Raw genomic sequence first — 68,241 nt, 5'->3', positions numbered from 1 at the left:
AAAAAAAAGATGGAAAAGCAGATGTGGCAGGAGCCAGCCCAGCTCTGACACCGAGCGAGGTATAGCATTGCTTATGAGAAGTGCAGTAGTGTAGTTCCTATAATTCCAATGATCTAACACAAGGGGAGTGAGTGAGTGAATGCACCAAGGGCATGAATTGCATTGCATGTTCTGTATGTTGGGATGGCTTTGATTCTTGGTTACAAATAACCTGACGTGAGGCTGCGTTACTGAGCCCCACCCTTCCACCAACTATCTACTGCCGTGTTCATAGCCAACGACGGCAAGTCTCATCACAATCCCTGCAATGGGGGATTTTGTTTATCGGATAATTGTTGATTGCCCGGAGTCTGTGGCATGTTCCGGGCAACATCCCCCTCCCTTCCTCCTCCTCCCCACTCATGTCCTGATATTAATCTGCCATCTGTGTAATTCTCTGTCACTGTCCGCCATTGAATCTGTGAATCATTTCCAAAGGAGATGCTAACTCCATACCAACCTGCCCACTACCTCCGCTCAATGGGCTCCGGCCTGCTCCATGTCCCGCCTGTCCTGCCCCACCATCGGCGGTCAGGCCTTCAGCCCCTCTGCTCCCACCCTTTGGAATTCCATCCCAGAGCCCCTTCGCCTTGCCCCCTCCTTTCCCTCCTTCAAGGTCCATGTCAAGACCATCCTCTTCGAGCATTGCAAAGATGTTCCTCCTAAACTCCCTTTCAAAGAGCTGTATTAAACATTAATTAAAATATTAAGAGGAATATTTGTCCTTGTTCAAAATGTACCTTTTTTGACAACGCTTTCGGTCGTCTTTAACTTCCCCTTCCCATCTGACCCGAACCCTCTCATTTCCCACCCCCAGCTCGGATGCCCAGCCAGCAGTGTTAAACACGTTGAGAAATGTAATTTCTATTGTATTGTATTCTGTTGTGTTGTGGAGTCCTGTAGCTCAGTGGTTAGAGCACTCGCACAAGAGGACCTGGGTTCGATTCCTGGCGAAACCTTGGGCAAGTTTCCTTACTCCACACGCCTTGATAATACCTCAAGATAAAAAAACAATAATAAATTGGTCACTTCAATCCATGACTGTTTGTGGGACACGACTGTGTGCAATTGGCTGATGCATTTTGCCCACAAATATACAGTCAACTCACTTTACAGTATATTCTGTGAAGCACTTTGAGACGTTAGAAAATGTGAAAAGTGCTACATCAAATGCAAGAAGGGATTATTATTATTATTATTTATTCAAAGGGGGCGCAAGTATGCGAGTGAATGGGAGAGTGATGTTAGACTGGGTACCTCATTGAAAAAGTAACTGAGAACAATACTTAGGAGACAGCAGAACAAGAGACCACGGGTTTTAGAGTTGCAAAGGGGCAATTTCAGGACAGACACCAGGAAGTGTTTTCTTTACCCAGGGCGTAATTAACGAGTGGTACAGGGGTGGCAGAAGGGGGGTTGAGACCAGGACACTGAGACAATGCTGCCATTGGCGATGGTTGGGTGTTGTGGAGGTGGTGAGATCAGATGGGCCAAAGGGTCTTCTTCATCCGAACCCATCTTGTGATCTATAGGGTTAACTCCATATGCATTATTCTCTGTCTCTCTTTCTCTCTCTGGAAATGAGATAAGCATTAAATCTTTTGGTGAATTAAAAAGAGAATGGGAGGGGTGCGGGAGAGGGGAATAGGAGGGAATGGGTAGCGTAGAATACAAACATGGGCGTGGACTCGTTGGGCTGAATGGCCTATTCCCATCGATATAGAGAGAATTGAGGGGAGACCTGATCAAGGTTTTTAAACTAACTCAATAGCGAGTAATTATTTCCACTGAGTCAGTAACTGGAGGGCATCTACTTACTAGATAACTAGCTACTGGATAGTTACTGGAAAGCTAGTTAGTAAAATGAGCAAATGGGGAGGTTAAGGGAGATAGTCTCACACATAGAGTGGATAGGGTATGGAGCGCCTTGCTGGGAGCCAGGCACAATCCATATTGGTTTTCAACAGGGTTTAAAATGAAACAACCACAGGAGTGTACAATACAACAGATACTTATATAGCGCCGTTTCACGTCGGGAGGATGTTTCAAAGCGCTCAGGCAGGTAAATGGGATGGAAAGGAATGCTCTGAAATGCTACCCTGCGTGGAGGGAGCTATATAAGCTTTTGTTGTTGCTGTGGAAAGGATTTCTCTTTAAAAAGAGCTGGCACAGACACAGTGAGCTGAATAGCCTTCTTCTGTGCTGTAAATTGCCGTGTTACTCTATAATTTTCGTTTCGCCCACAAAATACACAGTCAATGCGCTTTATGGTATATTCGTGAAGCGCTTTGAGACATCCTGTCGACGCGATGAGGTGCTATATCTATCAAAGGCAAGGATTATTATTATGTTACTCTATGTACTTCAATGCCTCAACACCAACACAATACAAACTTACATGTGCACGATCCTTTCATGCCGGGAGGACGTCCCAAGGCACTTAACCGTCCGAGCTTGGCACCCGAGCTGGGAGTCAGCAACACAATGGCATTTCGGTGGCTGATAGGGGCCTTTTTTCATATTTATTGCAGAACTTAATGAATGTGTTGAAGTTCCAAACATCTGTGGGGCCAACGCCTTGTGTCATAATACACTTGGGAGCTTCTCCTGTCAGTGCAGACAAGGATTCTTTTACATTTCAGATGCATTTTCAGGGTGTGTAGGTAAGAGTGCTACTGAGTGGGCAGTCACCCCTTTACGAGTCGCTGTAAGCTCGGATATTTGCGTTTGATGTGATTTTTTATTCCCTTCGGTGGGACGTTTCATAGTGGTTCACACAAAGGGCTGACTGTTCTGTATTGGGGTGTGTGGGGGGGGGGTTGGGTTCTGAATTGAGCCAGCGCTGAAATGTACGATCACATGTTTTTTTGGGGAGTGGGGGAGAGGGAAGAATGTTGATGTTGAGAGAGCAGGAAAATTCCATCCTCTGCCTAAGGTGACATGGAACCTTTTGATACTAAGCTCCCCTCGCTCATCAAACAGCCGGCCTCACATCCCCCACCACAGCTCAGCCATTGTGCCCTGGGCTCTCTGGAACTCCATCCAGAATCCCTCTGTCTCACTCCCGACCCCCACCCACACCCTCTCTCCTTACCTCAACCCCACCCACACCCTCCTCCTACCTCAACCCCACCACACCTTCTCTCCTTACCTCAACCCCACCCACATCCTCTCTCATTACCTCAACCCCACCCCACACCCCTCTCCTTACCTCAACCCCACCCACACCCTCTCTCCTTACCTCAACCCCACCCACATCCTCTCTCATTACCTCAACCCCACCCCACACCCTCTCTCCTTACCTCAACCCCACCCAACTCCCTGTTCTCCTTACCTCAACCCCACCCACTCCCTGTCTCCTTACCTCAACCCCACCCACTCCCTCTCTCCTTACCTCAACCCCACCCACCACCCTCTCTGCCTTATCTCAACCCCACCCGCACCCTCTCTGCCTTATTCTCAACCCACCCACACCCTCTCTTGCCTTATCTGAACCCCACCCACACCCTCGCTGCCTTATCTCTTCAACCAAATCTCGGTTCATCGAACTTTGATAGCTTCTCCCCGGCTCGAGCTCGCAGTCAGTTGTGTGAAGCACTTGGAGACGTTTTCCCAATAGGGAAGGCATGCCAGTCATTGTTCGCCGTTGATTCATTTGTGTGGCCTGTAGATTGAGAAGACCCGGGTTCGATAATAATCGCTGTGTGCAATTGGCTGCTGCATTTCACCCAAAGAATACAAAGTCCATTCACTGGACAGTATATACTGTGAAGCGATTTGAGACGTCTCGAAGATGTGATAAGGCGCTATATCAAATGCAGGGATTATTATCAGTAGAAGTAGTATTGTTACCCTGAAGCACCGGGAGCGGGGGGGGGGGGGGGGCTGTGGAATGACTTGGGCCAATAGAAAAGTGTGGAAATATTTGCCAAAAATTGTGGAGCTTTCGCCCGCTCCTGCGGGAAAAGTACAGATGAGTTTGATCGATTTTCCGGGAAAATTGTAGGGTTAATTGGTGCTATTTGGAGGCGCATTTTGTGAAACAATTTGGATGAAATCTATCGGCATATATTTCCTGAACATATAGTCATGTTTAAAATACTAAAAATGTTAAGTTGAATAGTAAAGCACTTACCAATATTCACCGAGGCCGGGCGCCGAGCTTCGCCGATTTTCTGCTCGCGCTGCTTCCGTGATCCCAACACTCCCTGGCCTCTGGCCTCTGTGTCAGAAGGTTGGGACTTGGAATGCTCCAATGCAGTGATGGTGAGTGTGAGTGAAGGTGGGGGGTAACTGATAACTGGAATAGGGTGGCCAGGAAGGGGTGGTTGAGGCCAGGACACTGGGACTCGTTCAAAAAGCAGCTCGATACTGTGATGGGAGACAGTCGGGCGGGTGTTGTGGAGGTGATGAGATCAGTTGGGGTGAAGGGACTTCTTCATCCAAACCCATCTTGGGATCTTATGAAGGCTGAAGTGGACCTCTTCATTGCTCGCCTTTTGTGTTCATTTACTGCCCTCTGGAGGAAAGAAAGCGTTGGTGCAACGTGAAAGACTGGGTCCATGCCATCTGTGCAGTCTATGAGCTATTCAATAGTAAAGAGCCGTGTTCAGGTGGACATTCATGATTCCTGTGGCACTGTTTGAAAAGAGAAGGAAGTTTTCTCTCTCTCCCGGTGTACTGGCCAACAGTCCAGTTGAAATCAGTCGTTCACTTGTGGGAAGTCGCTGTGTATAAAGTGACTGGAGTTCCCCCCACACAAACATACAGTCACTCCACTTTGCAGTGTGTCCTGTGAAGCACGTTGCGCCTGTCCTCCCAATTTGAAATGTTCTGTAAGGATTATTATAAGTATTATTTATTAATCATCTCCCCCAACGTTGTCCTGGCTGTGATCGGCCAACTCAGAGTTGCTATGAGTGTCACCTGGACGTGGGTCAGTTACCAGCTGGAGCCTCCACACCTGTAACTTGGATTCCTTCTTATTCACTTATATTATACACAGTCACTACGCTACACAATACATCTTCAGAAGCGATCCGAGACGTTTTAACGACGGCAGATAGGGTGAAATTCATGTTTCCTATTCCTGTTGGATCACCGTGACTATTAATGTTAACCCCAAGGTGACAATTCTCTTGTCCCAGATGTATGAATGCATCAGCCCATTGTTGCCTTCAAACTGTGGAACCCGAGAGACATCTCAGCCTGGCTCAGTTGGTAGTGCTGTCGCCTCGGAGTCAGAAAGTTGTGGGCTCGAGCCCCCCATGTCAGGCTTTGCAGCCTATAGAGACTAAGCTGATGCTCCAGTGCAGTGCTGGGTGGGGGGGAAACGCTGCATTGTCAGAGGTGCCGTCCTTCAGGTGAGACGTTAAACCGAGCTCCTGTCTGTGCCCTGGTCAGGTGGATGTTAAAGATCTCACAGCGCTGTTGGAAAAGAGAAGGGAGTTTCTCTGTCACTCACGGTGACCTGGCCGACAATCCCCTAAATGCAACTGGTCTCTCGCTCCATGGCTTTTTGTGGAAATTTGTTCTGTGCAAAATTGGTTGCCATGTTTCGCCCACAAAACACATGGTCACTTTACACCAAATCCTGTGAAACGTTTTAAGACGTCTCAATGATATGATGACATGAGTGACCCCGACACATGCCTGGCCTTCCCTCAGTGCTGTCTCATATCCAGAGTAGAATGAGGCTGCTTTGAAAGCTGGAAAGTAAGAAAGGGAGAGGAAGAGAAAAAGAGAGAAAGAAAAATAGAGGAAGAAGGAAAGAGAGAGAGAGCAAAAAAGGAGAAAAAACAAACAAACTTGTATATTGATCAGTCCCCTTTCTTGAGCTGATTTTGGAGCTGTGAACCTTTATCATCAGATGTTTTTATTACAGATATCAATGAGTGTCAGTCCAGCCCGTGTGGCTCCAACGCAACTTGTCACAACACAAACGGAGGTTTCCGGTGTGCGTGTGACCGAGGATTTGTCTCCGGAACAGCTTCTTTCAACACCACAATGACTTATTGTAAAGGTGAAGACTTGACTGTCCCTCTCAGACAATCCCACAGCGATGGCACTGCACTTCTGTTTGGCTTTGTGCTTCCTTGACATCTGCTGTCGTTGCTCCATATCTGTCCCGTCCATGGAAATGGGCAACACAGTTGGAGGCCTTTTGGCCGATTGTTTGTGCCAGTGTTTGCTCCTCCAACAAACCATCCCCCCATATCCCCATTCCCTGCTCCTTTCCCATTCCTGCAGTAGCCTTCCTCTGCTATGTGCAAATTGGCTTCTGCCTTCGCCTGCAAGTGCACAGTCACTACACTTTACTGTGAATCAGGTGGAATGCTTTGTGACATCCTTGCTATGTGGAACGTGTGATATCAAATACAAAAATTATTGTTAAATCTCTAAAGTTCTGGATAACCATGTATTCGGGATCAAGGTTGTAGGACAAACCGCTTTGGGAATGCAACCTCTGGCTTATTTTCTGGGTGAACTACATGAGAGAGACAGTAAATCAAGCTCCCCATCCGTGCCCTGTTCAGGTGCCTGGTAATGATCCCTGTGGCACTGTTCGAAAAGAGAAGGAAGTTTTTCCCTCTCTTCTGTCTCTCCCTCTCTCTGTCTCTCCCCCTCTCTCTCTCTCTCCCTGGCAATCCCCCAGATCAAATCGATCGTTCACTTCATGGCTGTTTGTGGGATGTCGCTGCGTACAAAGCTGCTGTAGTGTTCACCCACACAAACACACAGTCACTGCACTTTGCAGCATGTCTTGTGAAGTGCTTTGGGGTGTGCTGCTAATGTGAAACATGCTGTACCAATGTAAGGATTATTATTAGTATTATTTATTAATCATCTCCCCCAACGTTGTCTTGGCTGGGATCGGCCAACTCAGAGGTGCTATGAGTGTCACCTGGACTTGGGTCAGTTACCAGCTGGAGCCTCCACACCTGTAACTTGGATTCCTTCTTATTCACCTACATTGTACACAGTCACTCCACAATACATCTTCAGAAGTGACCCGAGACATTTTGACGACAGCAGATAGGGTGAAATTCATGATTCTTTTTGCCTATTGATCACTGTGCCTACTAAGGTTAACCCCAAGGTGACAATTCTTTTGTCCCAGATGTACGAATGCATCAACATTTTGCTGCCTTCAAACTGTGGAACGCGAGAGACATCTCAGCCTGGCTCGGTTGGTAGTGCTGTCGCCTCGGAGTCAGAAAGTTGTGGCCTCGAGCCCCCCATGTCAGGCTTTGCAGCCTATAGAGACTAAGCTGATGCTCCAGTGCAGTGCTGGGTGGGGGGGAAACGCTGCATTGTCAGAGGTGCCGTCCTTCAGGTGAGATGTTAAACCGAGCTCCTGTCTGTGCCCTGGTCAGGTGGAAGCTAAGGATCCCACAGCGTTGTTGGAAAAGAAAGGGAGATTGTCTCTCTCCCCCAGTGTCCTGGCTGACAATCACCCAAATACAATTGGTCTCCCACTCCATGGCTGTTTGTGGGATGTTGCTTTGCGCAAAACTGTCTGCCGTCTTTCGCTCACATTAATGCAGTCAAGTTACAGCAATTCCTGTGAAGCTCTTTGAGACGTCTCAATGACATGTTGACATGTTTGACCCCGTGCTCCCATCAGTAATGTCTCGTATTCAGAGTAGAATGAGGCTGCTTTAGAAGCTGGAAAGAAAGCAAGCAAAGGGGAGAGAAAAAAACAAAGAAAGAACAAGAAAGAAAGAGCGCGGAATAGAAAAAGAGAGATAGAGGAAATAGATAGAGATAGAAAAAGAAAGCAAGATAGAGGAAGAAGGAAAAAGAGAGAGAGAGAGTGCAAAAAGAGAGGAGAACGATAAACAAACTTGTATTTTTATGAGTTCCCTTTCCTGGGCTTATTTCGGAGCTGTGATCCTTTATCATCAGATGTTTTTATTACAGATATCAATGAGTGTCAGTCCGTCCCGTGTGGATCCAACGCAACTTGTCACAACACAAAGGGAGGTTTCCGGTGTGAATGTGACAAAGGGTTTGTCTCCAACACTGGAACACCTTCTTTCAACACCACAATGAATTACTGTAAAGGTGAAGACTTGACTGTCCCTCTCAGACAATCCCTCAGCGATGGCACTGCGCTTCTGTTTGGCTTTGATCTTCCTTGACATCTGCTGTCGTTGCTCCATATCTGTCCCGTCCATGGAAATGGGCAACACATTGTTTGTGCCAGTGTTTGCTCCTCCAACAAACCATCCACCCATATCCCCATTCCCTGCTCCTTCTTCATGTCCTGCAGTCGCCTTCCTCGGCATGTGCCCGGCTCGTATCCCTGTGGAGACCATTGCATGTACTGTTTGTGCTCTGGGAGCTACACTGTGTGAGGGGCAGTGTATAAATGCACGTTGTTGTTGTTTGGCTTTGAGTGTGGCTATCGAAAGCTTTATCGCAATGTATGTCTGAGGGTGCGTCTTTGACCCTTGGTTTCTTAAGAATAAGATGAAATCATTCTTGTTGCAACAATGCACTGTACACTGACTGCCGTCCTTTGGATGAAACTTTAATCCGAGGTCTCGTCTGTCTGTTCAGGTGGATGTCAAAGATCCCACGGCGCTATTCGAAAAGAGAAGGAAGTTTCTCTCTCCCAGTGTCCTGGCCGACGATCCCCCAGACACAATTAGTCACTAATAATAATAATAATAATCCTTGCATTTGATATAGCGCTTTTCACGTCGGGAGGACGTCCCAAAGCGCTTCATAGAATATACTGTAAAGTGAATTGACTGTATATTTGTGGGCGAACGCGGCAGCCAATTGCACACAGCAATGTCCCACAAACAGTCGTAGATTCAAAATGACCAATTTATTATTTTTTTTGTTTGTTTTTTGGAGGGATTATTATTAGGCTCTGTGTGGAGTAAGGAAACTTGCCCGAGGTTTGGCCCTCTGCCTGGGATTGAACTCAGGTCTCTCACTTGCAAAGCGAGTGCTCTCACCACTGAGCTACAGGACTCCACAACTCCATGGCTCTTTGTGTGACATGACTGTGTGCAAAATTGGCTGCTGTCTTTTCTCACAAAACACAGTCACTGCACTTTACAGCGAATCCTCAAAATGCACGGATTAATATTATTATTAAGAAGAAGAATTCATAATACAAAGCCGACCCCCAGGTGTGCATTTCCCTCTCAACACTAGGCTCCATGGACCGATCACCCCGATCCTCACCAGGCTTCACTGGCTCCCCATCCCCCAGAGGATCGAGTTCAAGATCCTTGTCCTCACCTTTAAAGCCATCCACGGCATTGCTCTGCTCCACCTCTGTGACCTCCGAGAACCATACCAAACTGTCCACTCCCTCTGCTCAGCGGCCACTGGCCTGCTCCACGTCCCCGCCATGCCCACGCCACCATTAACGGTCAGGCCTTCAGCCTTTTTGCCCCCACCCTCTGGAACTCCATCCCAAGCCCCTCATCCACGCTCCCTCCTATGACTCCTTTCAAGGCCCATTTCAAGACCCTCCCCTTCGACCTTGGCTTTGATCAGCCTTCCATCTTCACCCCCTTGACACCAACTTGCAGGTCAGATCCAAATCCTTGACTGCCCAGCCCCTTGGGACATCCCCCCCCAAGAAATGCAACGTATCAATGCAATTTGTTGTTGTTGCTGTTCAACAATGTTGAGAGAATCTGGAGGCCTTTTAGGCTTAAAAGAAGATGTCTTAGAGTTGGCCATGTAGAGATGTACAAGAATTTTCATGGGATGGCATGGCCTGGACGCTGGACTCATTGAAGAAACCTCTTGATGCTGTTAATGGGTGGATGGTTGGACGGATGTTGTCGAGGTGATGAGATCAGATGGACTGCAGGGACTTCTTCATCCAAATCCATCTTGTATCTTATGTGCGTGGTCAAAGAGGAAGTCATTGAGACAGACCATAAATTATATGAGGGAGGGAGGTAGTCAGTTGAAATCCAGGGTGGAGATAGTGTGGGTCAAAGAACCATACAATTACCAAACTTATAGTCCATGCTAAACGCATCTTTTGATCTTATCACAGAAAGTCCACAGTCCCTGAAACTGTGGCTGTTTTTACACAAACAACAATTACTTGGATTTTCTTATTACAGATCGCGACGAGTGTGAAAGCAGCCCATGTGGCTCCAACGAAACTTGTCACAATACGGAGGGAAGTTTCCACTGCACGTTTGATCCAGGTTCTGCCTCCCGCAACAACACAACAAATCACTCTGAAGGTAAAATTGCCCTCTAGTCAATCTCAGAGCGATGGCGCTGTACTCCTGTTGGAATTCTGCTCCCATCCTTTGGTATTCCACCTCACAGTCCCTTCGCGTCACTCCATCCCCTGTCTCCTTTAAGGAACGACTTAAGACCTTCCTCTTTGACAGCGCATTCAGTCACCCTCTTAACCTTACCTTCCCTGCCTTCCATCCCTCCTAATCCCAAACCCCAGCTCAGACACAAATCCCTGACTGACAATGCCTTGTGACGTCCTCCTGATGTGAAAGGCGCTGTGTAAATGTAATTTGTTGCTTCGTTGTAATCAATCCCAGAGCAATGGCGCTGTACTTCTGCTTCTGGTTGTTCAGTTTGAAATCAAATCCTTTCGAAGCCGGGAAGCCAGTGGAGCCTGGTGAGGATTGGGGTAATTGAGGTGGGGAGCTTGGTATGGGTGAGGATAAGGTGGGTCGCAGATTGGAGTCTTTGAAGTTTCTTTCCTGATTGGAAATGCAATCATACCGCCTCTCGGCCTCCCTAACGTGTTCAGTTTATCTAATCACTTAATAATATCACATCATAGCACAGATTTACATTTACGCAGTGTCTTTCATGTCAGGAAGCCACCCCCACTCAGCTAACTTGGATCTTGGGTACTGAGGGCCAAGAGATGGAGAGAGAGACTGAGTGATGAGCAAGAAAGAGAGAGACAAGGAATAGAGAGAGAGAGAGAGAGAGAGGGGGGAGAGAGTGTAAAGGATGAGAAATGGAGATAGATATAGATGAAGGAGAGACTGAGGAATAAGAGATGAAGAGAGAGAGAAAGACGGAGAGTGAGAGAGCAAGAGAGAACACATTGAGGTATAAGAGAGAGAGAGAGAGAGAGCTGACCAGAGATAGAGGGAAAGATACACTGAGAGACAGGAGATAGAGAGACACTTGTAAAATGCCCAGAGATTGTGTTGAAGAATAATATCACCACTCTTCGCTCGGAGCTCTGATCGGTCCTCATTGCGACCACCCCACCATCCACATCCATCCTCATTGTACGTGGAGCTGTCTGACTTGGGTTTATTATATTACAGACGGATCTGGCTGCTCATCCAAGAATGAAACTAAATACCCTTCAATAAACGTAAGTCACCCACATCCTTCTTTCCTTTGATGTAATGCGTCGATGTATAACCAATGGAACTCACTGCAAACAAGCCTTGGTTGAAGCAGAAAGCATCAGCATGTTTAAGAGGAAACTTTATATCACAACAGGACTTGTAATATTAATTCTTTCATTTAATATAGTGCCTTGTGAACCCCACCATCCTCACCCAGATCTACTGACTCCCGAGGACAGAGTTCAAAATCCTCGTCCTCGCCTTCAAAGCCTTGCTCCTCCCTACTTCTATGACCTGCTGACTCCATACCAACCCTTCCGCTTCCTCTGCTCAGTGGGCTCCGGCCTGTTCCACACCCCCCGCCTGCCCACCCCTACCGTTGGCGGTTGGGCCTTCAGCTTCTTTACCCCCCCCACCACCCTTTGGAACTCCATTCCACTTTGCCTCTCTCCCTTCCTTGCCCCCTTCAAGGCCCATCTCAATACCTTCTTCTTTGACCGTGCCTTCGGTCACCCTCTCACCCCCACCTTCCCTGCCCTCCGTCCCTCCTGATCCCAACCACCAGCTCGCCTCCATATCCTGACATGAAAGGCTCTGCGTAAATGTAATTTGTTGTTGTTTATTGTTGTTGTCACATTGTCGAGACATCTCAAAGTGCTTCACAGAATTGTTACTGTGAAGTGTAGTGACTGTGCATTTGCAGGTAAGATTGATGCATAGACGAAAGGAGAAGGGAATCAAGGAGGGGTGAGCGGTGGGAGAAGGAGAATGTATGGAGTGTAAACTCTGGCATGGACTAGACGGGCCAAATGGCCTATTTCCACACTGTAAAGCTTCCCTGTAATTCCTGATCTACAGTTGGTTACACGTTCCTTGTATTATAATTGATAACTCTCCCAATTTGATGTATCAAAACAGTAGAACAACAACGACAACAAAATGACATGTGTATAATGCCTTTCATGTCGGGAGGACATCCCAAGGCACTGGACGGTCAGAGTTTCAGACACAAGCTGGGCGTCAGGATTAATAAATAATAATAATAATCCTTGCATTTGATATAGCGCTTTTCACGTCGGGAGGACGTCCCAAAGCGCTTCACAGAACACACTGTAAAGTGAATTGACTGTATATTTGTGGGCGAACGCGGCAGCCAATTTCGCACAGCAATGTCCCACAAACAGTCGTAGATTGAAAATGATCAATTTATTATTGTTTTTGGTTTTGGAGGGATTATTATTAGGCTCTGTGTGGAGTAAGGAAACTTGCCCAAGGTTTCGCCCTGACCTGCCTGGAATTGAACTCAGGTCTCTCGCTTGCAAAGCGAGTGCTCTACCACTGAGCTACAGGACTCCACACTCTACAGGATTGGGGAGGTTTAGAGCGGGGGGGGTGATCAAAAGCACGATCGAAGAGGAGGGTCTCGAGATGGAGGCAATGGAGGTGGAGGGACTGTGTAATGGAATTCCAGAGGGTGGGGGCAGAGTTCCAGCGGATAGGGGCAGACAGGACATAGGTTTAGAGTTGCAAAGAGGCAATTTCAGGACAGGCACCAGGAAGTTTTTCTTTACCCAGAGGATAATTAACAAACTAAAAGCTATCTCATCAAACTAACAGAAAAGGCTTTCATTAACGCAAGAAAAAGTGGAAATCCAATGGACTGGGAGAGCTATAAATAACAACGAAGAGATGCAAAGAAAATAATAAGAGGTGGACAAAAAACTTGTAAGGAATATCAAGGACAATGGTAAAAAATTTCATAATATATTAAGAGAAAGAGAGTTGTAAAGGGGAATGTGGGCTGATAAAGACAGATGTAGGTGAGACTATAATGGACAACAGACTTGTTGAATAAATACTTTACTTCTGTTTTCACAGTAGAGGAAGAGGATAAAATACCAGCAGCACAAGGGAACCTAATAATAAGCCAAAGAGAAGTACTAAGTGGATTTATTATAAAATAATGGGACGAAAGATAGACACATCTCCAGGACCTGGTAGATTCCACCCCAGGGTATTAAATGGGGAGGGGATTGCATTGCAGATGCATTTGTCGTAATTTTCCAAAGCTCTCTATATTCGGGCATTGTGCCCTGGGATTGGAAAATTGTAAATGTCATTCCATTATTTAAGAAGGGAGTGAGGGAGAAACCAGGTAACACTGGAATGTCTCATCAGGGATGGAGTGACTGAGAACTTGGACAAGTACGAGCAACAACGACAACTTGCATTTCTTTAGTGCCCTTCATGTGGGGTAGAATCTCAGAGCACTTCAACAAATCAAACATGGATTTGTGAAGGGTAGGTCATGTCTGACAAATCTAATTACATTTTTTGAAGAGGTACAGAACAGGGTTGAAGGACTGAATGGCCTACTCCTGTTCCTATGTTTCTATGTGCTATTATGACCGGAACAGGGTGGCCAGTAAGTGGGGTTGAGGCCAGGATACTGGGACTCGTTTAAAAAGCAGCTGGATGCTGTGATGGGGGGGTGTTGTGGGGGCGGTGAGATCAGGTGGGCCGAAGGGACTTCTTCTTATGGATTGATCTTGTGTCCGAAGTCAAAGGGATAGAAAAACTGTGATATTACAGAGCAGAAGGTCTCAAGGCAATGAGTGTTAAGAAATTTGGGTCTGTAGGGTTCACAGCATGTAATACATGTGGAAACCCGTCACTGTGCTTAAGATATTCAAACCAGCCTGAGACTTCCACGTATGCCACCTGCACACTCCTGCGTGCCACCTACACGTGTCTCTGTGCCAACAGGAGATCAACTTTGCTGGTCAAATGGAAAACATAAATAACTGTAAGGACCACACAGACTGTCACCAGCAGATCTCGAAGCTGCTGCAAGACGTCAAGAAGCATGTCCTGATGCTCGCGCGCACCTTAGGTCATGAGGAGAAACAGAATTTCTCCTCCAGCCTGTTTGGTAAGTATTAATAATAATAATCCTTACATTTGATATCGCGCCTTATCATGCGGTTGGGACGTCTCAAGGCGCTTCACAGGATATACTGTAAAGTGAATTGACTGTGCACTTTCTGCCCCCGCCCTTTGGAACTTCATCCCACAGTCCCTCCGCCTCACTCCCTCCCTCGCCTCCTTCATGGCCTCAAGACCCTTCTCTTCGACCTCACTTTCAGTCACCTTCCTACCCCAATCCTCCTTGCCCTACACCCCTCCTGATCCCAACCACCAGCTCAGGTCCAAATCACTGACTGTCCAGCGCCTTGAGATGTCCTCCCGATGTGAAAGGGGGTGTGTAAACGTCATTGGTTGTATACAGCTCACTGTATCAATGCTCTGTGTTGTTGCTGCTGTTGGAGCCCCCACGGTGGGACTTTCAGCTCACGCAGTCCAAGCCTGGGTTCCCAAGCAGTGTTGGGGGTGGGTTTGTTTGCCGGAGATGCTGCCCTCCAGATGAGACACTGAACGTGGGTCCAGTTATTGCCCTCCGACCATCCGATATTCCTATCACTATTCTCGGGAGCAGGGACAATCAGTCAGTCAGCCGGAAGTGACTCTCTTGTCTGTCTGTCTCTATGTCTGTCTCTATGTCTGTCTGTCTCTATGTCTGTCTGTCTCTATGTCTGTCTCTATGTCTGGTTGTCTGGCGGTCTCTATGTCTGTCTATGTGTCTGTCATTGTGTCTGTCTCTATGTCTGCTTGTCTGTCTGTGTCTCTGTCTGACTCTGTCTGACTGTTCTGTCTGTGTCTATATCTGTTGCTGTCTGTCTGGCTGTCTGATCGTCTCTCTGTCTGTGTCTCCGTCACAGAGGTGGAAATGCAAACAATCCACAACAACAAAATCCCAGAGGAGAAAAACACGAGGCTATCCGCCGGGGGGAACAGCCTGGATATTTCCTGGAAAAGCGTGACAAGAAACGAAAGTTTTGGTCAGTCTGTTCGACGGCTCCCAATGTTTTGTATCTCTGTGGCTGCGTTTCACAGCTGTTTACAGGATATAACCCACAGAGTTTCACTGTGGCTGTGCACAGAGACTAATACTATCATTATACACTACTATACATACTCAGGTACATACACACTCACATAAACACACACACACGCACATACACATTTGCCACATTTCGCCCACAAATATACAGTCAATTCACTTTACAGTGTATTCTGTGAAGCGCTTTGAGACGTCTCGAGGACATGAAAAGCGTTACAATAAATGAAAGGATTATTATTATACCCCTCCCCCCCCCACACACACACATACTCACACACTCACACGCTCGCACGCACACACACACATACACTGCACACACATACACAGACTGATGCTATCTTTAGACTCTGGTGCACCTCCACACACACTCACACGTATACCCAGACATTTTACTTGGATACTTACACAGATATACACTGGCATGCTGACACAGGAACAAGGTGGCCAGGTAAGGAGGGTTGAGGCCAGGAGGCCACTGCTCGATGCAGTGATAAGGGTTCTAAGGGCGAGCATTGGGGAGGAATAAGATCAGATGGGTCGAAGGGTCTTCAGACTGTGATACAATCTCCGGGGGTTCTAGAGGTGAATTAGCAGTTGTAAAGTCTCCAGTTCTGTTGACGTTGACGGTTCAATGTGTGGTTTTTGCAGATTCTGCCTCCGTCGCCCTCATCTCCTACAAGAACCTGGACTCTATCATCAACGGCAGCTTCCACAATAACCAGACCGACCCTGCGGATGTGGTCTCGGATATCGTCACCCTGGCAATCAGCAACAACCAGAGCAATGAGCTGCTGGAGCCAGTCACACTCACTTTGCGAAACAGACAACAGGTCTGTACACTGACATCTGCCTGGAAAACACTGGGTGATGTCCTGGTATCGTAAGGGGAGAAAACCCAGTGCGTAATGTACTAATATCACAAAGGAGTGAAACGCAGTGTGCGATGTGCTATTATTAAGTGCCAGTCTCACTCACTTGGTAGTGGTCTCGCCTCAAGACCAGAAGGTTAACTGCAGGGGTGTGGATCGCGGAAAGGGCAGGTAAACAGGACTGAAAGGATTCTTCTTTTAAAAGAAGCAGCACTGACACGATGAGCCAAATGGCCTCCTTTCTGTGCTGTCGGTTGCTGAAGTGGTGGCTTCAAGCCTCCACATCAGGACTTTACAAAGATTTACAAAGAACGTACAGCAGTGAAATAGACCGCTCGGCCCAACCAGTCCCCGCCGATGTTTATACTCCCCAGAAACCTACCGTCGCTTGTCACTCCTTCCCACACCTTCTACTTCCTCATGTGCAGGTCTGGCTTCCTCTTGATTACTTCCACCACCACTTCAGGCAGCGAGTTCCACAACCTCACTGCCCTCTGCAGGAAGTAGTTCCTCCTAAATTCTCCTTTAGATCCTCTATACTTGTGTCCCCTGGTTATAGATTCCCCAACCAGTGGGACAGCCTATTGATGCTTACAGCACCTCTGACATTGCAGCCCCCGTCCAGCACTGCATTGGAGTGTCAGCCAAATATGTAGTGTGTCATCCTGGCACAGCCAGGAGCTCGTGTGTTCAGGTCTGACTCACCTACTCTAAGCTGACGCTCCAATGCAGTGCTGGGGAAGGTGTTGCATTGTCTGAGGTGACGTCCTTCGAATGAGAGGTTAAACCGAGCTCCCGTCTGCGCTGTTCAAAATGAGCAGAGAATTTCTCTCTCTCGGGGTCCCGGCTGACAATCCCCGAGATAAACATCAGTACTGATTCTGTGAGTGTTTGTGGGATACTGCTATGCGCATACGCTGTCACGGTTCACCCATAAAATACACAGTCACTACACTTTACAGTATATCCTACAAAGATCGTTGAGGCATCTCGACGACATGATCAGGCACTTTATCAAGTGCAAGGATTATCATTATGTGGGGGCTTGAACCCACAACCTTCTGACTCGGAGGAGAGACCGTTGCTGAGTCAGCCAGACTGACACGCCATCTTTTGTTTATTTTTAGAACGTGAACAAAAGCCAACTGCAGTGCGTGAGCTGGGACCTGAAGGAGGGAATCTGGTCAACTAATGGCTGCGTCGTGCTGCGGGCCAACAAGACGCACATCGAGTGCAGCAGCAGACGAGTGGCCAGCTTCGCTGTCCTCATGGCTTTCCACGACTTGAAGGTGGGTCCCGGGCAGTGCTGCCTCTCAGTCAGAAGATTGTGGGTTCTCTCTCTCTCTCTCTCTCACTCTCTCTCTCTCTCACTGGACGTATCTTGTTTACCTATTCCGAGGAGTGTTAGGCTCAGGTTGGCGAGAGCCAAGGCTTGGGGAAGCCAGAGTGTGCGTTGGGGGTAGCTGCTGGAGTCTAACCAGCTAAAGCCACACAGCTTGGTCATTGAGAGCGCTGTCTGGCCAGCTTTCCCGCTGCTTGTCCAGCTCGGATCATCCCAACCATTAGGGCCTTGGCTTGCAGTGTTAGACTGTCAGCCTGGACTGTCAGGCAGATGTGGAGTTTGAACCATTTTCCACAAACCACTCTTGTTATAACAGTTAACAATCCTTGCATTTAATGCAGCCCCCTTCACGTCGGGAGGACGTCTCAAAGCGAGTTTCCTGTGGAGTGGAGTGACTGTGTGTTTGTAGGCCGAACGCGGCAGCCAATTTGCGCGCAGCGACATCCTGCAAACAGCCGTGGAGTGAGTGACTGATCACAACTGGGTTTGTGTGTCCAAAAGGACCATGTTCACAGCCTCAATGTCATCACCTTGGTGGGAATCATCGTCTCCCTGATCTGCCTCGCCATCGCCCTCTTCACCTTCATCTTCTGCCGCTCCATCAAGGGCGTGCGGACTACCATCCACACCCACCTGTGCCTCAGCCTGTTCCTGGCAGAGCTGCTGTTCCTTGTGGGCATCTCACGGACAGAGAACCAGGTGAGAGAACAACAGAGCATGGCTTACTATCACTCACCTCACACACTGTACAGTCAGTCACCTAATGACAAGAACAAATGACATTTATACAGCGCCTTTCACATCGGGAGGACATCCGTCCCAAGGCGCTGGACAGTCAGGGACTTTGGACCTGAGCTGGGGTTTGGATCAGGAGGGGTGGAGCGCAGGAAGGGTAGGGTTAGGTGGGCGACTGAAGGCGTCGGCGAAGAGGAAGGTATTGAGAGGCGCCTTGAAGGAGGGAAGGGAGGGATGACATAACACAGAGACCAGAGACTGGTGACATTCAGTCACCTAACACCACCACCACCACAACAACAACAACAACATCAACGTGCACTTACATAGTGGATTTCACGTGGGCCCTCATCTCGGAGCGCTTAACACAGCGCTATCGAACCATAGAGCTCGCAAAGACCCTCAGTAACGTTGTTTTCTAGGAGGGTTTCACAAAACATTCAAAAATTGAAATGGCCATCTAAAATAATACTCGTCTGAGTAATAATAATCCTTGCATTTGATACAGCGCTTTTTCACGTCTCCTGGACGTCACAAAGCGCTTCACAGAATGTCCTGTAAAGTGAATCGACTGTATATTTGTGGGCACAGCACAGCAGCCAATTGCACACAGCAGCGTCCTAAACAGTCATGGGTTGGGTGACCAAATTATCCTTTTTTTAAAACGATTTTGAGGGATTATTATTCCCGGAAAAGCAATCCGCCAATCGACTTAACAACCGGGTTCCTACTTACTGCTCGGTAAGCAGAGATGTGTGGAGTAAGGAGACTTGCCCAATGTGTTTCCCTGCCCGGGAACAGAACCCAGGTCTCCTGCTAGCGTGGCAACTGCTCTAACCACTGAGCTACAGGACTCCATGATAATAATCAAACAAAACAAATATACTCACTTAATACCTGTTTTTGAGTGACTATATAATGACGTCAATTGGTAAGACACGCAAATCCCAGGAACTGTTTTCCATGTATTTACATGAGGGTAACTTCCCCCCTCGTATCTCCTTCGCATGGAAATGGATCTGTTATACATGAGCAAGTTTACCAGCTTGATGACAGTTGCATTTGAAAATCAATGGATTATTGCGTAATTGCTGTGAGTTTGAACTGAATGTGGAATATTCCTACAGGCCCAGTGTTTCCAATGTACTCAGACACACGTAGGTGATGTCTATGTTGTGGTGATTCCACTTCACAACACTTTGCTTTGATTCACGTCATAGGATACTCACGCACACGTGTGGCTCAATCTGAATCTGGATTCGACACGGACCCAACAACCTGAGACTGAGCTTGTGACCCTATCTCCCCCGCCATGCTCGCTCGGCTCCACTGGCTCCCCGTCCCCCAGAAGATAGCCTTCAACATCCTCATCCCCGTCTTCAAGGCCCACCCCAGCCTTGCTAGTACCACTGTAACCTGCTGATTCTGTCGTACAGACCTGTCCGCTCCCTCCGCTCAGCGGGCTCCGGCCTGTTCCACATCCCCCGCCCGGCACTTTGGGACATCCTCCCGACATAAAAGGAGCTGTGTAAATGCAATGTGTCGTTGTTGTTGTTTACAATCACCCACGTCACACAGAGAGACTGGTTACAGGGGCTAAAAATGTCCCCCTTGTCCTGTTCCAGCGACTGGCAGTGACAGCTCAGCACCTCACACTGCAGTGCTGCTTGTGTCTCGCAGGTTATGTGCTTTGTTATTGCTGGCACGTTGCACTACCTGTTATTGGTGTGCTTCTCCTGGATGCTGCTGGAGGGAGTGCAACTGTACGTCATGGTGGTGCAGGTCTTCCACACAAAGAGCCTGCGGCCACGATACATGGTCATCTTCGGCTACGGGCTCCCCCTGCTCATCGTCGGGATCTCCGTAGCCATCTCCGAGGGATACGTGGCCGAGAACTAGTGAGTCCTATAAGATAATGAGATCATCACAAGATAATATTTATAAAGCAATTATTCTATAATAATAATCCTTACATCTGGTAATGCTCCTTTCACGTCTCAAAGCTCTTCACAGTGCGCACTAGTTTTATTTGGGGGGACTGTCGGCCAGGAAAACCGAGAGAGAGAGAAACTCCCTTTTTTTCCAACAGCGCTACAGGATCTTTAACGTTCACCTGAACAGGCAGCCAGTGGGTGGGGATGCTTTTAACATCTTCGACTGAAAGACGGCACTCCAACAATGCACCGAAGCATAGTCACTCGACTGTACATCCTGTGAAGCACTTTAGATGTTCCTCCTGTCGTGAAAGCTGCTTTTATCGAATGCAAGGATTTTTTCGGGTGTCAGCCGAGTGTCTGACACACGCGGAAACCCATGACCGTTGCTTAATAATAATAATAATAATCCTTGCATTTGATATAGCGCTTTTCACGTCGGGAGGACGTCCCAAAGCGCTTCAAAAGAGTCTCCAAACCAAACTGATAATTCCCTGCATCCCACCTACACCTGGAAATCCCAGAGATAGATTGTTGGAATGGGATGCGCTCTCTCTCTCTCTCTCTCTCTCTCTCCCTGCTTACCTAAATCTGGAGAGTATTAGGCGCAGTTGGCAAGAGCTAAGGCTTGCAAGAATTATTGTTATTCTATGGATGGATGAAAACAAGACTGAAGATTAGGAGAAATTTTTTTCACACCCAGAATGGATTGGATATGGAACACCCGTCTAGGAGCAGTGGTTGAGGCAGATTCCGTATTAAGACAAGAGTATGGGGGTGGGGGGGGGAACTGGTTAAATGGTGGTTAAATGGGACTGAAAGAATTGCTCTTCTTGGCCTTCTTCTGTGCTGTCAATTTCTGTAATAATAATAATAATATTTTTTGCATTTGATATAAAGCGCCTTATGGTTCTATGCTTCTAAAGCTAAGAGCATGGAGAATTGCAGGACCTGGAGCAGGAAACCTAGCGGACTGTCTCTTCCATCACACAATAGATAAGATAACAAGTCTTTTGACTGTGACCTTTCTCTCTCCTAGTTGTTGGCTGGATTTCAAGTCAGGGTGGCTGTGGGCTTTCGTGGCACCTGTGTGCGTAATTATTTTGGTAAGTTTACTTGTAAAGGATGCTTGAACACACTTAAGCAGTATTCCAGGGCACTGCTGATGACAGCACAGCCACTTGCATTTACATGTGGGGTAGCATCTCGGAGCGCTGAACAGTGGAAGAGTAGGCATATCTGAATATGGGCAAAGAGGGGGTCAGGTGGAGGGATTGAGGTAGAGAGATCCAGAGGCTTGGGGTGTAATGGCTGAAAGCACGGCTGGGGATGGTGGAGTGGAGGGGTCAAAGGACTCCTTCAACCTTATAATAAAAATCCTTCAGCCACCGTCCTCTCCCCCCACCAAAAAAAAATCCGGAACTCCCTCCCTCTGTCTTGCGCCCTCTTTATCTAACTTTAGATAGCTCCCACTTTAAGACCTACCTTTTCGACCAAGCCCCCTTCTCCCTCGCTCGGTGTCTGACTCTGTCACTGTGAAGCTCACAGATGTCACCCTGTTTCATCCAACTGATCTTGTGATCTTCTGGTTATTATTAAGCTCTGAGTAATAGTAGGCTCTTTGCCACCCAATAGTGTCCTCAACCAATGTCCACCCTTATCACGTCGCAAAGCACTTCACAGAATATACTGTAAAGTGAATTGACTGTGTATTTTGTGAATGAAACCCAGCAGCCAATTGCCCACAAATAGTCATTTTTGTTTTTTTTAAAGGGATCATTACCCCCAGAAAGCAATCCACCAATCAACTAACAACCGGGTTCCTAAGTACTGCTCGGTAAACAGAGGGGTGTGGAGTTGGGAAACTTGCCTAAGGTTTTGCCCTGTCCGGGAGTTGAACCCAAGTCCTCTCATTTGCGAGGCGAGTGCTCTAACCACTAAGCTGCAGGGATCCACATTTGGTTGTTGATGTGAAGCCTTTTATTGACCTATTTTCTCCCTTTTGGACAGATTAATGCGACAATCTTTGTCATCATGGTGTACAAGCTGGCGAAGAAGTTTTCAACTCTTAACCCAGACATGGAAAATTTAAGGAAAGTCAGGTAAGTGATGGCTGCCCGGTCCCTTCAGTGGATGGAGTTCCAAGTCCTCGTTCCCCGCTAAAACCGTACCAACCTGGTCACTCACTTCACTCAACGACAATAACAATAACTTGCATTTATATAGCACCCTTCATGCCGGATGGCATCTCGAAGCGCTTGTTCAAATCCGTCACAAGGTCCCTCGCTTTGACGGCACATTTGGTCATCTTCCCCCCACCACTCCCCCAACCCCAACCCCCTGTGCTCCCACCCCCAGATAGGATTGCTAAGCACCCTGGGATGTCCTCCTGACATGAAATGCGCTGTGTCACCTGTACTGAAACCCATCATCTTATTAAATGGATTACGTAAACTAGGCACGTTTACCCTGGAAACGAGAAGGTTGAGAGGTGATAGGATTAATAATAATAATCCTTGCATTTGATATAGCGCTTTTCACATCGGGAGGATGTCCCAAAGCGCTTCACAGAACACACTGTAAAGTGAATTGACTGTATATTTGTGGGCGAACGCGGCAGCCAATTGCGCACAGCAATGTCCACAAACAGTCGTGGATTTAAAATGACCAATTTATTATTTTTTTTGTTTGTTTTTTGGAGGGATTATTATTAGGCTCTGTGTGGAGTAAGGAAACTTGCCCAAGGTTTCGCCCTCTGCCTGGGATTGAACTCAGTCTCTCACTTGCAAAGCGAGTGCTCTAACCACTGAGCTACAATTGCGGTCTTTAGGTTTCTAAAGGGCCTGGACAATGTAGACCATGATAAGCTGTTCTACCTTACACTGAACAGTAGAACCAGAGGACACGCCCTGCGATTGAAGTGGGGGTAAATTCAAAACAAATCTTGGAAACACAACTCCAGTGAACGAGCAGTAAACCGGCTCACTCGGGAGATGGTGGAAGCAGAAAGTGTCGATTTTTTTTTTTAAAAAACGAAATTCGATCGAGTTCTGTTAGGAAATAATATTTTGGAATACCACCAACAACAGCAACAAATGATATTTACATGGGGTTCGCGTTGGGAAGATGTCCTCCCAACGCTGGACAGTTAGGGATCTGGACCCAAGCTGGGGGTTGGGATCAGGAGGAATGGAGTGCAGGGAGGGTTGGGGAAGGAGGGTGACCGACCCAATATAAAGTTTGGGACATGACACGGTGGAAGGCGAACTGGATGGATCTTAGCTTTCATTCGTCCAGCAATTCTATGAGGGACTTTAGTTATGTGGAGAGACTAGAGAAGCTGGGATTGTTCCCATTAGAGCAGAGAAGGTTAAGGGGAGGTTTAATAAAGGTGTTCAAAATTATGAGGGATTTTGATAGAGCGGACAGAGAGAAGCTGTTTCCACTGGGTGGGTCGGTGGGTTAGTAACCAGGGCACAACGATTTAACACGCAAAAGAACCAGAGGGAAGACGAGGAGAATTTTTTTTTACACACCGAGAGTTGTCACGGTCTGGAAAGCACTGCCTGATAGGGTGGTGGAAGCAGATTCAATAACTACTTTCAAAAGAGAATTAGATGTGCACTTGAAAAGGAAACAATTGGACAGCTCTTCCAAAGAGGCACGATGGCCCGAATAATAATACTATAATACAATAATAACAATCCTTGCATTTGATATAGCGCTTTTCACGTCTTCTCGACGTCTCAAAGCGCTTCGCAGAATATACTGTAAAGTGAATTGACCCTATATTTGTGGGCGAAACGCAGCAGCCAATTACGCACAGCGGCGTCCCACAAACAGTCGTGGATTGAAATGACCGATTTATTTTTGTTTTTGGAGGGATTACTATCAGGGGTGTGGAGTCAGGAAACTTGCCCAAGGTTTCGCCCTGTCTGGGATTGAACCCAGGTGTCTCGCTTGGAAGGCGAGTGGTCTAACCACTGAGCTACAGGACTCCACGTGGCCTCCTTCTGTGCTGTAATATTCCATGATTCTGACGTTCTCGTTTTCCTTCTGCTCAGAATGTTCACCTTCACGGCCATCGCTCAGCTGTGTCTCCTCGGCTGTACCTGGCTAATCGGGGTGTTCCATTTCCAGGATGACACCATTGTGATGACGTATATCTTCACCATCATCAACAGCGGCCAGGGGGTCTTCATCTTCATCCTGCACTGTCTCTTCAACAAGCAGGTGCTGCTCATCACTCCCCCTCCTCAGCCCCCTCACCCCCATCTCTCATCACAATCCCACTTCCAACACCAGCCCCACTTCCAACCCCACAACAACCCCACTCCCAATCCCATACCCAGCCCCACTCCCACTTCTCACTTCCTCCCCCACAACCATTCCCGAAAAGGAAATGACGGATAAGAAGGAGGGAGGCAGGGTGTGATCTTAACTCAATCCTCATGTGGGCTTCAACCCACAACCTTGTTAATCCACTCTTACCTCCTCCTTTATCTGCCTCCAACACACAGCTAACACAGGCTGTCGCACAGTCCCTCACCCTCCCACCCCCAGTCACCTCCCCTCCCTCTCCCCGTCGTCTCACCCCTTTCTAACTTTAACTCCCGCTTTAAGACCTACCTCTTCGACCCCATCTATGGTCACCTCACTCTCCCCCCTCTCCCTCACTTGGAGTCTGATCCTGTCACTGTGCAGCGCTGCGTGAAGGGCGCTATATAAATACAAGCTGCTAATATCCTCATCTTCAAGGCCCTCCACTGCCTTTCCCCCCTCCCTACCTCTGAGACCTACTGACTCCATATCAACCTGTCCACTCCCTCCGATCAACAGGCAGTGGCCTGCTCCATGTCCCCCGCCTGGCCCGTTCCCCCATCGGCGGCCAGGCTGTCACTTTCTGCCCCTACCCTATGGAATTCCATCCCACATTCCCTTCGCCTTGCTCCCTCCCTTGCTGCCTCCTTCAAGGCGAGTCTCAAAACCCTTCTCTTCGACCAAGCCTTCGGCCACACTCCTACCCTCCAACCTCCCCGATCCCGACCCCCAGCTCAGGTCTGAATCCCTGACTGTCCAGTGCCTTGAGATGTCCTCCCGATATGAAAGGCGCTATAGAAATGTAATTTTCTATTGTCTTGTACTCACTGACTAAGCCCGTCTGACACTAAAGCAAAGCCTCATCTCCTCTTGTTCTGACAGATAAGAGACGAATACGTCAACTGCTGCACCAATATGTGCCGCCTGACCAAACCCTCTAAATACTCAGAGTTTTCAACCTTTTCCACACAGGTACGTGCTCCTGGTGTCAGCCCATAGTGTCATTTACACTCACACCACCTCTCACTCCTCAACAACGACAACAATAAGATTACATTTGTATAGCGCCTTTCACATCAGGAGGACATCCCAAGGTGCTGGATAGTGTACAGTATTTCAGACCCGAGTTGGGGTCAAGGGGGAAGAAGGGAGGGGAGGGGAAGGGGGGTGGCTGATGGAATGGTCGAAGAGGAGGGTTTTGAGGCAGAACTTGAAGGAGGCTAAGGAGGGGGGGAGGCGGAATGACTGGGGGATGGAATTCCAGAGGTTGGGAGCAGAGTGGCTGAAGGCTCTCTCGCCAATGCCGGGGCGGGTGGGTCGGGGGACGTGGAGCAGCCGGAACCGGCTGAGCGGGGGGGCGGGCGGGTTGGTAGGGGGTTAGGAGGTCGCAGAAGTAGGGTGGGGGCGAGGCCATGGTGGGCTTTGTAGGTGAGGACCAGGATCTTGAACTGGATCCTCTGAAGGTGAGGATGAGGATCTTGAACTCAATCCTCTGGGGGATGGGGAGCCAGTGGAGGCGAGCGAGGGCGAGGGTGGGAGTGAGGGCGAGGGTGGGAGTGATGTGGTCCCGGTGTCTGGTGCGGGACAGTACACGAGCTGCAGAGTTCTTTATGACCTGCAGTGTGGAGGGAGGGCCGGGAAGGCCGGCGAGGAGAGAGTTCCCATAGTCCAGCCTTGAGGTGATAAAGGCGTGGACCGGAGTTTCAGCCGCGTGAGGGGTGAGGTAGTGCCGTAGTCTGGCGGCAATAATGCTATTTCCTGAAAGAAAACTACCTAACCTGTGTTTCTTAGGGAGTCTGTTCCACAGGTTCACTGTTCGCTCACTGAAATAGTGTTTGCATAGATTTGTTCTGAATTCCCCCCCTTCAATCGCAGGCCATGTCCTCTGATTCTACTATTCAGGGCGAATTGAAACAAACTGCCATAATCTATATTGTTTTAACCTTTTAGAATCTTAAAGATAGCCATCACGTCACCTCTCAATCTTCTCTTTTCCAGTGTGAACGTGCCCAATTTACGTAGTCACTCCTCGTAGCCAAGTCCTTTCATTCATGCCCTCCTCTATAACCTCTCAATTTCTCCAATATCTTTTTTTTGTACTGCGGCGACCAGAACTGTACACAGTGCTCTTAAGTGTGGTCTCACCAATGATTTATACGGTGCAGGATTGCCCCACTATTTTGGGTTGCTTTGGTCTTTTGATACATCTCAACCAACATCTCTCCCATTTTCTCTCTCTTGCTCTCTCTTTCCGGTTCATTCCCAGTCTCTCTCGCTATCTCTCTGTCGGTCCCGCGTGGGAGAACTCCAGCTCCCATGACAACCAGAAAAAAAGTGTTGCAGAATGTAAACGTAGATCTCTCTGAATGGTGTATGCTTTCCTCTGTCACTGTGTAGTTGCAGAATACGTGCATATCTCATATTTTGGGGCTTAATTAAAGCATTTTTTTAACATAGCTCATTAATGATAGGAGTCCCCCCAAAAATATGCCCATGACACTGCCAGATGCAAGAGCTTTCCACTGAGGCATCAATCATGTCTCTACATTAATCGGTTATTGGATGATTGTCAGATACACTGACACACAGACAGACAAACATTGTCGTTTTATTAGGAATGATAATAATCCTTGCATTTCATACAGTGCCTTATCGCATCCTTGTGACCTCTCAAAATGCTTCACAGAGTATACTGTAAAGCGAAATAAAAACAGAAGTCTCTGGGAACACTCAGCAGATCAGAGAGCATCTGTGGAGAGAGGAAAGTGAATTAGGGTTTCAGGTCAATGTTTAATTGTATTTTGTGGGCAGAACGCGGCGGCAGCCAATTGTGCACACCAGTGTCCCACAAACAGTCATGAATTTAAATATTAATATTAATAAATATTAATATCATTTCTTAATGATAATTTCTTGTGGCAGGGGTTAAAGAGCACCCAGGAGACGGGAATATGATGGGACGGTCGGAGCAAAGCCTTTGGAGAGGAAAGCTGGAGAGAAGAAGTGGACAGCTCCCTCTACTGAACACATGAACTCTACAAGGCTTTGTGCCAATCTGCTTCGTACTGATCTGTCCATTTGCCTGCTATCTGCCGTAATGGTTCCCCTCCCCACCACCCCTTGCCCCCTGTGTGGCTTTGCCAGATCTTTGTTGTAAATGCAGCACGAGTTCTCTCATCCAGAGTCGCTTCAAACACTCCGTCTGTCCGTCCTCCCGACAACACGGCACATCGCTATCGGCATAGGCTGTAGCTACATCAAGGTCCATCTTGTTCGCCTTCTACCGTTCTGTAATCGCGGGCTACAGTAGGGGAGATGTTGATATAGCTATAGGTTAGGCCTTTTTCCGCTCTAGATCAAAGATATTTCTGAGCTGACCCATGTTAAAAGGGGTTAGCATCAATCGGCTGTTCCCACTGGTTGGGGAGTCCATAACCAGTCAGTAACTAGTATAAGATAGTGACTAGGGGATCTATAAGAGAATTTAGGAGCAACTGCTTCGCGCAGAGAGAAGTGAGATTGTGGAACTCTCTGTCCCAAATGGTGGTTGAATCAGATAGTGTAGATAAAATCAAGAGGAAGCCAGACCTTCATGTGAGGGAAAGGGAATAGAGGGGTGTGGGAGGGAGGGAGGAGCTGGTGAACATTGGAACATACGAATCCCTAGATGAAAAAAGACAAAGATCCATCTTGTTCGCTTTCTACCTTCCTGATAGTCACATGGTACAATAATTAAGATGCTGAGAGCAATTAATTCTTATTTTGTCGAAGACTCATGGGTATAAGCACTGCATGGACTGGTTGGGCTGAGTGGCAGGTTTCCGTGCTGTATGGCCTGCGTAAATCTACACATTCTGCTCCACGCACCATGCGGTAAGCAGCCCTGTGTATTACTCGTACTGCAAAATGGCTGCCAAGTGGTGTGGACGGGGAGGGCTGGACGACTGCAGAAATAAGAGAGAATGTTGTATTTTTATTGTTGCTTTTCCTGCCGAAAACATCCACAAAAGTCTCCACAGTGCAGCGACTGGCAATGTAGTGCCTGTTGTGTTGTGTTGCGTTGACAGCCAATTATCGAAACTCCTCGGACACGATGGGCCAAATGGCCTCCTTCTTAGCTGTTTCTGGGCTGTAACTTTTTTTTTGGAAGCGAACGGAGAGCTTTTACCTGAGGGGATCGTTGGTGAGGTCTTTCTCCTTTTATTCCTTTGTTTTTTTTAAAAAAAGGGGGAGTTTCAAAATCCGTTGTGGATCAAAGGTACTGCTCAGTTTGTGTAATTTCCAGTTATGTAAAAATGTACATGATTGTTTTTAAATGAGGTGCTATTTATATAATGCTGTTCAAATTAGTTTCTATGTGTGTCAGCCTGGCTCAGTGATAGCGCTCTCGCCTCCGAGTCAGAAGGTTGTGGGTTCAAACCCCACATCGGGACTTGGAATCACACAGTCTAAGATGACACTGCAATCCAGCGCTGTTGCACAGTCGGAGGTGCCGTCCTTCAGATGAGATGTCAAACTGGGTTCCCCTTCTGCCTATTCAGGTGGATGTTACATTTCCCGGGGAAAAAAAGGGAATTCCTGTCTCCCGGTGTCCCGGCCAACTGTCCCCCAAATAAAATTGGTCACTCGTTTCACAGCTGTTTGTGAGACGTTGCTGTGCACAATTGCGCTCGCGCCTTTGCCTACAAATCACAGTCACTCCATTACATTGTAAATCTTGCGAAGCACTTTGAGACGTCCTTCAGTTGTGAGAAGGCGTTATACCAAATGCAAGGATTATTATTTGTATTTGTATCAATGTCCATAGTGTTTGGGAATGGGCAATGTCGTGTGCCTGGTTCCTACCCAAGCCCACCCAGCCCACCACACCATCGGTGTTCAGGCCTTCAGCCTCCCTGCCCCCACCCTATGGAACTCCATCCTCCGTTCCCTTCGTGTTGCTCCCTCCCTTGCTTCTTTCAAGATGGGTCTCAAAACCCTCCTCTTCGACCGAGCCTTTGACCATCATCCAACTCTCCCTGACCTTCACCCTCCCCGATCCCGACCCTCAGCTCAGGTCCTAAAATGTCCAAAGCCATGACTGTCCAGCGCCTTGGGACGTCCTCCCAACATGAAAGGCACTTTACAAGTGTAATGTTGTTATTATATTCTATTTGCTGCTTTGATGTGATGTCTAAAACAAATCGCTGGAGGCAATCACAAAAGGCAAGGTGATTTTCTCCAGAGAATCAGAGAAACTCTTTCCCTTCCCTCCCCAAACCCTGGGTTGTCCCACGGAGACCTGAGCTCCAAAGCCCATTCCCCATCAGGTTCGACAAAGTGTGTGCTTCGTTTTAATAATAATCCCTACATCTGGTTCCATGCCTTTCACTTTGGGAGGAAAAGCTTCCCAAAGCATTTCACAAGATACCCTGTAAAGTGCAGTGACTCTGTGTTTTGTCGACGAACTGGCAGTCAATTTGCGAGTGGCAACCTTCCCGCAAACAGCCGTGCAGTGAGTGGCCGATTTTATCTGGGGGATTGTCAGCCGGGACACCAGGGAGAGAGAAACTCGCTGTGTTTTTCGAACAGCGCCGCGGGACTTTTAACATCCACCTGTACAGGGCACAGACCGACGAGCTCGGTTTTACCTCTCGTGCAAAGGACAGCACCACCGACAACTTCCTCGCACTGCACTGGAGCGTCAGCCTAGACGGTGCGATTCTGACGTGGGGGCTCGAGCCCACAACCTTCCGACTCGGAGCTGAGAGCGCTACCCACTGAATCGTAGCCATCACCGAACGGCTTTAACATTTGGAAGGACTGTACATTATTATATTGTCTATATCGGTGTTGGGGCAGGAAGATTTCTGCCGTGTCTTTGTAATTCAGTGAAATATGTTTTTCTTTTGTATTCGATGAAAAGATGTTTTGTATTTTTGTTTAAAAAGCTGAAGTGGAACTCGCAAAGCTGTTGTGACGGACTCTCCCTCTCTCTCTCTCTCTCTTTCATCCTCAAGTGACATCCTGTAAACATTCTGTCCTTCCGTAGCGCATAAGGGAGAAGCTGTTATTTACGGGCCCTGAATCGCTAACCCACGTGAAATGCGCTCTATAAATACAAGTCGTTGTAGTTACTATTCACAACGTGGGTTTGGATGAAGAAGACCTTTTGGCCCAACTGATCTCATCAACTCCACAACACCTTTCCGACTGTCCCTTCACCCCCATCACAGCATGGAGCTGCTTTTAACAGGAGTTTCAGCGTCCTGGCCTCAACCCTTCCTTCCTGGCCGCCCTGTTCCAGTCATTACTTACCCTGTGGGTAAAGAAACACTTTCTGGTCTGTCCTTAAATTGCCCTCTTGTGACTTTTAAACCTGTGTCCTCTTCTGCTATATTGATGCACCTGAAAATATTGATCTGGGTTTACTTTTTCAATCCTATTGATTGATCCCCTGGCTTTTATCTATGAATTTCCTTCTCATGGTCTTCTCTGCAATGAACTCTCTAATCTTGTTCTGGGTTAGACGTGACGGTTGAGCTCTCAGCCTTTCTGCCCCCGCTCGCTGGAACTCCGTCCCAGAGTCCCTCCAACTCATTCCCTCTCTCCCTCCCTCCCTCACCCCATTCAAGGTTTGTCTCAGGACCTCCTCTGTGACCACACTTTTGGTCATCTTTCCCCGTCCCCCTCCCCTCTCCCTTGTCCAAACCCCAGCTCAGGTGCCCAGCCAGGACTGTAAAGCGCCTTGGGACATCCTCCTGACATGAAAGTTGCTGCATAAATGTAAGTTTGTATTATAATTTATTGTATTTATCAGAAATGTGTACATCAGTTACAGTAGTTATAAGGGCAGTTACAATTACTTGCCGCTACCTTCAAAAACATTTTTTTTGAAATCATGAGACACGAGATAAATGTATTAGATATTGAATTACCTTAGCATCATAAACATAATCTAAAAACAGTCTTTAAGTTATCAAAGGTATAATCTTAACATTCAACGCTTTAAATTAAATTAAAAATAACAGTATAATAATCCTTACACTTGATATAATGCCTTATCATGTCTTCAAGATGTCTCAAAATGCTTCACAGGATATACTGTGAAGTGAATTGATTGTGTATTTTGTGGGCAAAGGGTGGCAGCCAATTAAGCACAGAGGTGTCCCACAAATACTCGTGGATTAAATAACCAATTTTTTTTTAATTTTTAATTACTACCAGCGGAGAAGCAGACCGCCAATCCACTAACAACCAGGTTCCTACTCATTGCTAGATAAACAGGGGCGTGTGGAATAAGGAAACTTGCCCAAAATTTTGCCCGGCTGGGGAATCAAATCCAGGTTCTCTTGCTTGGGAGGCGCACGCTCTAACCACTAAGCTATAGGACTATAGCACCTTATCACGTTGGTGTGATGTCGCAAAGCACAGAATGTATTGTAAAGTGACGGTATGTTTTGTGGGCAAACGTAGCATCCAATTGCACACAGCAGTGTCCCACAAACAGTCATGGATTGAGCGACCACTGGAGGGATTATCATGTTAAGTGTATGATCTCTGATCTCTATTGGAGTGACGGGAGATGGGGGGTTGGGGATTGTGGTCAAGGGGTTCTGTTGAATTTATAGACTCTGGTGCAATTTCTATGATGTAGGAATCGTATCCCACATTTTCTACTAAGAAATCCGATGAATAATTCCTGCACGTTAACGAGAAGGCATTAATTTAAGATTATAATAATAATCGATAATTGTAATAATAATAATGTTTGCATTTGATATAGTGCCATATAACATTGGCGAGCAGTGTCAAAGTGCCTCACAAGATATAATGTAAAGTACAGTGACTGTGTGTTTTGTGAGTGAAACACGGCAGCCTGTTTGTGCACAGCAACCTCCCACAAACGGCCATGGAGCGAGCGACCATTTTTTGGGGGCGGGTAGGGGGTGGGGATTGTTGGCCAGGACAACGGGAGAGAGAAACCTTATTTTTTTGAACAGCCCGCGGGATCTTTTACGTCCACCTGAACAGGCACAGATGGGAGCTCGGTTTAATGTCTCATCCAAAGGACAGTACCTGCCCCCCAACCCCCCCCAACCCCACCCCAGCGCTGCAATGGAGCACCATCGTAAAAAACTAAGTGATTCCAAGTCCTAACATGGGGCCTTGAACCCACAACCTTCTGACGCACAATGATTTGCAAAGGAAAAAAATGCAGAGGCCGAAATACTTCTTACACACAGAGTGGGTAGGATGTGGAACACTGTGCGAGGAGGATTGGCTGGAGGCAGAATCAATATTAATTTTCAAAAGAGAACTAGATAGATAGCTTTAAAAAAAAAGAGTCAACTGCAAAGGTACGGTGGTGGGGAAAAGGCAGGTGAATGGAACTGAAAGAATTGCTCTGTAAAAGAGCCAGCACAGACATACATGATGGACAACATCTGATTGAGGTGTTTATAAAAATAAAGTGATCCGATAGCATAGCTACAGAGAAACTATTTCCTCTGGTGGGGGAATCCAGAACAAGGGGGCCGGGCCACTTAGGAGTGAAATCAGAGACAGTTTTTGACCCAAACGGTAGTGGAAATCTGGAACTCTCTCCCCCAAAAAGGCCATTCGCACCTCAGGTCTGAGGTGGATAGGTATTTGTTAGGTTATCAACACCTTGGGACGTCCTCCCGACATGAAAGGCGCTGTACAAATGTAATCTTGTTGTTGTTGTTAAGGGATATGGAGCAAGGGTGGGAGATTGGACTTGACTTACAGATCAGCCATGATCTTATAGAATGGCAGAACAGGCTGGAAGGGCTGAATGGCCTCCTCCTGTTTCTATCTTATATAGCACCCCTCCCACAGGGCAGTGTCCCAGAGCACTCAACAGTGGCAGAGCCTAGCGCACCGCCAGGTGGAGGTGACCATAGGCACGGTCAAAGAGAAAGGTGTTCAGGGACAATCTGATAATTATTAGAATAATTATTTGGGGAGGACAAGTTTGCAGGGCTATGGGGAGAGCGCGGGGGAGTGGGATTGATTTGGATAGCTCTTTTCGAAGGGCAGGCACAGACAGGATGGGCCGAAATGGCTTCTTTCTGTGTTGTAGTTAATTCTATGATCATCGGATGGGGAAGGAAGGGGCAAGGCAGAGAGATTGAGGGAGACTGTTCAGAATTTGGGGGCAGAGTCGCTGAAAGCACGGCTGCCAATGGTGGAATGAAGGGCATGAGGGACAGGCAGTGGGGCAGTGGGTAGTGGGTTGGGGAGTAAGCAGGTTGGAGAGGCAGGGAGGTGTCAGGGCATGTAGAGATTTGACAGATGGATATGAGAATTTCTAACAAGCCAAAGAAGTTATTCAAACGGTGAGCAAAAATAGTGTGGAGCCTCTGGAGAGGAGATACAGATCTTCACGTCACCTCTGAAGAGACCTTGTTATGGGAGAGGAGGTTTCAGAGTGAGCCAGTGCTGTTTCTGAGCACCGGAGTGGACTGTGCTGTTGTCTTAGCTTCCAAAACAAACGCTACTCAGCACTGAGTTTCTCAGTGTGGGATTCCAGCGAGCTTTTCTGGTAGAAAAAATGAAATAAGAGTTAGAATATTCCTTGTGTTCGATATGTTGCTTCAAACCATCCAAACTTTCACAACGGCCAATTACTATCATAATAACAATAATAATCCTTGCATTTGATACAGTGATTATCACATCTTCGGGACTTCTCAAAGCATTTCACAGGATATACTATAAATCGAATTGATTGTATATTTTGTGGGCGACAATTGCGCACAGCAGTGTCCCACCAAATAATTATAATTTGATGCAGCTTCACTCGCATTCCCCAAAAGCGCTTTGTGGGATTTTACTCTAAAGCGTAGTGACTGTGGAGATGAACTAATTGCACAACAGTGCTGTCCTAGAAACCGCCACGAAGCGATTGAGTGATTTTATTTTGGGGATTGTCGGCCAGGGAGAGAGAGAGAGAGAGAGAGAGAGACTCCCTTCTCTTTTCTGATTGCGCTGCGGGTTCTTTAATGTCTGTTAAAGTGACATCCATGGCTCTGGGAGTTAATCCTTGGAATTTGACTGTAGCACGGCACACATTGGAAGCAACCAATGCACATCCATACGGCTACCCTAAGTGACCAACTCTGAGGTGAGAGCTATGGTAGTCTATGCTGTGGTATTATTGGATTCATACCTTGCTGGTCACTTGAGAAGCATTCTTTAGGTTGAAGTAATTGTATAAAGTTTTACGCACCTGTTATAAAACAGCAGAAGAAACAACGGTTAATCCCAGGGACTGTCTTGGACTCACCCTGGGCAACACTGATCCTGTGCCCTGTAATTGTTACACCCAGAGGCCATCTCAACTGTGTGCCCATCCTGTGTGTTGTTCACCTGTCCACACATAAAGGGTGGAGTGGGGGGGTGGGGTGGTGAAAAGGAGGGGGACAAGACCCACCTTATAGCTTGACACAGCAAATGGGGGAAGAACCCAGGTGGTAAAGTTTAGTGACTTTGTGTTTTGTGGGTGGATTCAGCAGCCAATTTGAGCACAGTGATTATCTGGGGATTTGTTGGTCAGGAATCTGGGAGAGAGAAACGGTGTCATGGAGTCTTTAATGTCCACCTAAACAGGACACAGATGCACAACTTGGTTTAGCGCGTCACCTAAAGGACAGCATCTCCAACAATGCAGCGCTCCCCCTCAGCACTGCACTGGAACATCAGCTTAGGCTGTGAGCAAAAGGTCCCTGACGTGGGGGCTTGAACCCACAACCTTCTGACTCAGAGGTGAGAGTATGACTGACCGAGCCAGGCTGACACCTCAGATGGAGAACAACCAATTGCATTTACACAGTGCCTTTCATGCCAGGAGGATATTCCAAGGCACTGGACAATGAGGGCTTGAGGGGCGAGGGGGTTGGAGGAGGGAAGATGAACAGGGACGTGGTTGAAGAGGAGCATCTTAAACTGGGCTTTGAAAGAGGTGATGGAGGGGGACGAGGAGATGGGCCGCCAAGATGGAGTTCCAGAAGGTGGGGTCAGAGAGGCTTAAGACTCAATTGCTGATGGAGGGGTGGGCAAGCCAAGGGACATGGAGCACGCCAGTGCCCGCCAAGTGGACTGAATGGACAGGTTGGTAGGGGATTTGGTGGTCACAGAGTTGGGGAGGAGCAAGACCATGGAACATTTTAAAGGTGAGGATGGACGATCTTGAACTCTATCCTCTGGGGAATGGGAAACCAGTGGAGCCGGGTGAGGGTGGGGGTGAAAGGGTCACAGAGATTAGTAGATTAGATAAGAGAGGACAGGACAGATCCTGGGATCCGTCACTGTAAAGCGCTCTGAGACACTGTATAAATCCAAGCGTGGAGGGCGCTATATAAATCCAAGTTGTTGCTGTTGTTGTTGTTCTGAATAATCTGCAGCTGGGGGAGAGAAAAGTTGGGAGGTGCGAGCGAGCAAGCAGTTAGAGTCGTCAAGCCTGGACATAATGAAAGCAGGAGATAACAACAACAACAACAACAACTTGCATTTACATACTGCCCTTCATGCTGGACGGCATCTCGGAGCACTTAAATGAGACGGGGAAATGGGGAAGTTGGTCTCAGTGGAGAGCTCTTGCAGAGAGCCGCACAGGCACAAGGAGGCCAAACAGACAATGTAATGTACTGATTCGGTCTGTCCTACCTGCTTGTTCAGGACACAGTGCAAGATGAAAATGAACAGTCCCTGAAAGCTGTTAAAAATGGTGAACAGGTAAGACATCACGATGGTCTGATCATTGAAGTGCATAAAACCCAGAATCCAAGTCAGTCCCAACACGACGAGTTGGGCAATGGCTGTGCACAGGAACCTCCTGAAAATATGACATTCATATGACTAATAAAAATATTTGTATTTGATATAGCGCCTCATCACATTGTTGAGGCATCTCAAAGCACTTCACAAGATATACCGTAAAATGAATTGACTGTGTATTTTGTGGGCAAAACGTGACAGCCAACTGCACGCAGCAGTGTCCCACAAACAGTTGTGGATTAAGTGACCAAACTTAATATTTATTTATTTGGGGAGGGAGGGATTATTAACCCCGGAAAGTGATCCTCCGATCAACTAACAACCGGGTTCACAATTACTTCTGGGTAAACAGAGGCGTGTGGAGTAAGGAAACTTGTTTGATGTTTTACCCTGCCTGGGAATCAAACGTGGGTCCTCTCGCTTGCCAGGCGAGCATGCGAACCACTGTGTTACAGGACTCCAGGGTTAATAACAATGATGATAATACTTGCATTCGATAGAGCTCATTTCACGTCTGGAGGACGTCTAAATGCCCTTCACTGTAACGTGCAGTGGGTTTTGTAGCAGCCGATTTGCACACGGCGGCATCCCCACAAACAGCCAAGAAGATTTTATTTGGGGGAACTGTCAGCCAGGACACTGGGAGAGAGAAACTCACTTCTTTATTTAAACAGAACCGTGGGATCTTTAACAGGACACAGACAGGGAGCTCAGTTTAACATCTCAACCGAAGGATGACACCATCGCCAAGCAGCTCTCCCCCAGCGCTGTTTTGTCACACGAGCCTCGATTGCGCGAGTTCAAAGTCTCAACATGGGGCTTGAACCCACAACTTTCTGACTCAGAGGCAAGAGCACTGCCGACTGAGATGGGATTGGAGTGACTGGAGCTGTTCAATAAACTGGACATGTTCACACTGGAGAAGAGAAGGTGATACGAATACGGGCTTTAAAATTCTGAAGGGAATAGATAATGTAGACCATAATAAGCTGGTTTATCTTGTACCGAACAGGAGAACCAGAGGACACAGCCTACTGCTGGAGGGGGGCAAATTCAGAACAAATTTGCGGTAACACTAATTCAGTGAGCGAGTAGTAAACTTATAGAACAGGATCACCAGGGAGACGGTGGGAGCAGAAATTGTCATTTGTTTCAAGAATAAATCAAATAGATTTCTGCTAGAAAATAATATCTGGGGATACAGTGTACCCTTAGGGACACGACACGTCAAGCGTCTGCCAGGAATGGTGGAAGGCGAACTAGATGGACCTTGGTCTTCTTTCGCCAGCAAATTCTTATGTTCTTATGAGCCAGGTTGATATCTGGTTAGTGGTGAACGCAGCAGCCATTACTGTAGCAATGTCCCACAAATAGCAATGAATTTCACGTGAGGAATCGTCAGCCAGGACACAAGAAAAGGGAACTCCCTTCTCTTTTCCCACAGCATCCACTTGAGCAGGCCACACACGGGGAGCCCGGTTTAACATCTTCATGGAAACAAAGCTAATAAAGTATATCTTCAAAAATAGAGTATCTACCTGACTTTCGTAAAGTGTGAGACGTCCATACTTAGAATGGAGAACTTATCGATCAATTTCCACATGGTAATACTGAAGAAGATTAGATTTAGCTATAAGAGACAAATATAACTTTGAGTGATTGTGGTCATAGTCGATGTTGATAGTTCACAGATCAGCTGTTAATGATGTGATGTTGGGGAACCATACATATCCCAACCCCACATTACAGTGGCTTTCACCAGCCACGGTGTCTGCCCATGCCTGAAAAGACAAAATGGCCGACCACCTGGTTGTCAGGTCCCTTCCTGTTTGCGGTCGCTCCAAGCAGCGAGTGATGTAAGCGGTCATCTGGCAACCTGGAAGTCGGCCTGTTCTTTAGGCTAAAATGGACTTACAGTGCATTAGGATTCTGTGGTCCACTCATCAGAAGTGAAGAGACACCAGAACAGATGGACTCAGAAAGTTGGAGATGGAAAATGAGTTGAGGAAGAGAAGACCATACCAAGAGAGGAGAGATGTACGTTAAGACGTAGGGAGAAAAGTCTGAAAACTAATTAGACGCTCTAACGACAACATCTTATCCGAAGGATGGCCTCTCTGGCAATGCAGCCTATCCCCCAGCACTGCACTGGAGCATCAGCCTACATTGCACCCTCCTGATGTGAATGACGCTATACAAATGGTGATGTGTTGTGAGTTGCAAGACCTGACGAGCAGGTCACGGAGGTAATAATAATAATAATATTTCTGGGATCCTGCCCTGTGTGAGGGTGACTACAAAAATGCAAGTTGCTGTTATATTCCTTACACTTGAGCACATTTCGCGCATGATCACATCATTGAGACATCTCACAGGGTTTTACAGTAAAATGCAGTGCAAGTGTATTTTGTATGAGAACAAGGCAGTCAATTTGCTCACAGTAATGTCCTGCAAATAGCTATGATGTGAGTGACCGAGGTAATAATAATATTAATAATAATAATACTTGCATTTGATACAGCACCTCATCATGTCATTGGGATCTCTCAAAGTGTTTCACGTGATATAATAATAATAATAATCCTTGCATTTGATATAGCGCTTTTCACGTCGGGAGGACGTCCCAAAGCGCTTCACAGAACACACTGTAAAGTGAATTGACTGTATATTTGTGGGCGAACGCGGCAGCCAATTGCGCACAGCAATGTCCCACAAACAGTCGTAGATTGAAAATGACCAATTTAATTATTGTTTTTGGTTTTTTGGAGGGATTATTATTAATTATTAATAATGTAAATTGCAGTGACTGTGTATTTTGGAGGTGAAATGTGGCAGCCATTTGTGCACAGCAGCGTCCCACAAACAACCATAGAGTCAGTGACCAATTTTTTCAATTTGGGGACTTATTGGCCAGGACACTGGTGGAGAGAAAGTCCTTTCTCTTTAAGCGCCAAGAGATCTTTAACGTCCACCTGAATAGGTATATGGGACGTTGACTTAACATCTCATCCAAAGGTAGGGAGGTACTGGGACATGAAAGGATTTGTGTGTGAGGGTGAGGATCTGGATGTTTGGACACAGTGGATTGGGTTGACTGGCTCCTAAATTGTCTAATTTTTAAGAAGAAAACAGATAGTAAAACGGAAGCAGACGTGGGGATGTTACAGACCAATTGACCAGCGGACATTGTTATGTTTATACAAACTTACGCCAACTACTGCACAGACCGGTCCAACAAAGGCCCATATAAATCCATTCTCAATTGACAACCAGCAGCTTGAAAGGGAGAAACAAGAGTTTATTATAACAATAATAATAAATGTTTGCACAGCCGGGCGTGTGACACACGTGGAAACCCATCACCCCTGCTTAAGAGTATCCAAACCCAGCTGAAATTTCCATGCATCCCACCTACACATGGAAATCCCAGGAGGGACACAGTCTGCTCACCTAATTCCTCCCTCCATAGGCTGCACATCATCCAGAACTCTGCATCCCATGTCCTCTCCCGCACCAGGCTCCGTGACCCTATCACCCCCCATCCTTGCCCAACTCGACTGGCTTCCCATCATATAGAGGATAAAGTTCAAGATCCTGATCATCACATTCCAAGTCCTCCATGGCCTTGCTCTCCCCTTCTTCTGCCACCTCCTAACCCCCTACCATCCTGCCCACTCCCTCCACTCAACTGGCTCCAGCCTGCTTCATGTTCCCCACCTTGCCCATCCCACCATTGGCAGGCGGGCCTTCTGCCACTCTGCCCCCACCTTCTGGAACTCCATCCCACAAACCCTCTGTCTTGCCCCCAGCCTTGCCTCCTTCAAGACCCATCACAAAACCCTCCTCTTCGACCGTGCTTTTGATTTCCCTGCTTCTCCCCCCTGCTCTCCATCCTCCCTAATCCCAACCCCCATCTTGGGTCCAAACCTCTGACTGTCCAGGGCCTTGGGACATGAAAGTCACTATACAAATGTAATTTGTTGTTGTTGTTCAAGAAAGTTTTAGGCACAGGTTGGCAAGAACCAGGACTTGGAGATACCAGAGTGTGCGTTGGGGTAACTGCTGGAGCCTGACCATCTAAAACCGCATAGCTTGCAATTGATATCACCATCAGGCAAGCTATCAATATTAATGATTTATTTTTAATATTAATTGATATTAATAAGAATTGATTGTTTAGAATGTTTTAAATGAGATTGAAAACATGAACCCAGAATAATATTTTCAGATAATAATCATAATAATAATCCTTGCATTTGATATAGCGCTTTTCACGTCTTCCCGACGTCTCAAAGCGCTTCACGGAATAGACTGTAAAGTGAATTGACTGTACATTTGTGGGCGAACGCGGCAGCCAATTGCACACAGCAGTGTCCCCACAAACAGCCGTAGGTTGAAAATGACCAATTTATTATTGTTTTGGTTTTGGAGGGATTATTATTAGGCTCTGTGTGGAGTAAGGAAACTTGCCCAAGGTCTCGCCCTCTGCCAGGAATTGAACTCAGGTCTCTCACTTGCAAAGCGAGTGCTCTAACCACTGAGCTACAGGACTGCACAGCAGCACTAAAGCCACGTGATGCAGGACGGAGGGAGAGAGAGAGAGAGAGAGAGGGCTGGAGAGAGAGATGGAGAGAAAGAGAGAGAGAGGGCTCAGGAGGGAGGGAGGAAGAGGAAGGGGAGAGAGAGGGCTGCAGAAAGAGAGGTAGAGAGGGCTGGATGGAGAGAGAGCGATAAGGCTGGAGAGAGAGAGAGGGGGTGCTGGAGACACCCAGATCTGGGGATAGAGCCTGGGAACTGGGGAGGAGGCAGAAGTTGTAACGTAACATAACAAGTAGGAGCAGGAGTAGGCCATTCAGCCCTTCGAGCCTGCCCCACCATTCAATCATGGCTGATCTTCTAATCTAACTCCAGTTGATACCATATCCCTGCCTTATCCCCATAGCCCTTCATCCCTTTTGCAATAAGAAACATATCTTTCTCAGTCTTGAATATGTTCAAGGACTGAGCATCAACAGCCCTTTGGGGTAGTGAGTTCCATACATTCACTACCCTTTGAGTGAAGAAGTTCTTCCTCACCTCAGTGCGAAAGGGCTGCCTCTGATTTTAAGTTGGTGAGCTCTGGTTTTAGTTTCTCCAACCGGGGAAACAATCTCCCACTGTCTCCTCTATCATTGCCCTTTGATGATCTTATAGGTTTCTATAAGATCCCCTCTAATTCTTCTATATTCTGGAGAATATAGGCCCAAATTGGTCAGCCTATCCTCGTAACTGAACCCCTTCATCCCTGGTACTAACATAGTAAATCTACGCTGCACCCCCTCAACAACAACAACAACAACAAGATTCCATTTATAAAGCGCCTTTCACGTCAGGAGGACGTCCCAAGGCGCTGCACAGTTGGGTCATGACCCGAGCATTGGGGAAATGGTCAGGGTGAGGGGAGGGAAGGGAGGGAGCGAGGAGGGGGAAGAGAGTCGAGAGGGGAGCTGAAGGCACGGTCAAAGAGAAAGGTTTTGAGACCGGCCTTGAAGGAGGAAAGGGAGGAAGCGGCGAAGGCACTGGGGGATGGACATCCAAGGCAAGTGCATCCTTCATTAAACAGTATTCCAGGTGTGGTCTCACAGGGCCCTATACAGTTGCAGTAAGACTTCCCTACTCTTATACTCTAATCCTTTCATAATGAATGCTAACATACCGATCGCCTTCCTAATTGCTTGTTCTGAACTGCTGAGCTGTGCGGAGGCACAATAATAATAATAATAACAATAATAATAATCTGCATATTTGATGCAGCACCTTTCACATCGGGAGGATGTCCCAAAGCGCTTCACTGAATTTTACTGCAAAGTGGAGTGACTGTGCGTTGTGTGGGTGAACGTAGCAGCTAATCCCCATGAACAGCCGTGTTAGAGGAATGAGCTATGAGCAATGATTAGACAGGCTAGAGCGCTCGTCAATCTGTGAGCCAGGCTAACACACACATGTAGTGAATGACCAATTTTATCTAGAGAGGGGGAGAAAATGTTGGCCAGGATACCGATGGTGGGGGGGAGAGAGAGAGAATTCCCTTTAAAATATAATAATAATAATCCTTGCATTGGACACAGTGCCTTTCATGTCAGGAGAATGTCACAAAGCGCTTCACAGGATTTTCTATAAAGCGTAGTGACTGTGTGTTTTATGGGTGAAACATGGCAGCCAATCGCACACACCAAAGTCCACAAACTGCCATGGAGCGAGTGATCAATTTTTGGGGGGGATTGTTGGCCAGGACACCGGGAGAGAGAGAAACTTCCTTCCCTTTTGCATCAGCGCCACGGGATCTTTAACATCCACCTGAACGGGGGCACAGATGAGGCGTTTGGTTTTAACGCCTCATCTGTCTCTGGAATTTCCATGTGTAGATGAGATGCATAGAATTCTCAGCTCGGATTGCATACCCCACCCTTTGGAACTCCATCTCACAGTCCCTTCGCCTCACTCCCTCCTTTGCCTCCTTCAAGGTCCGTCTCAAAACCCTTTTCTTTGTCCGCGCCTTTGGTCATCTACTTACCCCAACCCTCCCTGCCCTCTACCCCTCCTGATCCCAACCACCAGCTCGGGTCCAAATCCCTGACTGTCCAGTGCCTTGGGACATCCTCCCGATGTAAAAGGCGCTGTATGAATGTAATTTGTTGTTGTTGTTAATACTCTGAAATAGGGTGATGGACATGTGTGAGACACTCGGTTGAGCAAAAAACAATCCTGAGACAACACACTGCCGCCGGGAATGAGAGGTTATACGATATACTCACATGTTGTTTGCGCCGTAAGCATTGTGGTTTGTGGCCACGGTGATGGCGACAATGAGCAGAGAAAGCCCGTAGCCAAAGGAGAAGAGAATTCGACTCTGCAATATCTTGGATTGAAAGACTTTCACCACCATCAGATACAGCTGTACTCCTTCCAACATCATCCAGGCAAAGCTTGTCAAGAACAGATAATGCAATAGAATGGCGGTAATCTGACAGATCTGATACAAAGACAACAACAACAAGATTACATTTGTATAGCGTCGGGAGGACGTGCCAAGGTGCTGGACAGTGTGCGGGTTGGTAGAGGATTAGGAGGTCACAGAGGTAGGGTGGGGCGAGGCCATGGAGGGCTTTGTAGGTGAGAACCAGGATCTTGAACTGGATCCTCTAATAATAATTATTATAATAATAATCATAACCCTTATGCTTCATGCAACACCTTATCACATCATCGAGGTGTCTCAAAGCATTTCACAGGATACACCATAAAGTGCAGTGACTGTATATTTTCTGAGCCAATTGCATGTAGCAGTGTCCCACAAACAGTCATGGATTGAGTGACCAATTTTTTTTAAAAAAGGGATTATTATCTCTGGAAAGCAATCCACCAATTGACTAACAATCGGGTTTCCACTTATTGCTAAACAGGTAAACAGAGGCCTGTGTGCGGAGTAAGGAAATTTTGCCTAAGGTTTTGCACCACCAGGTATTGGAACCCTCGAACCCGGGGTCCTCTCACTTACGAGGCGAGCACGTGATTCGGATGTTAAAATGATAAAATGACTTTGCCTCTGAGCCAGAAGGTTGTGGGTTCAAGACCCCACTTTGGGATTTGAAATGATACAGTCTAAGGTGACACTCCGATGAGTGTGTGAATTCAAAGCCCTGATGTGGGGGCTTGAACCCACAACCTGCCGACTCTGAGGCGAGTGTGATAGAGACTGAGCCGGGAGGAGGCCTTTCAGCCCCTTGAGCCTTCTCCGCCATTCTATCAGATTATGGCTGATCTGGCACCTTTGCCCCATATCCCTTGATACCCTGACCTAACAAACAACTGTCCGTCACAGTCTTGAAAATGTCAATGGAAGTAGCCATAATCCTCCACAGCCTTTTGGGGGAGAGAGTTCTAGATTTGCGTGAAAAACTGCCTCCCGATTTCACTCCTAAATGGCCTAGCACTAATTTTGAGATGATGCCCCCTTGATCTGGATTCCCTCACCAGAGGAAATAGTTTCTCTGTAAAAAGTTTCTCTGCCCCACACTGAGAGGACTGTCCGAGCACAACAACATTTACCCAGCGCCCTTCACACAGGGAAGCGTCCCAGAGCACTGGACAGTGTTGGCACATGACCCCCAGCCAGGTGTCCATAGGCACGGTCAAAAAGGAAGGTCTTCAGGCATGATCTGGAGATGGGGAAGGAGGGGGCAAGGTGGAGGGATTGTGGGAGAGTGTTCCAGAGTTTCGGAGCATAGTGGCTGTTAGCTCGGCCACCGATGGTGGAACTGAGGAAATGAAGGACATGCAGGAGGCTGGAGCCAGTCGTGGGTTGGGGAGCAAGCAGGTCGGAGAGGTAGGAAGGTGCCAGAACATGAAGGGATTTGAAAACGTGTTTGAAATCGATCTGTTCGGCGATAGGGAGCCGGTGGAGCCTGGCTAGGGCTGGTGTGATGGGGGTACAGAGTTGATTGTGTGCGATCGGGAGCCACTGGAGCTTGGCCAGACCACAAGATTACTGAGCGAAGCGCTAACCTTTTCTTTGAAGAATTCTGCATCGATCACCAGCAAGAGAACCTCTGCCAGGAGCAGCGTGATGCACAAGTGGGTGTGGATAGTGGTCCGTGTGCCTTGAATCGATTTGCAGAGCCCGAAGATGCTGATGGACAAGAGGAGGCAGAACAGAGAGATCCCAACTCCAACAAACGTGATCATTTCCAAATTTTTCTCGTGCTGAGGCTGCAGGTGGGAAGACCAGTGCACAACTGTTAGCCTCTTAGACCTTTCACACACAGTTTTGGTTCAGTTCAGTTGAATCAGTGCCTGACCTCTCCCCACATACACAAACACGCATATACACACACACACATACACACAAGCAGACACGCCCACATGCACACACATACACGTACAATACCATTTACATACACACCACATGCACAGATACGCACGCAGATAGATACCCACATAAACACGCATACACACACACACAGAAACCCATATACACACACCACACATAAACATATACCACACACACATACACACACACATACATACAAACACACCCACGTAGACACACACATATACACCCACAAATACACACACACACATACACCCACAGCCACGTCCACACACACGTACACACCCATATACACACACACACACACACATACACACAAATATAGACACACACATACCCAACAACAAAATTACATTTGTGTAGCGCCTTTCACATTGGACATCCCAAAGCTGGGGATGGTAGAGGGCAGAGGGAGAACCCATACACACACATACACACACACATATCCACACACACATACCACACACACCACATGCACACACACATACCACATACACTATACCCACACACATGCACACACACACAGATACACACATACACACATACACACACACATTCACACAAAACATATATTAAACCGTCGAAGGCACCATCGAAGTTGAGGGTCTTGAGATGGGTCTTGAAGGAGGCGGGGGGGGGTGAGGTAGAGGGCCTGTGGGATGGAGTTCCAGAGGGTGGAGGCAGAGTGGCTGAAGGTCTGACCGTCGATGGTGGGGTGGCCGAGGTGGGGAACATGAAGCAGGCCAGAACTCGCTGAGCGGAGGGAGCGAGCAGGGTAGTAGGGTGTCAGGAGGTCACAGAGATAGGGGGGAGCAAGGACACCGCAGGCTTTGAACGTTGTGACCAGGGTCTTGAACTGTATCCTCTGTGTGATGGGAAGCCAGTGGAATCAGGCGAGAGTGGGAGTGATAGGGTCGCGGATACTGGTGTGGGAAAGGATACAGGATGCAGAGTTCCGAATGATCACACACCCACATAATAATAATAATAATAATAATAATAATAATAATAATAATAATAATAATAATATTCCTTGCATCTTCTAGACATCTCAAAGTGCTGTAAATTGAATTGACTGTATATTTGTGGGTGAAATGTGGCAGCCAATTGCGCACAGCAGTGTCCCACAAACCGTCGTGGATTGAAGTGACCAATTTATTATTGTGTTTTTTTTCCTTGAGGGATTATTATCAGGAGTGTCTTAGCAAAGGAGCAAAGGAAATTTGCCCACACACACACACACACACACACACACGTGGACACACACACACACATAGACACACACATGCGTAAACACACACATATACACACACCACATACACACACACACCACATAGACTAACACAACCACGCGCACACACGCACCCATACACACATATACACACACACACATATACACACACACACATGCCACTCACACCAAGTATACAAACCACACACACACTACACACCCACACACATGCACACATACACAGATACACACATACACATATACACACACATACACACACACCCAATATTACACACCTGCACACATAAATATTACACACGTACACACATGCGAAAAGTAACATCAGTAAAGCCAGGGAATCGCCTGAACTGGTTTGTAACCCTTAATGTTATAAAGACGACACCCAGTCCTTTATTGACCTTCTTTCCCCATTCTCCCGTGCTTTAATAAGACATGAAATGCCTGTCGATATTTTGTCAAATTTCCCCTTCAGTGACTGAAACGGGAATGTTAGCCACAGACATTCATAATGTATGCAGCGAGGGTCCATACAGAATATGCGGTTTTCTCTCCCTGTCTTTCTCCTGCTGATTCAAAGTATTCAAAAAAAAACGCAGAGAAAGGCTAAGACAGTAACCAGTAAGTGCTAATATATTTTTAGCATCTTGAGTTTTGTGCCGATACCAGATGAATGGATTGCTAGTTTAAATTTTCTGTATTAGAGAAGGGCTGCATTACATTGATCATAATCCCTCAAAAAAAAATTATAAATTGATCGTTTCAATCCACACCTGTTTGTGGGGACGCTGCTGTGTGCAATTGGCTGCCGCGTTTCGCCCACAAATATACAGTTAATTCACTTTACAGTCTATTCTGTGAAGCGCCTTGAGACGTCGAGAAGATGTGAAAAGCGCTATATCAAATACAAGGATTATTATTATTATTATTATTATTATAAAACAATAGCAAACAAAGTTTGTTACAGGTCGGTTTGTGGGTGTGAGAGTTCTAACTGAGCTGGATCTTTTGAATAGTGGAGCTGGGGAGATCGGCGAGAGGTGCATTTGAGTAATCCAAGCAGGAGGTGACAATAAGGGTTTCAGCTGCATTTGGAGTAAAGTACGGTTGAAGATGGGCAATGTGGTGAAAGTGGAGGAAGCGGTCCTGGTCAGGGACCAGATGCGGAGGAGGAAGAACAGCTGGGGGTTGAACCAAATGTCTTGATTGTGCAGTGGTTCAGTGAGTATGATGGAGAGCCCAGGGAGGTTGATGAGATTAGATCTGCTGGAGTGAAGGTGTTGACGGGAGACAAGGAATATGACTTCCGTCTTGTCACCATTCAGCTGCAGGAAGTTTGCACTCATCGACTGATGTCTGACAGGCAAGCTGATAGAACATCGGGGGGACCTGGAGTTGGTACTGGTGGCGGCAAAGTAGATTTGTGTGTCATCCACATACATGTGGAAGATTACCTTGTGTCTATGGATGAGATCACCCAGGTGGAACATATAGGTAAGAAAAAGAAGAGGGCCAAGGATGGAGCCCATGGGGTAGTCTGCAGGTGACTGAGCGGGGGCGGGAGAAGAACCCATTTGCCGACATGAAATGGAGGCGGTTGATTAAATTGGACTCGATCTTGTGAGTGCGGTCCCACTAGGCTACAGGGGCTCGAGGAGGGAGTGGAGGGAGAGGTGTGACCGAAGTTGACCTGCCAGGACTTTAGCAAGGAAGGGTGGGTTGGAGATGGGACGGCAATGTGAGAAACTAGAGGGATCGAGGGTGGGTTTTTTGAGGAGGGTTGTGATAACAACGGTTTTCAGGGGGAGAAGAACAGAGTCTGAGGAGAGAGACTGGTTGACCATGTTGGCCAGCAGTGGGGAGAGGAGGGGGAGTTGAGAGTTGGCAGCTGGGTGGGGAGGAAGGGGACTTGTCAGTAACATTTTAAATCATCACGCTGTCAATACATTAAACTCACATAAGTTGTGTTAGTCGGAATCGTAACGTTTAATACAACTTACGCCAGGTCTGAGTTGCCTTATACAGGCAAACTGTATAAGTCGTATAAAATCCGATTTGATCAAAACAGCGCAAGGGTAATTCACTGCCGTTGGTAAGTGTGCAATTGGTGAGGAGATTGGGGTAGGAGGAGGGAGATGAGGCAGCAGGGAAGGTGTGAGGGTGTGTAAAATGACATACATCATACCTCAATCGGTGCCAGAGACATAAGTACGGCGAAACTGGTCAGATGGTTACAACTGCAGTGAGTAAAGGTATCATTGGACTTTACAACTTGACATCCTTTGTCATCCCACATTGACCCATTGGGACCTCGTAGCAAGTACATACAATTGGGGATCTCCATCAGTGATTTTACCTGGGAATAACCAACAAATTTAATTAGATAACTTTACGTCCCTTCCTCCGTGCTCTCACCCCCAACCCTGCATCCCAACCCCCTCAAATCGTTCAGATCCGACCCGGCCCAGTCACTCCCTCTGCTCAGCGGGCTCCGGACTAATCAATGTTCCCCGCCCAAACCAATCCGCCCCACCATCAGCAGTCAGGGTTTCTGCCCCCGCTCTCTAGAACTCCCTCCTATAGTCTCTCCAGTTCGCTCTTCCTCCCTCCCTCACCTCGTTCAAGGTCCTTCTCAAGCCCTTGCTCTTTGACCACAATTTTGGTCACCATTCCTCTTTGCCCCATCTCACCCCCAACCACCCAGCTCGGGTTGTCCAGCCAGGAGTGTCAAGCACTCTTGGGATGTCCTCCTTATCACTCCATTGAGACGTCACAAAGCGCTTCATAGAATATATCAGAAAATGTAGTGACTGTGTATTTTGTGGGTGAAACGCAGCAGCCAATTGGGCACAGCAGCGTCCCCACAAACAGTCGTGGGTTGACTGGTCAAATTAATAACTTTTTAACACATATTAATAACACTCACCTTGTTGTTCTCAAAGAGCAGTGTGATGGGCATGGTGAGGTGATCTGTGTTTTTGTTGCTGGTAATGATAGTTAACACGTCAGACTTCAGCTTTAGTTTAGCCTCGTTCACAGGTGCCCAACTGCTGGTATCGTTCTCTTCTGAGGCCTTGAGGGCAATGATCCCAATAGCAGCCACATCTGTTACACAGTCACACAGAACGGAAACAGGCCTTTAACCCAACTGGGCCCTACCGGTGTTTATAATACTATCACTAATACCACTAATAATATTAATCCTCGCATTTGATATAGTGCCTGATCACGTCATTGAGATGTCTCAAAGCACTTTGAAGGAATTATTCCCCCCGGAAAAACGATTTGCCAGTTGGCTAACGACCGGGTTCCTGCGTACTGCTGGGCGAACAGAGTGAGGAAACTTGCCCAACATTTCACCTTGCCCGGGAATCAAACCCAGATCTCTTATTGGCAAGGCGATCGATCTAACCACTGAGCTACAGGATTCCAAATAATAATAATAATAATAATAATAATAATAATAATAATCTTTGCATTTGATACAGTCACATTTGATATCCTTATCATTTGATATCTATTTGATATATATGTGATAGCCTTATCATGGTATTGAGTACGGAAACTTGCCTAAGGTTTTTGCCCGGCCTGGGAATAAACCCCGGTCCTCTCGCTTGCGAGGTGAGCTCGCGTAACACTACAGGTCTCCGCAAGAGGAGCGAAGGACAGAAGGATTGGGGGGTGGTGGGAGAGGGTGTTCAGGAATTCGATTAAAATATATACCAGCAGCATTGTCGCCTACAATGTCGCCCCAGGAAATTTTGATGTAGTTTTTGAAAGTTGAGAACTCCGCGATTTTCTTCGGTTCGTAGTTTCCCTTCACACTCTGTACGATAATTTCTGCCAAAGAAAAAAACAGAATCAACAACAACAACTTGCCTTTACATAGTGCTCCCTCATGCAGGGAGCATCCCAGAGGCAGTGGCAGAGCATGACACCGAGCCGGGGGCTGGTCTTCAGGCACAACCTGAAATTGGGAAGGAAGGGGCAAGGCAGAGGCAATAGCGGGAGTGTGTTCCAGAGTTTCGGGGCATAGTAACTGGAAGAGCAGCCACCACTGGTGGAATGGAGGGCACGAGAGACAAGCAGGATAGCACGAGGGACAAGGAGGAGGGCACGAGGGACAAGGAGGAGGGCACGAGTGACAAGGAGGAGGGCACGAGGGACAAGGAGGAGGGCACGAGGGATCAAGGAGGAGGGCACGAGGGACAAGGAGGAGGGCACGAGGGACAAGCTGGAAGCAAAAAGGCTCCCTGAAATCACACTGAGCCTCGTGGCTTTTCCCCCATCGCAGCAGCCATCTTCTTTCCCGCCCAAGCTAAACAGTGACCACAATAAATCATTCCATTTGGTGTTCAGCACCTTTCACATCGGGAGCTCGCCCCAAAGTCTTCACAGGATATAATTATAATAATAATCCTTGCATTTGATATGGAGACTTATCATGTTTTTGAGACGTCTCAAAGCGCTTCACAGAATATACTATAAATTTCAGTGACTGTGCATTTTGTGGGCAAAATATGACAGCCAATTTGTGCACTACAGTGTCCTACAAACAGCTGTGAAGGGAGCAACTGATTGTATCTGGGGAATTGTCGGCCAGGACACCGGAGAGAGAATCTCCAATCTCTTTCCAAACAATGCCGCGGGTTCTTTAATATCCGCCTAGAATAGGGCACAGACAGGGAGTGAGGTTTAAGGTCTCACCCAAATGACAACACTGAAGTGGGGGCTTGAACCTTCTGACTCAGAGGCGAGAGTAATACCCACTGAGCTTGGTTCACTGAGCCACTCTCTCCTCTACCCCTATAAGGAAAGCCTAGCAAATGCAATAGGTTTTCATTTACCTATTTTCTCGCTTGAGATTTTCAGGGGTCCCTTATTCACGGCGTTCCTTGCGAGGGTCAATGTGCTGTTCTGCATTTGCAACAAGTCAGCATTTTTATTCTTTGACTTGCTAAGCGAGTTCAGGTTTTCAACAACATTCTGTTGGTAACAACAATGAAAATTACATTTGTATAGCGCCTTGCGGGTTGGGAGGATGTCCCAAGGTGCTAAACAGTCAAGGATTTGGACCAGAGCTGGTGGTTGGGATCAGGGGGTGTTGGATTGCAAGGAGAGTGGAGATTAGGAGGGTGACCGAAGGCACGGTCAAAGAGGAGGCTCTTGAGACGTGCCTTGAAGGAGGCAATGAAAAGAGCGAGGTGGAGGGACTGTGGGATGGAGTTCCAAAGGGTGGGGGCAGAGAGGCTGAAGGCTGGCCACCGATGGTAGGGCAGGCCGGGCAATGGACAAGGAGCAGGCCGGAGCCCGCTGAGTGAAGGGGGTGGGCGGGTCAATATGATGTTACAAAAAGATGATTTGTCCAAATTTTGCCCATTTGTAATAATATAATAATAGTAGTAATAATTCTTGCGTTTGATGCAGAGCCGTATCACGTCACCAAGACATCTGAAAGCGCCTCACAGGATGCGCTGTAAATGTAGTGACTGTGTGTTTAGTAGACGGGTGTCTGACAGGCGCGGAAACCTGTCACCGTGATCAGCCAGGTGTCTGGCATATGTAGAAACTCATCAATAACAACAACAAATGACATTTGTATAGTGTCTTTCATGTCGGGAGGACGTCTGGGTTGTTAAGTCCAGACTTGGGGCAGGTTGACAAGGGCCAAGGTCTGGGGACCCTACAGTGTCTGTTGGGTAACTGCTAGAGTCTAACTAGCTAAAATCCCATAACTTTCCTTCTGCTTGTCCGACTAGGACTAACCTACTCATTAGGGCTCTGATTTGCAGGGATAATGGAAGCTGAGTGGGATGACTCCCTGCCCCAGTGACTGGTCTGCCCTTGAGCTGGGCTGGGCTGTGGGTCATCAGCAGTGCCATGGAAAACTGCAGACACACTATGAAAATAAGCCAGACTGTACCTCAAAGCCTTTTATGCTACCGATAATAGACATAGTGATGCTTTTTGTGCAAGTACAACTGCACTGTGTACGTGCTTCCTTTGAATCCACCATTTTACAGTCTTCCTTAGACCAGCTAAACAGATTGTGTTCATTCTTCCACCGCACACAGATGGCACTGTAATCACTCGTATCCTATTGGAAGCAGAATAGGGAACAACAACAATAATTTGCATTTACACAGCACCTCTTATGCGGGTAGCATCCCAGAACCCTTGACAGTGGTGAATTCTGAGGCTGAGCCAGGAAGGAGTGGGAAGGTGACTATAGGCACGGTCAAAGAGGAAGGTCTTCAGGTGCGACTGTAAGATGGGGAAGGAGGGGGCAAGGCAGAGGGATAGAGGGAGAGAGTTCCAGAGATTTGGGCATGGTGGCTGAAAGTGCAGCCATCGAAGTGGGTACGGAGTTTAGAATGTGTGATAAGAAACCAGTGGAGCCTGGTGAGGACTGGGGTGATGGGTACATAACATAACACAACACAACATAACATAACATAACATAACATGTAGGAGCAGGAGTAGGCCATTCAGCCCTTCGAGCCTGCCCCGCCATTCAATCATGGCTGATCTTCTAATCTAACTCCAGCTGATACCATATCCCTGCCTTATCCCCATAGCCCTTCATCCCTTTTGCAATAAGAAACATATCTATCTCAGTCTTGAATATGTTCAAGGACTGAGCATCAACAGCCCTTTGGGATAGTGAGTTCCATACATTCACTACCCTTTGAGTGAAGAAGTTCTTCCTCAACTCAGTGCAAAAGCGCTGCCTCTCATTTTAAGGTTGTGACCTCTGGTTTTAGTTTCTCCAACCGGGGAAACAATCTCCCACTGTCTACTCTATCATGCCCTTTGATGATCTTATAGGTTTCTATAAGATCCCCTCTAATTCTTCTATATTCTAGAGAATATAGGCCCAAATTGGTCAACCTATCCTCGTAACTCAACCCCTTCATCCCTGGTACTAACATAGTAAATCTACGCTGCACCCCCTCCAAGGCAAGTACATCCTTCATTAAATGAAGAGACCAAAACTGGACAGTATTCCAGGTGCAGTCTCACCAGCGCCCTATACAGTTGCAGCAAGACTTCCCTACTCTTATACTCTAATCCTTTCACAATGAATGCTAACATACCGATCGCCTTCCTAATTGCTGCTGCACCTGCAGACTAACTTTCTGTGATTGGTGTACAAGGACACCCAAGTCCCTCTGAACGCTAACCCATTCCAATCTCTCCCCTTCTAAACAATAACCCGCTCTTCTGTTTTTGCTCCCGAGGTGGATGACTTCGCACTTCCCTACATTTATACTTCATCTGCCATCTATCTGCCCAATCACCTAACCTATCTATATTGCGCTGCATTTTTTTAATGTCATCCTCTGTGTTGACACTTCCTCCTAGTTTTGCGTCATCCGCAAATATAGATATATTAACTTTGATGTCCTCATCTAGATCGCTGATGTAGATGGTAAATAGCTGAGGCCCAAGGACTGATCCTTGTGGCACTCCACTAGTCACATCCCGTCAATCCGAAAAGGACCCGTTTATCCCTACTCTTTGTTTCCTACCCGTTAACCATTCACCAATCCATGTTAATATGCTCCCCCCAATTCCATGGGCCCTTATCTTTTGGACTAACCTTTCATGCGGCACCTTATCGAATGCCTTCTGGAAGTCCAAATAGACCACATCCACTGATTCACCCTTATCTAGTTTACTGGAAATATCCTCAAAAAACTCTATGAGATTTGTCAAACATGACTTCCCTTTTGTAAAGCCATGTTGACTTGGCCTAATTATATTGTGCTCTAAATACCGCACTACCACATCCTTAATCAATGATTCTAAAATTTTCCTATCACTGATGTGAGACTAATTGGCCTATAGTTCCCCATCTTTTCCTTTCCACCTTTTTTAAATAGTGGTGTGACATTTGTGATCTTCCAATCCATGGGGACTGTTCCAGAACCCAAGGAATTTTGGAAGATCAGACACAAGGCCTCCACTATCTCATAAGCTCCTCTTTTATAACCCTGGGATGCAAACCATCCGGACCAGGGGATTTGTCACTACTTAGTGCTAACAGTTTCCCAGCCCCAATTCTCTACTAATGAAAATTTCCCTAAGTTGCTCCCTGTCCTTATCCCCTTTGGTGCATCTCTGTTGTTGGCAGACTTGTTGTGTCTTCCAGGGTGAAGACAGATGCAAAGTACCGATTTAGGGTCTCTGCCATGTCCTTGTCCCCCATTAAAACATCTCCCGGCTCTGACTGAAGTGGACCTACATTTACCACTCGCCTATTCCTCTTAATGTATTTGTAAAATCTTTTACAATCAGACTTAGTGTTCCTCGCGAGCTCACCCTCATACTCCTTTTTCTCACTCTTAATGAGCTTTTAGTTTTATTTTGCTGGTTTCTAAAACTCTCCCAATCTTCAGATTTGCCGCTTTTCTTGGCAGTTTTATAAGCCTTTTCTTTTAATTTGATGCTTTCCCTCACTGCTCTAGTTAGCCACGGATCAACTGTGGTACTCTTATTCCTCAAGGGAATATGCAACCGCTGAGAATTACGCACTACATCCTTAAATATTTGCCACTGTTGGTCTACATTTTTACGTCTTACTCTGATTCTCTATTAAGTCTATTTTATCTAAATCTTTCCTCGTACGTACAAAATTAGCCCTATTTAAATTCAGAATACTTGCCTCGGATTTAATTATATCCCTCTCTAACTTAATGCAGAATTCAATCATATTGTGATCACTCTGCCCGAGAGGAGTCTTAATACCTACACTGCCAACTCGTCCTGTTTCGTTACACAAAACAAGGTCCAGGATGGCCTGTCCCCCGGTCAGTTCCTCGGCTGCTCTAGAAAGTTATCTCTCATACATTCAATGAACTCTTCTTCTGACCTACTTTTGACGATTTGGTTTTCCCAATCTATGTGGAGATTGAAACCACCCACTATTATCGCTTTACCTTTCCTCAATGCTCCACTGATTTCCTGATTGATACCCTGTGCTATATTGTGATCGCTGTTTGGGGTCTATAAATCACTCCCATTAATATTTTCTGCCCTTTATTATTTTCTATTTCCACCCATATTGTCTCGACCTCCTGGTCATTGGATTTCAGATCCTTCCTCTCCGCTGTTTTTATTTCATCTCTAATTAACAGATGAAACACACCACTCTCTGATTCCTTTTCTACTTTGCCAAACTTCTTACCCCTCGTGAACATATTCCTATTATCTGGCAATGCTATTCTACACAGTCATCTTTACTTTTTCTAGTGCTAACTTATGGTTTCTCTTACCTTTATATGCCCCCCCCCCCCCCCCCCTTTACCAGTTTAAATTCCTATTTATTTCCCTGTTAATTCGTTTAGCTCGGGCATTTGTCACAGTTCGTTTTAAATGCAACCCTTTTCTCTGAAACAAGCTCTCTTTTCCCCCAATACTCGTGTCAATGGCCCCTAAAAGGAAACCCCTCAGTTCCGCACCACTCTTTTAGCCGTGCGTTCAAGTCCTTAATCTGTTTGTTCCTGTACAAATGGTCGTATGGTACAGCCAATAGTCCTGAGTTTAATATGGGGTAGCACGGAGTACAGAGTTTAATACTTTAGTAGAACAGTAAAAAAAGCTTGCATTCATATTTATATATGAATAGAATCATAGAATCTTACACCACAGAAATAAGCCATACAGAACTGATAACAAAAATCAATAATAATATTTAATTGATGATAATAATAATCCTTGCATCTTAGTACAGATTCTGCCTTTCACGTCAAGAGGACATCCCAAAGCGCTTCACAGGATTCACTGGAAAGAGCAGTGACTGTGTTTACAATTTGTGTAAACTGTAAGCAGTTGGGAGAAACACGGCAGCCAATTGCGCACAGCAGTGTCCCGCAAGCAGTTGCGGACTGATGACCAAATTATTATTATTATTATTTTTTTGAAGGGAATATTACCCCCGGAAAGAAAACCAGCGATTGACTAACAACTGAGTGTTACTGCCAGGCAAATAAAGGGGCATGGAGTAAAGAAACGTTTCGCCCCGGCCGGGAATCAAACCCAAGGTCCTCCTGCTCGCAAGGCGAGCATGCTAACCACTGCACTACGGGATTCCAACTTGTGGGTAACGGAACAGGGCACAGGCAAGGGGAGCTCGGTTTAACATCACATCCAAAGGACGGCGCCTATGGTAAGGCTTACTCTCCCCAGCTCTGCGCTGGAGCATCAGCCTGGACTGGGCAGGAACTTACATCGTGGTGTTTGAACGTGACGTTGACCCAATATTGTTCATGATCTGCGATGACCACCGTGATGATGTCAGTGATTAATGGGAAGGTCAGGCTCGTGTTGTCTGTTCTATACTTGGCTTTCAGATGATTAGCAAAGTTTTTGTAAACAGCTGTCATTGAGGCACCTGCACACAACACATTAGAGAGTCAGTGAACAATCCTTGCATTTCATACATTCCGTGTCACGTTTACTGTAAAGTGCGGTGACTGTGTGTTGTATAAGGCAAATGCTCCGGCCCAATTTTGGGCATCCCCGGAAACAGCTGTGACGGACAACAAGCCTTGACTGATTTTTATCTGGGGGGAGAGGCGACTGTTGGCCAGGACTCCGGGAGAGAGAAACTTCCTTCGCTCTTTGAAAAACATTACGGGATCTTTAATGTCCGCCTGAACAGGGCACCGATCAGGAGTTTGGTTTAATGTCTCATTTGAAGGACGGCATCCATGACAGTACAGCGCTCCCCCAGCAGTTTAGACTGTGTGATTCCAAATCTTGATCTGAGGCTTGAACCCGCATCTTTCTGACTCAAAGGCGAGAGAGAGCGCAAGCGACTGAGCCAGGCTGGCACATAGAGACTGAGCTGCACTGGCACACAGTGACTGAGCCACACTGGCACACACCGACTGAGCCACACTGGCACACAGAGACTGAGCCACACTGGCACACAGTGACTGAGCCACACTGGCACACAGAGACTGAGCCAGGCTGGCACACAGAGACTGAGCCAGGCTGGCACACAGAGACTGAGCCAGGCTGGCACACAGAGACTGAGCCACACTGGCACACAGAGACCAGAGACTGAGCCGGGCTGTCACGCGAGAACCATAATATGATCATTGTGTTTCAAACTCTATTCTCAATAAGCAAAAGTTCACAAACTCAACTAAGAAATACAACAATCCCAGTGTTAGTTGATGGGGAGTTGACAGAGACGTACCTGACTCCAACTCAATGGAAATGTCTTTCCCATATTCAATTGTCCGGTTTGGATTATTTGTTTCAATATCTATTCAATGTTAGAAAGCAGTATAAGGTTATTATCTCTGAAGCAGCTCAATGTGACACACTCACACTCACTCACTTACTCACTCACTCACTCACTCCCTCACTCACATTGTTACTCGCTCACCAACTCACTTGCTCAGTCACATTCACTCGCTCGCTGGTCCACACTCACACCTATTATCGCTCGCTCACTTGTACACTCACTGACTCACTCACTTGCTGGCTTACTTGCTCATTCACCCATCAACCTTATGGCGTGTTACTGGGGACTGAAAGGGGGGAGGAATTTGAATGTGATCAGTCAATGGAACCAATGTGGGCAGTCAGAGAGAATAGGAAGGATGTAAAACATGGGCGGAGGGTTTTGCATATAGATCGATAGAGATCTATTATTTATTAGCTTTATGTATCATCTATTATTAGTCAATTGGTGGATAGCTTTCCGGGTGTAATAAACCCTCCAAAAAAAAACAGTCTCTCAATCCACGACTGTTTGTGGGACGCTGCTGTACACAATTGGCTGCCGCCTTTCGCCCACGAAATACACGGTCAATTCACTTTACAGCGCTGTGAAGTGCTTTGGGATGTCTCAACGACATGATAAGGCACCATGTCAAATGCAAGGATTATTATTATTTTGCTGTGCTACTACTACTAATGATAATCCTTGCATTTGATACAGTGCCTTTTATGCCATCAGGGTGCCTCTGAGTACTTCATGGGATTTATTGCAGCGTATTTTGTAGGCGAATGCAGCAACCAATTTGTTACAAACAGCCATGATGTGAGTGACCAATTTTATCCTCCCTACCCCTGTGATTGCTGACTCCATATCAACCTGACCACTCCCTCCTCTCAGCAGGCTCTGGCCTGCTCCCTGACCCCCGTCCGGCCCCTCACATCATCGGTGGTCGGGCCTACAGCCTCTCTGCCCGCACCTTCTGGAACTCCATCCCACCTTCCCTTCGCCTCGCTCCCTCCCTTGCCCGCTTCAAGGCGCAAAATCCTTCTCTTTTAACCGAGGTTTCGGCCATCCTCCTACCCTTCCTGTCCTCCACCTTCTCCGATCCCAAACCCCAGCTCGGGTCCAAATCTCTGACTGTCCAGCACCTTGGGACATCCTCCTAACGTGAAGGGCCCTATATAAATGTAATTTAGCATTGTATTATCCTGGGAGTTTGTTGTCCAGGACACTGAGAGAGAGAGAAACTCCCTTTTCTTCTTGAAAAGCGTCACAGGATTTTTAACATGCACCTGAGCAGGGCACAGATGGGAGCTCAGTTTAACATCCATCGGAAGGACAACACCTCCGATAATGCAGCTTTCCCCCGCGCCCTCCCCCCACCCCCAGCACAGCACTGGAGCATCAACCTGGACCGTGAGCTCAAATTCCTGACCTGGGGGTTTTAATCCACAACCTTCCGATGCTGAGGCGAGAGAGCCAAGTTTACACAGTTGATTACTTTTCTCTGAAATGTTAACTCACAAAATGCAACAGATGAATTAAGATAAACTTACCTATGAGTGATTCTGAGCGCCAATTAAAATTGAACTTGACACCTGTAAAATAGAAATGTGATGTTCGTCATTCCAAACTGCTGAACCAGCAAAATGTCACCACGAGTAGAACGGACGTTCTTAATGTGTTTATAATTGCTCGATAAAAGAGCCGACACAGACCCAATGGGCAGAATGGCCTTCTTCTGTACTGTAAATTTCTGTGGCATTTCTACAATAACAAGAATGATAAACCTTGGGTGCGATACAACACTTCTCAAAGCATTTCACAGCATTTTACTGTAAAGTGGAGTGACTGTGTACTGCTTGTGGGTGAACGTGGCAGCTGATTTGCGCACATTGCAATGAAGTGAGTGACTGATTTTATTTGGGGGATTGACGGACAGGAAACAGGGAGAGAGAGAGAAACTCTCTCGGCTTTTCAAATAGAGCCGCGGGATCTTCAACATCCACCTGAACAGGGCACAGACGTGGAGCTCGGTTTAACATCTCATGTGAAGGACGGCACCTCCGTCAAAGCAACACTCTCTCAGCACTGCACTGGAACATCTGCCTGAACCCACAACCTTGTGTCTCAGAGGCGAGAATGCTACCAAGTGAGCCAGGCTGATACACCGTTACAGCCAAGAAACAAATTGAGTGCTTGTTAAGTCAGGGTCAATGCAACACAATTTATATTTATGCAGAGCTTTTCATAGCTTGAGGGCATCTCAAAGCATTTGACATGCCTGACTTGGGATCCAAGCCGGGATTTGGAGCCTAAGGGTGTGGGGAGGTGGAAGATAACTGAAATGTCATAGAGGTAAGTCTTGAGACAAACCTTGGGCAAGGGGAGGTGGGGGGCAACATGGCAATCCATGATATCACATGGCAATCCAAGATATCACATGGCAATCCAATAATATCACATGGTAATCCAAGATATCACATGGCAATCCAATAATATCACATGGCAATCCATGATATCACATGGCAATCCAATAATATCACATGGCAATCCATGATATCACATGGCAATCCATGATATCACATGGCAATCCATGATATCACATGGCAATAATAATACTTGCATTTGATATAGGGCTTCCCAGGTAATTGAGAAGTCTCAAAGTGCTTCACAGAATATATTGTCTGTGTATTTTGTGGGTGAACAACTTGTATTTATATAGTGCCCTCCACTCTGGGGGCATCCCAGAGTGATTAACAATGGTGGAGCCCGATGACAAGTTAAGGGGAGGGGAAAGGTGACCATAGGCACGGTCAAAGAGGAAGGTCTTCAGGTGCAACCTGAAAATAGGGAACAATGGGGCGCGGCGAAGAGATTGAGGGAGGGAGTTCCATAGCGTGAGGGTGCAATGGCTGAAGGCACAGCCACTGATAGTGGAGCTGAGGATTCAAGGGACAAGGAGGAGGCCAGAGCCAGCAGAGCAGAGGCAGCGAGTACTGCTGTGAGGAGAGAGGAGATTAGAGAATAGGGCGGTGCCAAGGAACGGAGGGATTTAAACTCAAGAGTGAGGATCTTGAAGTCAATCCACTCTGTGACAGGGAGCCAGTGGAGTTTGGCAAGGACTGGAGTAATCGAGCTGCAGCGTTTAGTGCGGATAAGAATGCAGGCAATGGAGTTTTGGTTGAGTTGAATTTTGCGAGTAGTGGACGAGGGGAGACTGGAGAGGAAGGCATTAGAGTAGTCCAGCCAAGAAGTGACAAAGACATGGACAAGGGTTTCGGCAGCTTTCGGGGTGAAGTATTGTCGGAGAAGGGCAATGTGGTGGAGGTAGAGGAAAGCGGTCCTGGTCACGAACCGGATGTGTGGGAGGAAGGATAACTGGGGATCTAAACCTAGCTCCTAAGTTACGCACGGGTTCAGAGAGTTTTAAGGACTGATCAGGTAGGTTAAGGAGGTCGGAACCACAGGGTCAAAGATTTTGGTGGAAGCCAAAGAGTATGGCTTCCGTCTTGTTGATGTTTACCTGCAAGAAATTTGCACTCGTCCAGGCCTTGATGGCTGTCAGACAAGCTGACAAAACATCAGAGGACTGGGGGTTGCAGCTGGAGGAGAAGTAGAATTGCGTGTCATCCGCACATATGTGGAAGTTAACCCTGTGTCTGTGGATGACATCGCCGAGAGGGAGCATAAAGATGAGGAAGAGGAGGAGGAGATGGATGGAGCTTTGGGGTAACCCGCAGGTGACCGGGCGGGGGCGAGAAGAAAAAACATTTGCGGAATGTAGTGCTGGCGGTGTGTAAGGTAGCACTCAAACCACGCGAGTGCAGTCCCACTGAGGTGGATGATGGAGGAGAGGCGGTAGAGGAGGATGGCGTAATCAACCGTGTCGAATGAGGTGGAGAGGTCCAGGAGGACGAGCAGGCAGAGGGAATCCTGGTCGCTGATAAAAAGGACATCATTTGTAACTTTCGCAAGCGCTGTCTCTGTATTGTGGGCAGGGCGGAAACTGGACTGGAGGGACATATCCATAATGTCACATGACAATTCATGATATCACATGTCAATAAGAATAATAACAACAACAACAAGATTACGACTGTTTGTGGGACATTGCTGTGCGCAATTGGCTGCCGCGTTCGCCCACAAATATACAGTCAATTCACTTTACAGTGTGTTCTGTGAAGCGCTTTGGGACGTTCCCCCGACATGAAAAGCGCTATATCAAATGCAAGGATTATTATTATTATTATTACATTTGTATAGCGCCTTTCATGTCGGGAGGACATCCCAAGGCATTGGAAAATAATAATCCTTGCATTTGATATTGTGCCTTATCACGTCTTTGAGACATCTCAAAGCCCTTCACAGAATATAATGTAAAGCGAATTGACTGTATATTTTGTGGGCCGAAATGCGGCAGACAACTGTGCACGGCAGCGTCCCACAAACAGTCATGGATTGAAATGACCAATTTATTGCTTTTTTTTTAAGGAACCATTACCCCTAGAAAACCGATCCACCAATCGACTAACAACCAGCTTCTTATTTAAGGAAACTTTCCCAATATTTCACCCTGCCCGGGAATCAAACCCAGGTCTCTCGCTTGCAAGGCGAGTGCTCTAACCACTGAGCTACAGGACTCCACAATCTCGTGTTAATCCATGATATCACATCATAATACGATGCTCTTTACCTGAGATATTAATATAATTCTCCAGAATGTTTATGACAACATCTGATGTTTTATTCTCTTCGGTGGAATTCCATGACTCGAGATGGTGAAGAAAGCAATCAGTGAGCTGTTGGTAGAGAATGGTTATGTTACAACAATAAGGATACTTGTAATTATTTATAATAATAATAATCCTTGCATTTGATATAGCGCCTTATCATATGTTTCAGACGTCTCAAAACAATTCACAGAATGTACTGTAAAGTGAATTGACTGTACTTTGTAGGCGAAACGTGGCAGCCAATTGTGCACAGCAGTGTCCCACAAACTGTTGGGGACTGTGACCAAATGATTATTATTACGAATGCTCAGCAAACAGAGGCATTCAGTGTGCAGTAGGGAAACTTGACTAAGCTTTTGCCATACCCATGAAACGAACCCAGGTCCTCTCGCTTGCCAGGCGAGTGCTCTAACCACTACGCTAAGGGACTCCTTATCTTGCTCTCAATAACAACAACTTGCATTCCATGTAGCATCCTTCATGGCAGACCACAACTCAGAGCGCTTGACAGTGATGGAGCCAGTATGCCAGCTGTCTCTTTCCAAACAGCACCACGGGATTTTTAACGTCCGACTCAGAACCTTTCGACTCAGAGGCGAGAGCCAGGGTGACACCAATAACACAGGCTTTATAGACAAGCAGGGTTTAGGCCCAAATGTGTTGAATAAATCTCCACAAATATATAGGGATAGAATGTCCAGGCTGTTAATAACTTACGCATTGGTGATGTTTTCCTTCTAACCATTTATCCTGAATGTTTTCTAGAAGAGAAACAGAAGTCATCAAACATTCGAGAACCTTCTCTCATCTGATTTATGATCTGCGAATAATCCAGGTTCAAATAATAGCGTCTATCAATCCAATAGAATTTAAAATAAGAGTGAGGGAGACACAGGGAGAGAGGAGACGCTGAGGTATTCCACAGTGAGTCAACACGCATTCCATTCCAGAGACAGTGAAATTTACATTAGAACTTCCTGGGTGAAAGAAGACCAAGATCCATCCAGTTCGCCTCCCACCACCCTGGCAGGCGCTTGATGTGTCAAAACTATATGCCATATCCCTAGATATTACTTTCTAACTGCGTGTGTCAGACACCCAAATAATTTTAAGTTGGGCCCAAATTGTGAGCAATTCATTAATTCAGTCCTAATTTGGAATTGTTCTTCAATTCATGTATTCTGAGGCAGCAAAGCAAGAGGACATGGATTTAGAGTTGCCAACGGGGAAATTTTGGGACACTTTTTTTTTGGCTAGCCGGGTGTCTGACACAAGTGGAAACCCATCGCCGTTGCTTAAGAGTCTCCAAACCCAACTGAGAATTCCCTGCATCCCACTTACACCTGGAAATCCCTGAGATAGATGGAATGGAATGCGCTCTCTCTCTCTCTCTCTCTCTTTCTCTCTAACTCTCTCTAGTGGGAGGCATCCTGTTTGCCTAATTCCGGAATGCATTAGGCACAAGTTGGGAAGAGCCAAGGCTTGGGGGGAGCCCAGAATGTGCGTTGGGGGTAACAGTGTTTGGTCACTGCGACATGAGGGGCTGCCCAGGTCCCCGAGACAGTGCAGAGGAGAGCAACGAGGATGGTCCCCAGTGTTAGAGCAATGAGCTACGGGCAATGATTAGACAAGAGAGGGGGCTCTTCAGTTCTCAGAAGGTATCTCAGAGGAGACCTTATAGAGGTGTATAACATTGTAAATGGGATTGAACATTAAACCCAGATCAATACTTTGGGATGCTCCGGAACAGCAGAACAAGAGGACACGGATTTGAGTTGCAAAAGGGCAATTTCAGGACAGACACCAATCCTATAATTGCCTAAGTCGTACATCTGCCCAATTAATGTTCAAGAGTTTTTATTAATAACAATAATGAATGTAATTTGTTGTTGGTGTATATATAGTTCTAAAATTGTAACTCACCACGTTCACAGATTGTGTCAGCATTTGCGTTTAGCCAGACGGGTATCACTGGAACAGAAGAGAAATTGCTCTTAATTTTGACATCAAAACATGGATTTGAGAGAAGGTGTCTCAGAGGGGACCTTATAGAGGTGTGTATCGTTGTAACTAGGATTGAATGTTAAAATTAAACCCAGATCAATACTTTAGGATGCACCGAAACAGCAGAACAGGAGCTCAAGGGTTTGAGTTGCAAAGGAGCAATTTCAGGACAGACACCAGGAAGTGTTTCTTTACCCAGAGGGGTTTATTTAGAAAACAGTTCGATGCTGTGATGGGTGAACGGTCAGGCGGGTGTTGAGGAGATGGTGAGTTCAGTGAGCCGAAGGATCTTCTTCACCCAGACGGACCTTGTGCGTGTCAATAACGTGATAAGGCGCTATATCAAACGTAAGCATTAGTATTATTATTCCTACAATAACAATTAAGATGACGCTGAGTGAGGTATAGCATTGCATTATTATTAAGTTTTTCTTTACTCAAAGGGTAATTAACCGAAACATGAGAGAGAGAGAGAAACTATGCTCTCTTTTCCCAACAGCGCCGCAGGATTTTTAACATTCACCTTAGCAGGGAGGGCACAGACAGAAACTTGGTTTAACGTCTCATCTGAAGGATGGCACCTGATAATGCAGCACTTCCCCCAACACACAGCCATCAGTAACACAGCACACAGTGTGCTGTACACACGTTATCATGTGTGGATAAGCTTTTAGCCCCGCAGTCCACTACACACCCAGTTCGCTCAATCCTCTCAAGCCTCCTGCTTGTCTCTCATCCCCTCCACTCCACCATCGGTGGCCGCGCCATCAGCCACTACATCCCAAAACTTTGGAACTCTCTGCCTCAATCCCTCCGCCTCGCCTTTCTTTGCCCATCTTCAGATTGCACCTGAAGACCTTCCTCTTCGACTGCCTACAATCACTTCCATCCTCTCCCCGACTGCTTGTGGGACACTGCTGTGCACAATTGGCTGCCGCGTTTCACCCATAAATATACAGTCATATTTACTTTACAGCGTATCCTGTGAAGTGCTTTCAAATGACTCGAACATGTCACAAGATGTTATATCAAATGCCAGGATTATTATTATTGTAAGAAAGACAGCAATTTTCCCCTTCATCAGAACTTACCCAGGATTAGACAGAGGTGCAGGAGTTCCATGTCTGTGTCCCTCACAGCCTCCCTCTCAGCAACGGTTACAAACCCTCGATTGTCAATGCTCAATAACAGAGCCCACACACACCCGGAACAGGCTTCAGTAATTCACTGCTCAACTGTTCACTGGCTCTGATGCAAGTGGAAATACATTGGCTACGCATTCAAGGTAAGGCAATAGGCAAATGTGCTGTGGTCCTGACTATTTCCCTATACCCTACTGTGGAGTCTGGTAGCTTAGTGATTGCAGCACTCGCCTTGGAAAGCGAGAGGACCTGGCTTTGCTTCCTGGGCAGGGCGAAATGTTAGGCAAGTTTCCTTACTCCACACGCCTCTGTTTTATCAACAACAAGATTCCATTTACAGAGCGCCTTTCACGTCGGGAGGACGTCCCAAAGGGCTGGACAGTTGGGTCAGGACCCGAGCAGTAAGTAGCAACCCGATTGTTAATCGATTGGCGGATCGCTTGTCCGGCCAAAAATAATAATAATAATTTGGTCAATCAACCACCAACTGTTTGTGGGACACTGCTGCGTGCAATTGGCTGCCACGTTTCGCCTACAAAATACACAGTGCACTTTATATTCTGTGAAGTACTTTAGGACGTATCAATGATGTGATAAGGTGCTATATCAAATGTAAGGATTATTATTACAGTCACCTCCATTAGAATGATTATGATCATAATTATCACTATCATTATTATGATCATTGTGATGATTAGTATTACCCCAGGGGGTGGTCAGACACCTTTACGGTCAGCCATCAAAATAAATCTTTATTGATTTATAAGAAAAATAATCCCAAAACACTATCGCTCGAACACCAAATTACCTGGACTCAGGGGAATGGGGTGCTTGATGGGCCACTGTCCGCCCATAAGCCACCACTACTACACCCAGTAATACCCACCCAATGTGTCATACACAGTAACTCAATGGCACCTGGCACCAGGACATGGGTGCCGTCCTTCGGATGAGGCGCTAATGATCCCAGGGAACGATTCAAAAAGAGAAGGGAGTTTCTCTCTCTCTCCCAGTGTCCTGCCTGACAATGCCCCACATACAAATGATGACTCATTTCATGGCTGTTTGTGGGCTATCGCTGTGTACAAATTGGCTGCTTGCGTTCGCCCACAAAAATGCACAGTCACTCCACTTTACACTAAATCATGTGAAGCAATTTAAGATGTACTTTTGAATTCAGCAGAACAGTAGAACGAGAGGACACAGGTTTGGAGCTGCAAAGGGACAATTTCAGGACCAACACCAGGACGTACTTCACAACCGGAGGTATTCCACAGTGAGTCAACACGCATTCCATTCCAGAGACAGTGAAATTTACATTAGAATTTCCTGGGTGAAAGAAGACCAAGATCCATCCAGTTCGCCTCCCACCACCCTGGCAGGCGCTTGATGTGTCAAAACTATATGCCATATCCCTAGATATTACTTTCTAACTGCGTGTGTCAGACACCCAAATAATTTTAAGTTGGGCCCAAATTGTGAGCAATTCATTAATTCAGTCCTAATTTGGAATTGTTCTTCAATTCATGTATTCTGAGGCAGCAAAGCAAGAGGACATGGATTTAGAGTTGCCAACGGGGAAATTTTGGGACACTTTTTTTTGGGCTAGCCGGGTGTCTGACACAAGTGGAAACCCATCGCCGTTGCTTAAGAGTCTCCAAACCCAACTGAGAATTCCCTGCATCCCACTTACACCTGGAAATCCCTGAGATAGATGGAATGGAATGCGCTCTCTCTCTCTCTCTCTCTCTCTTTCTCTCTAACTCTCTCTAGAGGGAGGCATCCTGTTTGCCTAATTCCGGAATGCATTAGGCACAAGTTGGGAAGAGCCAAGGCTTGGGGGGAGCCCAGAATGTGCGTTGGGGTAACAGTGTTTGGTCACTGCGACATGAGGGGCTGCCCAGGTCCCCGAGACAGTGCAGAGGAGAGCAACGAGGATGGTCCCCAGTGTTAGAGCAATGAGCTACGGGCAATGATTAGACAAGAGAGGGGGCTCTTCAGTTCTCAGAAGGTATCTCAGAGGAGACCTTATAGAGGTGTATAACATTGTAAATGGGATTGAACATTAAACCCAGATCAATACTTTGGGATGCTCCGGAACAGCAGAACAAGAGGACACGGATTTGAGTTGCAAAAGGGCAATTTCAGGACAGACACCAATCCTATAATTGCCTAAGTCGTACATCTGCCCAATTAATGTTCAAGAGTTTTTATTAATAACAATAATGAATGTAATTTGTTGTTGGTGTATATATAGTTCTAAAATTGTAACTCACCACGTTCACAGATTGTGTCAGCATTTGCGTTTAGCCAGACGGGTATCACTGGAACAGAAGAGAAATTGCTCTTAATTTTGACATCAAAACATGGATTTGAGAGAAGGTGTCTCAGAGGGGACCATATAGAGGTGTGTATCGTTGTAACTAGGATTGAATGTTAAAATTAAACCCAGATCAATACTTTAGGATGCACCGAAACAGCAGAACAGGAGCTCAAGGGTTTGAGTTGCAAAGGAGCAATTTCAGGACAGACACCAGGAAGTGTTTCTTTACCCAGCGGGGTTTATTTAGAAAACAGTTCGATGCTGTGATGGGTGAACGGTCAGGCGGGTGTTGAGGAGATGGTGAGTTCAGTGAGCCGAAGGATCTTCTTCACCCAGACGGACCTTGTGCGTGTCAATAACGTGATAAGGCG

The 68,241-nt window shown here is 46.8% G+C and overlaps 1 protein-coding gene across 1 annotated transcript; it reads left to right on the top strand.

Annotated features, from left to right (window-relative positions):
• The first annotated feature begins 7,855 nt into the window (after window positions 1–7,855).
• Window positions 7,856–28,510, top strand: LOC103190856 (adhesion G protein-coupled receptor E1). Its single transcript, XM_042344691.1, has 14 exons — window positions 7,856–8,106; window positions 10,146–10,271; window positions 11,340–11,389; window positions 14,133–14,298; window positions 15,146–15,265; window positions 15,976–16,157; window positions 17,324–17,485; window positions 18,040–18,237; window positions 19,954–20,171; window positions 21,247–21,313; window positions 22,218–22,309; window positions 24,272–24,440; window positions 25,410–25,499; window positions 27,450–28,510. Exons 1-14 carry the CDS (start codon window positions 8,091–8,093, stop codon window positions 27,480–27,482), a joined length of 1,689 nt encoding a protein of 562 aa, XP_042200625.1. The 5' UTR covers window positions 7,856–8,090; the 3' UTR covers window positions 27,483–28,510.
• Window positions 28,511–68,241: the final 39,731 nt, after the last annotated feature.

This window comes from Callorhinchus milii, unplaced genomic scaffold (assembly GCF_018977255.1).
Source record: "Callorhinchus milii isolate IMCB2004 unplaced genomic scaffold, IMCB_Cmil_1.0 Scaffold29, whole genome shotgun sequence".
NCBI classification, from domain to species: Eukaryota; Metazoa; Chordata; class Chondrichthyes; order Chimaeriformes; family Callorhinchidae; genus Callorhinchus; species Callorhinchus milii.
Note: the sequence above shows the minus strand (reverse complement) of the source record. Positions and strands in the feature narration are given on the sequence as shown.

Bases quoted from the DNA above. Each gene is read 5' to 3' on its own strand.
- LOC103190856 (XM_042344691.1), top strand. The intron at 15,266-15,975 runs GTCAGTCTGTTC...TGGTTTTTGCAG, and splicing joins GACAAGAAACGAAAGTTTTG to ATTCTGCCTCCGTCGCCCTC. The intron at 17,486-18,039 runs GTGGGTCCCGGG...TGTGTCCAAAAG, and splicing joins TGGCTTTCCACGACTTGAAG to GACCATGTTCACAGCCTCAA.